Consider the following 72,089-nt stretch of genomic DNA (forward strand, 5'->3'; position numbering starts at 1 on the left):
ACACTAGGTTAGGTTAGGTCAATTAAGAAACACCTAATACACTAGGTTAGGTTAGGTCAATTAAAAAACACCATAATACACTAGGTTAGGTTAGGTCAATTAAAAAACACCATAATACACTAGGTTAGGTTAGGTCAATTAAAAAACACCATAATACACTAGGTTAGGTTAGGTCAATTAAGAAACACCATAATACACTAGGTTAGGTTAGGTCAATTAAAAAACACCATAATACACTAGGTTAGGTTAGGTCAATTAAAAAACATCATAATACACTAGGTTAGGTTAGGTCAATTAAAAAACACCATAATACACTAGGTTAGGTTAGGTCAATTAAGAAACACCATAATACACTATAATAATAATATCTCATACCAATTAGGGAAAATGGGATAAAAATTAATCTTGACGGCAATTTTTCAGTTTAACATAGCGGAAGGTTCGGCTGGAAAGTCAGGTAAAGTTAGGTAAGATTCTTTGGTTGGTTAGGTTCTGTTCTCCAGGATTTCACTTATAGATTAACCATCTTACCGCTAACTTAAATAAATCCCTCCCAGATAGCGTTAAGCTGGTTAATCTTCAGGTGGAATAAGCTGGGGTATCTAATCTCCAGGTAATCCAAGAAAGTGTACCATTTATCTAGATATTTCACATTCATGGCATTATTTCTATATCCCTAATTATCGTAATACACAATAGCAAAAAATATCAATAATATAGTATAATAATTGCCAAGCGTTAACAGATACAATGATTAATGTAATAAACCGAAATTATAATCATTGCAATATAACATCAGAATAATATTTAGGTAAAGACTCGACGATCATTACCAGAAATAATTGTTAATGTTAATAGCTTAGTTGTGGTTGTTACTTACCGTGGCTGTTTATATTTCCCGTCTTCTGTCATTAATGGCTGCCGGTTATTTTCACTGAGGTTATATATACAGCTTTGAAATTCTGCCAAATTTGCATTACCTTTCTTAAAAAAACATAATGATTACAGTTATTCGATAAAAATTGTACTTATAGTTTCAATGTTATATTTCTTTATTCATTCAGTATACTCTATAGTGAATTGTTCCATGAATTATAAAAGTATGAGATTGTTTTATTTCCATTAGTTATTTTGAGTACGCCTTATTGATAAAGCATCGATTTACATCAATATTCAGAAAAGTAGATCTTATTATTTATTATTTCTGTTCAATATCTCTTCAAATAATGAATTAGAGAACAATATTGTGGTATTTCAGAGTTATTTTGACTGGACGTAATTAGTGCGTGAAATTCAAAGAAAACTTTTTTGTTTTAGGGGTAACTATCTTATTTTTATTTATCCTTCATTTTCAATTAAACAATTTTTTTTATTATCCAAGTCATTCAACTACAAATATTTTCATTTGAATCTTCATCTGTGTGTACAGTTTATTAATATTTTTTTTTATACCTGTATTAACTGTCACGATTTATAAATGTATACAATTTGTTTTTAATTTACCGTTTCACCTCTTATCATTTTACTTGGCATTCGGGCGGTTGGTCTTTCTTTTCTTACTTTGTTATGACATGTATTGTTCAGTGTTAGTACAGGAGGAAATTGGGGTAACCAAAGAACACTTGCCATACTTGTTTAGGTCACACTGGATAACACATCTGTCCGGCTCGAACCCAAGACACACGTGAGAGATACGCGCGTTACCACTGTATACTTCAGGTTAAGGATATAGGTAGTAAGTGCAGGTTGTTGAAGCCACCACATACACGAGTAAGTTTAGGTTCCTATGGAGATATATATTTGATTTCCTGACCAGAGAGGCCACATCACATTACATTTCTCAATAAAATATTTAAACTTATTTATTATTTGTAATATCCTGGGAATTTTATTACAGTATTATGTACTTATATGGTATGTCCATTTACTCATGTTGTATTTTATTGTACATGTGATGAATTTCTATATAAATTAATCAATCAAACACTAGTAACGCGCGCGCTCTTTCTTGACCAAACGACAATCAAATTACTCTTAATTTCTCGTAACCAGTTGTAACGACCTGTACTATTTTCACTTAATTACCAGTATCTTGTCACCTCAACGAGAGATGGGCAAACTCTATTTTTAGCCCAAATAAAAATCGCCACTTGTATGACCTCAGAAAAATTACTGAGTTATCTCCTTACCCAACCAAACACTGCATTACCTTGACACAAGTTTGATCCAGGGGAGCGGGGACTATCCCTTCATTAAGACCTTCGGATGCAAATTAAAATATAATGACCAAAATTCCTGTATCGCACTGAAGACATACATATTAGTCAACGTTGCCGAGCAAAATATAGTGGGAACCTTACCTAACTTAACGTAACTTAAGTTTAACCTAACATTACCATAACTAATCACCCTCACTTAACTCCCCAGGTCGCGTTAGGGTGTTTAATAATCAGGTGAAATAAGCTAGGGTGTCTAATCTTCAGGTCATGTCATGATAGTGGCGAGCGTGAGTGATTATACCAGCACTGGAACCGTCGCATGCCCAGTACTTGCCAACTGTGTGTGTAACAGGGAATGAACAACTGCCTGAACAGCTAGTAAGTTGACAAGTGGCGAAAAGGATAAAATATAATCGTTCATAATTCACCAAAAATCTTCGTCCATTAAGGTCACAAGTAACGTGAGTATTTTTAACACACTTGGGCAATAAACAAGATACAAAGCATGCACTAATGCTAGATAAATGTCATGGTTTACTTACAATGAAATCTTAGTAAATTCTAGCATTATATTACCCATATAAACAATTTGTAACTAAAGAAAGTAATATTATTCTACAAGTTTGTCTGGTGGGGAGAGTTACCTTCGCTATTGAGCTACAATCATACTTTAGCGACAAGATGACTAAGAAAAATCCAGCATTGAGTTGATATTATAGAATTCATACTTACATATTAGTATATATATTCCTTAAGTAAATTATATAAAGTAAATATATTAAATTGCAATGTAAAGATAGGGAATAATCAATTTAATTTTCCCGCTGTGGGGTGAGATACGCAGAACCCGTCTCACCTGTTCCCTCCCCATCAGCTGTTTGTTTGAGAAGACCAGGAGAAAGAAGTTGAGGGGCATAGTACTCAAACATTAGGTCATACTACGCTCCTCAAGATGTCTTCACGGTATTTAGTTAAGAAAAGATATAAGAACCTTTCCAGATATCGCCTCTACAAGTCAGAAATCAGCGGCCATGATACAAATACGATGTTCATGGTAAGGTGATGGGGGTCATGATGTGAACTTGGCTCTGGTAATATTTTTGAAAAGGATTATTTACCTGTTGCCCTATTTACTCTATAAACCCCTTTTTTATAATCATTATATTAACTAAGTGTAAGATCTCTTAAGATATTGTGTTATGCAAGATTGATTTTTGAGGATTTTTGTTTATCTTATAGGGATGTTTATCTCAGCTTCAAGTTATCATAAAACACCTGCGATATTTATTCTTGGAACAGTATGGGAATAATGATGGATGTATGTCGTGATCTGAGTTATAACTGAGTGTTTGTCTTGATCTGTATGGTGTAATAGAAAGTGTTTGTCTTAATCTTTGGTAAATGTTTACAACAGTAGCATCACTGCCTGGGGTACTGTTTACTGAACACCTGTTACTGAGTTGTTGGTGATCCTGTGTTGGAACTACAACCATAACTTTCCATTTTTCTATCCACAGTATTTGATAATACCTAAGTCTTCTTGTGCTCTCTGAAATGGTAGTGTAGTGGTATTTCTTCCAATTTTTTCCACAATTATTAAAGATTACTTCTTAATGCAGAAACAGGTTGTGGAAATTGGCAAAAAGTACATGTGGACATAAATTCATTTGTTAAGTTTATGTTTGACAAGCAACCTCCAGTGTTTAATTAGAAATGGTACCTGAGACTATGGTATTGAACCATTGGGAAAGCTCAAGTTTAGCGTTACACTCTTATTAGTTAACTTACAACAGTGATGTATATATAAAATTACTCTTCTCGTGTAATAGATAGCCTTTCAAGATGTGATTTGCGATTCCCATTACTTTGAATTGACTCATATGAAGCAGCAAGCAGGCTTTGGCCTCCATTCCTTAGGTATTTCAGTAAATTGACAAGAACCATCATTGAACTACAGTACTGTATATCAGACTCAGCAGGAACAAACGCTGAATGTTGCCATACTTTAATATTTATCATTCATTGGTTTGTTCCTGTTTAATCAGACCTCGTTACTAATGGTTTTTATCAGCGTCCAAGTGTTGAAGGCACAGAAGTTGTGGCCTTGTAGCCTCTTCATGATATTTATTTCAAGGATATGGGAACATGCAATCATCTCTTGAAATGGATTCTAGCTAATTTACTGTGATGTACGAAGAAAGCTGGTGGCCTGTGTAAGAACCCCCAATGTTCCTTGCGATATTGTCCAGGGCTATTTTTAAGGCTAGTGATGTTCTTGTTTCCATGGATTCAGCTAGTAGACTGTTCCATAGGAGAACCATCCTCTGTACAAAGAAGCATTTTGTTACATTTGTTTTTCATGAAAGTTAGTGAGCCTAAAACTATGATCTCTTGTGTTTAAACAAAACATCTTGAACAAGTGACTGTTAGAATTTCCTCTCACTTCAGGCATTTGAATGTTTCTATGAGGTCTACCTTGTTAAACATAAGAACATAAGAAAATAAGGCATCTGCAATAGGCCGGTTGGCCTGTGCATGGCAGCTCCTGTCGAGAGTTACTACCACTCTCTATCATCCATGAATCTATCTAGCCTCCTTTTGAAACTTTCCAGAGTTCCCGCACTTACTACAAAGTTGCTAAGCTTGTTCCACTCGTCCACCACCCTATTTGTGAACCAGTTTCTTCCTATCTCCCTCCTAAACCTAAACTTATCCAATTTGAATCCGTTGCTCCAAGTCCTATCCTGCTCGGATATTATAAGAACTTTATCTATATCCCCTTTATTGATTCCTTTCACCCACTTAAATACTTCTATCATATCTCCCCTTTCTTCGTCTCTGAGAATCAAATTTTAGTTTTTCTTTCAACCTATCCTGATATGGAAAGGATTTCTAAGTCCCGGAATCATTTTGTCATTCTTAAGCTGCACTGACTCTATGATAATTTATATCCATTCTATTAGGGCACCAGAACTGAACTGCATAATCGAGTTTAACGGCCCCTGACTAGCGCAAGATATGGTTGCAATAAGACCTCTGCACTCTTGTTACTTACCACTTCCTGAATGCAAACCCAATGCTTTCTGTTTGCCTTAATTCGAACATTTGCGCACTGTTTTCTAGGCTGTAGGTCCAGGCTTACAAGTACCCCTAGGTCTCTTTCACAAGTCGAATTCTCTAGGTTGATGTTGTTTAGGCTATATACATTATCAGTATTTGTTCTTCCAATATTAAGTACGCTGCACTTGCTGGTGTTGAATTTCATTTGCCATTTTTCAGACCACCCTTGCAGTTTATTTAGATCCTCCTGTAATGCATTTGCATCCTGCCCTGAATTAATTTGCCGCCCTATTTTGGTGTCATCCGCAAACTTGCTTATGCACTGCTGATCCCAGTATCTAGATCGTTTATGTAGATTATGAACAAGAGTGGGCCTAGTACTGACCCTGGGGAACCCCACTGGTTACACGGCCCCACTCAGATTTAACACCATCTACGCTGACCCTCTGCGTTCTATCGGTGAGCCATGATTTTATCCAATTTAAAACTTTCCCCTCGATACCATGAGCCTTAATTTTTCTCAGAAGCCTCTGATGCGGTACTCTGTCAAATGCTTTGCTAAAGTCTAAGTAAATAACATCGTAATTTTCGTCATTATCTACTACCTCGAAGACTTTCCTAAAAAATGTTAGCAGATTTGTTAGACAAGATTTTCCCTTTGTAAACTCATGTTGAGAGTCGTAGATTAATTTTCTTTTCTCTAGATGCGATCGGATGCTATCTGCTATAATTGATTCAAGAAATTTCCCCACTACTGACGTCAAACTGATCGGCCGGTAATTTGATGCTGATGCTCTGTCTCCCTTTTTGAATATGGGTACTACATTTGCCTGTTTCCACAAGTCTGGCACAACTCCAGTGTCTAATGATTTTGTAAATAAGTTTACGAGGGGTCCGCTAATCTGTTCCCTAAACTCTTTCAAGACTCGAGGGAAAATTTCATCCGGCCCTGGGGATTTTGTTTTCTTTAGTTTATTTATCTTCTTAAGAACATCCTCTCTTCTGAAAGTGATATTCTTTAATTTCTCTTCTTCCTTTCCCTTAAATATCAGTTCCACCTCTGGAATTTCATCGCAAATTTCTTCTGTGAAAACTGATAAGAAGTAGCTGTTCAATGCTTTGCTTATTTCTTCACTGCCATTTATCACTTCTCCCCTCCCTGACTTTAAAGGCCCAACTTTGTCCTTGACCTTTGTCCTATATACCTAGAAAAATCCCTTGGGACTCGCCTTGGATTCTCTTGCTATTTTGATTTCATAGTCTCTCTTTGCTTTCCTTACATTTTTCTTAACATTCCTAGATAGTTCATTATACCTATTTCTGAGCTGCTCCTCCCCTCCCTTTAATTTCTTATATATTCCTTTCTTTATTCCTATGTCATTTTAAGTTTTCTGGTCATCCACCTTGGCTCTTTTCAGAAGAGTAGTCAATTTCAGGGTCTTTAGTCTACCTGGATAGCTAATTAATTCTAGTTACTGTGTTTATACTGTAGAATGAGGTGTATTTTTTTTCCCATGTCATACCTCAATAAATACACCCAACTAAACTTGAATTTTATGAAAGCTAACACAAAGTAAATTAACTTAACCGAACACATTTGGAAAATAATATTAAGATCATTATGGTAGGTTAGGCTTGTTTGGTTCATGTAATGTTCATTAATGAATTAATGCTGTTTTCTCACACATTGCCAAATGTCAACAACTGATTTGACTTTGCTATTAAAGTGCATACAGGTAGTTCTGCTATAACGCGATAATTGTGTTCTTGTAAAATATCGTGTTATAGAAAATTGCGTAATAGAAATAACAGGGCTTATGGAGAAAATAGGGTTAGGTGCAGATTACTCGAAATCGAAAAAATTTAGTAGTTAGCCTAACACAAAGGATAGCACAGTCTAAATAAATGTTACATTCATATCTAATAATGAAATCATACAGTAAATGTAACACTTTACTTGATGGGGGAGAAGGGTGATTTTGAGGTTGATAAAATCGAGCTTCTCTTCAAGTGTTATATCCTTTCTTTTACGATCATCACCGGGAATTCTATCACCAGAACGCTTCTTGTTGATATTCTTCTTTACTATATTCACAGTTAATACAGTGGGGTATGCTATAACGAACGGATCCTACTACGAATATTCCTATAACGAACGGTTTTACCTATAAAATTGAGAATGCTATAACGAACGAAACTCCTACAACGAACATTATTTAATTTTTTTTTTTTTTTTCTAATTTATTGTTTTTTATTACAAATATTAATGATATTCTTTATTTCAGGGGTTTAGATGCATATTTATGCACTTTTTTACAATTTTTACAATTTTATATTATATTTTTCAGTGTTAAGTGGTTGTATTTGGGGACCTGGAACGGATTAATCCTATAACGAACGAATGCTATAACGAACAAGGTTCTAGAACCAATTAGATTCGTTATAGCATACCCCACTGTACCACAAAATTGGAGAAATAGTAAGCAAAAATCGCGTTATAGCAAACAAGCGTTCGCGTTATACAAATATCGTTCCTAATTCATAAATCGCGTTAGAGCAAATTCGCGTTATCAAAACACGCGTTATAGCAGAACTCACTGTACAGGTATTTAGCATAATTCTGAGTCAGTCCACCTTCATTTCTTTACTGTCAGCAACAAGAGCTAATTGCAAGTTTAATCTTAACTTGGGTTTAGACCAAAGGCTCACTGTTGTGCATATAAAATACTTGAGGCTCCTGGTTCCAGGCTCGACCATAAAACGGGATTTTAGAAATTTCTTCATTCTACAATTGACATGTTGTAGTTCATACAGTATTGCTAATTGTAGTAAAGCCTTGTGTTTTATGGGGAACCTTTTGAAAACAAAAGTTAGACAGGTTAAGGACTTGCCACATGTGCAATGTGCATTACAAAAGGTCCCTGACATATGAACACCCGCCGATACGAACGAGGTTTTAAACTTTAAATTTACATTACTGTATTTTATTTACCTGATGACTTATTTTTTACTTTCATTTACTGTATTTTGTCATTCTGTTTCTTCTTTTTTCTTAAATTACTGATTTAAGATGTAAATAAGGACTTCGGCTATGATGTACTGTAGTAGGATTTTAGACACTGTTCTGTAAGTATGGTTTCCATACAGCTTGTGTTTCGACTTGAGTACATTTTTTACTTAAGAACATCCCCAGGAACGGAACCTGTTCATAACCCGGGGACCCTCTGTAATATTTTTATACGAAGAACTTGGTTTATTGTATGTAAGGAAATTTGTGGTACTGGTACAGGCATCCCATGTGTTACAGAGTTTTGCTCTTACGGAATTTGTAAATTATGACCAATAATTTCGCGTTACGGCCCGTAAATCCGCCCTTACGGAAATTGGGGTAAATTTTAACAATTTAAAAAAATCACTATATAAAATTAAATTTTTTTGTTAAAAATTATAATTTGTTTGGTGTGGATTTCTTAGTGTTTGCTGCTGTCAAGCATGGCATCGCTTGTCTAACAAATCTGCTGACTTTTTTAGGAAATTCTTCGAGGTAATAGATATTGACGAAAATTACGATGTTATTTACTTAGACTTTAGCAAAGCGTTTGACAGAGTACCACATCAGAGGCTTCTGAGAAAAGTTAAGGCTCATGGTATCGAGGGGAAAGTTTTAAATTGGATAAAATCGTGGCTCACCGATAGAACACAGAGGGTCAGCGTAGATGGTGTTAAATCTGAGTGGGGCTGTGTAACCAGTGGGGTTCCCCAGGGGTCAGTACTGGGCCCACTCTTGTTCATAATCTATATAAACGATCTAGATACTGCGATCAGCAGTGACATAAGTAAGTTTGCAGATGACACCAAAATAGGGCGGCAGATTAATTCAGAGCAGGATGCAAATGCACTACAGGAGGATTTAAATAAACTGCAGGAGTGGTCAGAGAAATGGCAAGTGAAATTCAACACCAGCAATTGGAGCGGACTTAATATTGGAAGAACAAATACTGTCAATGTATACAGCCTTAACAACAGCAACCTAGAAAGGTCGACTTGTGAAAGAGACTGAGGGGTACTTGTAAGCCCGGACCTACAGCCTAGAAAACTGAGTTGATGTTCGAAATAAGGCAAACAGAGTACAGTATTAGGTTTTATATCTAGAAGTGTAAGTAATAAGAGTGCAGAGGTCTTATTGCAACTATATCTTGCGTTAGTCAGGCCGCACCTCGATTATGCGGTTCAGTTCTGGTGCACTTATTATAGAATGGATATCAATTCACTGGAGTCGGTGCAGCGAAGAATGACGAAAATGATTCCGGGACTTAGAAACCTTCCATGTCAAGATAGGTTAAAGAAACTAAACTTGCATTCCCTAGAAAGACGAAGAGTGCGGGGAGATATGATAGAAGTATTTAAGTGGGTGAAAGGATCAATTAAGGCGATATAGATAAAGTTCATATAATATCTGTGCAGGATAGGACTCGTAGCAACGGATTTAAGTTGGATAAGTTTAGGTTTAGGAGGGAGATAGGAAGGAACTGGTTCACAAATAGGGTGGTGGCCGAGTGGAACAAGTTTAGCAACTTTGTAGTAGTGCTTTCACGCTGGAAAGTTTTAAAAGGAGGCTAGATAGATTCATGGATGATAGAGAGTGGTAGTAACTCTCGACAGGAGCTGCCATGCACAGGCCAACCGGCCTATTGCAGACTCCTTATATTCTTATGTTCTTATGTTATCGCCACGAGGAGTCAGTCCATTGTTTACATCCAGTGTGCACATATGTTTCTCGCCCCAGCATTTGGATTTAACTTTTACAAACATACAGTAAGTACAGTACAGTGCATTACCCCTATTCAAGATGACTGGAAAGAGGCCATCAAGTGGAATTGTTCGCAGTAGTGCAAAAAGAAGCCACAAAGGCATTACATTGGATATTAAACTTGATGTTTTAGGAAGGTACTGTATATCATTAATTATTTAATGTACTGTATTGTATTTTTATTATCATTCATAAAAGTGCTTGAATTACTTTTTTGGGGCCGAAAAAATTCCCGATGAACGCATCTCCAGTTTTATAATGGAAGTCAAGGGGAAAATAGGTTTCGCATTACGGAATTTCGCGATACAGTCAATTTTCCAGGGACGGAACCCTTCCGTAACGCGGGGGATGCCTGTATAAGGTACTGTGCATAGACAGATATACAGATCATAGAAAGTAAGATGGATGACCAGGGAACTGTGAGGTTTTGGATGAAGAAAATGTTAGAAGCATAAACACACTATGCATGTTGGTCGAATTTTGTGAATGACTACTGTGCTGTACTTCACTGCTTCATTTGCACCTTATATAGCAAAAGCTACTTGATCAGTTACTTTCTGTATAATATATTAAACTGCATCTGTTAGCTCTGTGAAGACCAATCCTGACTGTTTGATTGACTAACACATTGATTGATTGAGCAGGTTTATAATTGGTCGATGGTTGGTATTGTTTTATTGCCCCATCCTAATGATTACATTCATGTCTACAGATTCCTGAAGATGGGTTGGAACACATGCCACATAATGAGGTGATAAGGGCACTGAAAATTCTTGAGGCCGCCCTCCAGCAGTTTGAAATCCCAAGATTTAGTATCATGACCCAGCTTAAGGTAATATTGTGCTGATAAGATTGTTTTCCAAGTTGCTTTAAAGTTGGTTTGGTCTCAGCTGTGATTCAAGACAAAATAATGTCACATTGTGAATCCTCAATTTTAGAATACAATACTGTATATGCTATAGTAATGCAGCAATTTATTATGTCCTTTGCTGATATTATTACATCAGTATAATGTATGATCCCAGTTGTAAATGGATACTTGTAAATGGATACCTGACTTTACAAGTTGGAAAAATGAAGGTGTTTGACTGCATTGGCAGTTACACTGACTCCTCATGTACCAAGTCATACACAGTGTGCTGTATCCACACTGTCTTTAACAGGCACCCTTGCCTATGGAATCTAATTTCATATTACAGAACTGTATAATGAATAAGATTTTTTTTTTTATTTATCTCATTACAGGTCTTGCTGATTAATTTACACAGGAGCCAAGATGATTATCTTGGTGACAATTCCCTTATGGCAGAGGCCACTTCCCTCATCAATAAGCATGATGGGGTTAAGGTGAGTACAGTACTAGATTGTCATCTATATTTTTTTACGGGGATTAACCCACCCAGCCACAGGTCACTGACCCACTTTGGAGCCTGGAGAGCAAAAAAAAAAAAAAAGATGAACCAAAAATATATAAAGAAATGGAAAAAATTAAACAAATCAAGAGTGAGAAATGATATACTCAATAGTAAGAGAAACAATTGAGACCCTGCAATTGTGTGTAAATGAGGCAGAAAGTCAAATCTGCAACCTGGGACTTCGTCACAATTTTTGTGATGCCATATGGCAGCAGGGTCACTTGACCATCTGACCTGACCACCAACCGTTGTGTGCTATTTAAAGATTAGTTGGGTCATTACCTAATACCTGACCATTGTGGACCTGGTCTCACCCTCCTCTGTATATATACACCTTGATTTGTATTACTCTCTCTAGTCTGTACTCGCCCCTGAAGATGTGAATTACACGAAAGCGCTTGGGAACTTCGTGTTTTCTTCTTTCCTTGTGGTTATCAGCATATATATATATAAAATATATATATATATATATATATATATATATATATATATATATATATATATATATATATATATATATATATATATATATATATATATATATATATATATATATATATATATATATATATATATATATATATATATATATATATATATATATATATATATATATATATATATATCTTGATCAAATCACACGGGAAAAGGGAAACAACGGAGCACCTTAGCTTTCGTCTTTATTCAAGACATCTTCAGAAGCAACTTCAGTTGCCTCTGAAGATGTCTTGAATAAAGATGAAAGCTAAGGTGCTCCGTTGTTTCCCTTTTCCCGTGTGATTTTATCAAGATTTATCTTATCCACGTTTTCATTGTGGATCTACATGATATATATATATGTATGCTGATAACCACAAGGAAAGAAGAAAACACGAAGTTCCCAAGCGCTTTCGTGTAATTCACATTTTCAGGGGTGAGTCCTCACCCCTGAAGATGTGAATTACACGAAAGCGCTTGGGAACTTCGTGTTTTCTTTTTCCTTGTGGTTATCAGCATATACCTGAATCATGCACACCTACAGTGATTTACTTGCATATATATATATATATATATATATATATATATATATATATATATATATATATATATATATATATATATATATATATATATATATATATATATATATATATATATATATACACACACACACACACACAGACACACACACACACAGGTTGACAACCCTTTATCCGAAAATCTTGGGGCCAGAGGAATTTCGGATTTTGGAATTTTTCGGTTTTCAGATTTTTTTTTTAATATGTATTAGCCACCGGGCATAGATCTCGACCCACATCAGGACCTGCGGGGGAGGAATATAATAAAAATTATAATAATAATAATTCATAGGTCTAGGTCGTGTTTCCCACTTATGATCTTTTTTTCATTCTTGTATTTCTTTATTATTATTATTATTTTATTATTACAGTACTCCTGTATTATTGTTATTTTTATTAATTTTATTATTATATATTATTAATGTTATATTATTTTATTTTGGTGTATTTTTATTAAAATGTTATTTACTGTGAATAATTATTATTATTATAATTATTATTACTATTACATTTTCGCCCCTCAGGCCCTGATGTGGGTCAGTGATCTATGCCCGGGTGGGCTAATTCCTGTAATAAAACAAAAAACAAAAAAAAACAAAAACTTTCGGTTTTCAGAATTTCGGGTAAAGGGTTGTCAACCTGTGTGCGGAAGTTTTTTGTCTATCTCTTATATCTATTGAGGGGAATTGAGGGATGCAGAAACCTGAAGAAGGGGGAGAAATAATTGGGGAAGAATGATGCAAGACAACAGTAGAAAGCAAAAGGAAAGGGCCAAGATAACAAGTATAATATCCTTGCGTACCGTCTTTCTTTAGCTATAAAATAGGATGATTTATGTAATTCCTCCTTTTGGTAATAGTCTGTGGTGTCAGTTTCTGCAGCTGCCATTGTTATGACACCTGAGAAATGTTATTTTTCTCTCCATATTACTGTATATAACTCATAAAATTCCCTTTATACCCATGTATCTTCTTAAAAATAATTAATTGCAGACTATATACTACTGGCTTTGCATGGGGTCTTGTTCTGTTAATGCCATAAGCTTAGCTAGTGTTTGACTGTTGAATAGGCAAATTTTATACCATGTTTTAAAAAGTTGCCATTATTGTCATCTTTATTTTAATTTTTGTCAAGTCTTTCTTTATAATTGGATGTTATTGTGTCTTGGTTCTATAATGTCTTTTGGATTATTTTTCCCTTACCTCTCTGTCTTTCTTTGGTAGACTTTGGTGTCATTACTGATGCTACCAGATCTTGGGGGCCGGTGGAGTGAACCGGATGTTTGTGACCATTCCATAACTGTTGGCACCCTGCAGGCCACAACGCTCAACGTACTCAAAAAGCTCACCACAATGGTAAGGGACATTTGTCTATTTGTGTAATTATGTGTCCCGCTCTATAAACACAAAAATCTTCAGGAGACCTGGCATGTACTTTATATGCATAACAAGTTTGATCATCACTATTTTCCATCATTGGTAAAGGGGGGACTTCACCACCAACTTGATACCCTCCACTGACCTTGATTTATTATGGTTAGCACTCAAAAGACTCTAGGTCAGATCTTATTATCAGCCAGCCTCCAAGTCTCAAGCAGTCCAGTCCATTACAGTTTTATACAATACAGGGATGCAACGTTTAGCGATTGGTATGCATTCCTGAAAAACAGATCGCTAAGTGATTTTATTGCTGAGCAAACAGAAACGAGAAATAATATCTTAAACAAGGGATAACGAGGAGATGGCACGTAACTGTATAGCGGAGTCGCCTGGCTGACTCGCCACCCAGTAGCACTCAGAGCAGGTGAGGGTGAACTGTGAGATACATTATTCTTCAACTCGTAATTTGGGGTAGATATACGTAATTTTCTTCATTTTATTTTACTGTACTCTGTTACATGCACACACGCACACACATTTGTTCATACAGAATGTGAAAACAAAATAAGAAAAATAATTATCACAAGGTTAAAAACATAATGGGAATACAGTAAACACTTCTTATTTGGTCTGCCTGTTAGTTGACAAGAGCTGACGGGGAGGAAGGAGCAATCACTTTAGTACACAATACCACAATAGTGCAGGGTAAGGAACAGTCTGTATAGCACTCAATAACACGCCAAAGCCACAGCGATGTACAGCAATAGGAACAATGCACAGATTGCCAATGTTCAAAGGCAGGGTAAACACTAGCGTAATGACGTCCTGGGTTGGTAGATGGCATGCCGGTATCATACCTTTATAATGCAGTAGGATCGGGATATATAGCGACCTTATATAATGATTTTTATATATTGCGGGCTACCAAATTTATCGAAATTTTCCTATATATAGCGATAATTTTTTTTTATTTCGCGAGGAAAATCGGGCAGGAAATATTTCAAATTTGTCACTATGTACTACCAAAATTATCGAAACTTTCCAATATATAGTGATAAATTTATTTATAGTGGACTCACAACTTATGTGGGTTATGCTCCTGGGACCTCACATAAAACCAAAAACCATATAATGTCAGAAATACTCCTAAAAATCCCCTAAATAGCCCCCAAAATGATGTGAAAATTTTTTACCTCTTGTGGAAAATATATGATGTCTATATTCAAATTATTCGCTGTCTTGCAAGGATTCCAGCTATGTAATTTATATTCTGCTAACTTTAGTCTGTGCCATTTTATATAAAGATTAGTCACTTTTATTGGCCTCCAGAACCTAACCCTATTTTCCCCATTGATTCCATGTAATTATATATCGCGATTTAGTATATAACGAACATCCTTGGACCCTATCTCGCGATATATCCCGACCCTACTGTGCGTGATTTCTATATAATAAAACTACTGTAAATATGTACCCCCTAAAAAATTTCTGTTTTGTGCTGGAAAAGCTAGATAATGATTATTAAAATCATTTTCAAATTCAGGTTGGCTGATTCATAGGTAGTATCTTATATAGCAGCTCCTTTTTCAAGTGGTTTATTTTCGTCCTTGAAAATACAACGTTGTCATGATCTGAGTGGGCTGGGAGACATACAATCACACTTGGCATTTATTTTACACCACTTAAATTTGTTATTTCCACCTCTTTTTATATTAGACTACTGGATAGGCAGGTGAAAAGAAAATATGAATTCAAACAATTTTCCCTCCTGAAGATCACTAAGGAACTAATGGTGTTAGAAAATTTTAATTGCTAAACCGAATTATCACTAAGTGAACGATCACTAAATGATGGATACCTGTATACTGTATTTAGAATTTTATGTATTTTTTACAAGTACTGTAAAGTAATATTTTGTTTCCCTTGCCAGGACACAACCATCGGGTGCCAGCTGAGTGACAGTGATGAAGTCCTACAGATTCTTTTCTCATTAATGTTGGACTCTGAGACATACACCAAGGCCATCACACTAATTGAACATCTTCTAATATTGAGAAGAAGCACACTACAGCTTAACACAATACGTAAGTCTGTTGGGTAGAATGTAACCGAGAGTCAGTAGGTACAGTTGCCTCCATTTATAATGGGTACAGTAAGTGTTACCAGTCTTCTCTCTCCGTGTGTGAACCTAGACAGTGTTGAAGCATGGTTCCGAAGCACTGGCAAGTTGTGGGGAGACTCCTGGAATGGCCCTAAGAAACCCCACAATAGTAGCTACACTAAGGATGCTAAATAAGCATTCCATGGTTATAGTGTAGTTTTAATACAGGTTACAAAATAGAGTGTCATTGGCTTCAACCTGCTGTGTTGCTAGTCAGTGGCAGTGTGACGTAACGAGAGGGAGGGGGGTTCTTTTTGCCAAGAGGTGCACCGACATACTGTCGTGTTTAGTAATATGTTCTCAGTCTGTGAAAGATGATATTTTAAAAGTGGTTTAGGTAATATTGGGATGAACCAATAAAATATTATTGCATCCAGTCTTTTTTATTATGTGGACAGCATTCATACTCTCCTTGCTAACTGCTATGCCAAACATTGGACATCACTAAATGTGCCATTGTATCAGGAGAAATGTTATTTATAATCATTTTCTGTATGCTAGAATAATATAGTATACCATACTGGTGGAATAAATATGTGAGTAATGGTAATTTATGATACAATTGCATTGCATAAGTCATAGTATATGATAAAGGGATAAAATGGGTGACATGACAGCATTGTGGCTGGCCAGACTATAGACTGTTTCAGAAGTGGAGGTGACATGTAATTGTGAGGTGGATGGGTATAATGGAGTCTAGCTAAATTTCAAAAGTTATTTCTAAGCTTGCTTGCAAGGTGGTGACCTTATATTAGACTGTACTCATTATAAATGAAGGCAACTGTACATACTTTCCAAAACTATAGTAGACCCAATTTATGTTAGGTTTCATCCCAATGTAACAAATGATATTTCTTTTTCCCTTTTATTTATATTTATTTCTTTACTTTACAGTGTATTTCTCTTTACCCTTTATTCACTATTATTTACTATTATCATTTCTTACTTTTTATTTCTGTTTCTTTTCTTTATTCTTCTTTCATATACAAATGTGAGGGAAAGAGGGAAGAAGAGGTCGGGTAGGCCCACGGTCAAAGTTACCCTTGCATCGAGAGAGAGGGAGGAGGGAAAATGGATGACAATAAATGTACAAACAAGCACATGATGCACTAACATGGGAGAAATATGTGATAGTTGTGTTGTTACTCATGGTTTACTGTAATATACCATCCAATAAGGGGACATTTATGACACATCTTAGTGGTTACTGTATTAATTTAAGCACTTTCTATTAAAATTGACAATTACACTTCAAACAATAACCTACACTCCTAGCTAGTTACACGGGGCCACATGAATCACAATACCTTTCGCGAAATGGATAACACCTTTAATGGACTTACTAATTATTGTTAATCTTGCCATCCTTAACCTGCCATGTTCACAGACACACACACCAACACTAGTTTTTGGCCAATCAACTCCACTGTGCCCATGATGTCATTCTCACAAGTCACTGTGATTGGCTTACACTTAAGGCACACTTTGGGCACTGATAGCTTGGCAGGCGGGAACACTGTCCTTGTCCCGGCATGCAGGACACTTTGTCTCCCAACTGAATTTTCATACATATATTCTCTAAAACAAGACATAATTTACTCTAAAATCATGGCACTGTTACACCAAAGGGGTTCATGTAATCATTAAGTCATACATACTTTACTTGAATACACTAAGTAATTGATAAAATAAGGTTAGGTTGCGGGTACTCTGGGGAATAACCACTACAATTATTTTCTATCCCCTGTGCCCTATTAAAGCTCATACGGTATCAGTTTTGCACTAAAACTCTTAAAGAAACTTGACCTTGGTGAATGTGTAGAGTATCAACATCCCACCACACACTCCAGCTGCTGCTCACATAGTCTCCTATATTCTTTTCTATGTGTTGTGTTCACTAGTATATACTGTAGTACCCCGATTTACGCGGTCAATTGAACCCACGGGGTACCGCGGAAAGTGAAAAGCGCATAAAGTGAATAACAGAACATATGGGATTAATTCCAATAGAGACTGGCCCGACCCCCATACTCCACTTTTTCAAACACAATACCTACGTTGTAGTAAAAATAACATCTTAATTTTATGATGGTATGCACACACAATTAATAATTAAGAGAAATATCAATAATATTAGGTTTTTTAAAACTTACATTAGTAGAAAAGATGGTTGGGCACGCGGGGATGGGGGGTTGGTACCGAGGCAGAGGGCAGATTATTGGCCCTCACCTGTATCACTTGTATCAATTGTATCACTATCCACCACATAGGCTTGCAGGGCCTCTGTCAAACCCCTCAAAGTCCATATAAGTCCATATCCTCACTATCACTATCACTGACTTGGGCCGGCTGTGGTGGGTGGCGGTTGAAGAACTCGGTAATGTTTTGATGACTGGGCGACCTTGTGCGCATCCTGCCAGTGCCACTTCCCGCGTATATGAGTAGATGCACCACGTAAAGTGAAAGTCCGGTTCTGGCGAGGTACTGCGTAAAAGCGAAATCACGGAAAGTGAAACCGCGTAAAGCGGGGTATTACTGTACTGTAAATGCACATTAAAAAGTAAAAAAAAAATATTAATTTAATATTAACTGTTCACAAAAATGGAGGAATAATTCTGAATGTTTTTGTCTGGTAAAGTCCAAAGCCAGGCAGCTTTTATCAGGACTTCCTACTACTAGAGTACTAGAGGGTCCTAGAGTCCTCAGACAAGGCTCCCAGTGTGACAAGAGATAAAGGAGGTTATCTAAGAAAGTTAAATCCCCAGTAAATGGTCTGTAACAAAAACTACCCAAGTACCTGTCCGAGCTCCTATAGAAAAAGATGTTTAAGGGATGGGCACTTCACTCCGTATCTCTGAACTTAAGCACTGTTTCCTTAACCCCCCTGTAGCTGGGCTTGACCGCCTCATTAGTCAGCTGGATGGGGAATACCTAGCCAACTTCTGCAGCATCCTGGCAGTGACCATCTCTGACCTAGATGTCTATGAAAACAAAACTCTGTGTAAGTGACATGATATTTTTTCATAATCATTAAATTTAATTTGGAAATAAAAACTTGTCTCATGTTGTGTAGGGTGACTAGATATTAAGTCTTGTTCATATGTTTGTTACCTTTCCAGAATTTTAAACATGTTTTTACAATGGATTAACTTCATTATATATGATTAATTTGTAAAGGAAATTAGTCTATCACACACCTAAGTGAATATTTATTGTGAAGTTTCCATCTTAACATCATTTAAGACTGTTCTGGTTTACAAAGTGTCACGTGTTATAAATTTTGTTATTTACAGTATATGAACAGAGTATGCTTCGCAGCAACATTAAGAGCCTCTCACCATTACGGGACATCAACCAGGAGTACATTCTCAGCATCCCCGAGTTCCTCCCTCGACTAGTTAATTTTGCAACCAAACTTCCATGTGAGTTCTGTAACATTTCTTTCATGACATCATTATAGTAACTGAATTTGGGATATGGTTATTTTGGAGTAATTGCAGGATTTGTTTAGGCATGTTCAGTTGATAATAATTAAAAAAATTACTTTTCATATGGTTATATAATGACACACATACTGTACATGTTAGTTGATGCCTATTGAATGGTGGTTATAGCATTTTTAATGAAGATACAGTAGTTTAGGTATGAGAGTTACTGTGTTAAGGTAGATCATGAGAGAAATACTGTACAGGAACCTCATATATGTATATACTACAGTACTGGGGTAAACAAATTAAATACCTTGGTCATATAATTAAGGGTAAAAGGATAATGGTAGACATGTTAGTGGATAAAATTGAGGGTAGGAGGGATAGGGGAGAGCAGTGACAGGGACATTACATAAGTACATAGGAAGAGAAAAGTTACTGGAGGATTGGTAAAAACATATGGAATGGAGGGCCATGGTCACCAACCCTCAGACATCAGGATGGTGTACCTTGACACATTTTGTTTTTGTCTTACCCTTTTCCTAACTTTCCTCACTTGGTTTACACAACTATCCATGTAATTTTGTACCCATTTTTTTTTAATTTTCTGTATTTCTTCACCCATTCTTTACAACAATGGGAGATGAGTAAAGATAATGGATAAAAGGTTTAATAAAGGTGTTGCATACTCCCCAGATGAGCCACGTTACTCAGGCCGTACCATGGAAGTTGATCACTGGATGCGGTTCATTGACGACTCCATGTCAGAAGTGCTCCGCCAGCATGAATCTCTCATGCCGTCTCCTACTCTTAATTCTGCTGTCTCTGTAACAGGTGTGTTTTGCTGCTCGAGTTATAAGCCAAACAAAAACCAGGGTTACTGAACTACAATACGTATATACAGTAAGTCCTCGCTTAACGTCGTGGTTCCTTTCCTGAAAACTGCGACGTTAACTGAATCAATTTTCCCCATAAGAAATAGATAAAATATTGGAGTTATGTTCCCCATTACATGTACAGATACATAAATTTAATGGAATTTTTATTGAAAATAGTCTATATTATCCACCCAAAAATATAAATAAACTAAATCATTTTGCATTGTACTCACTGATGGGGGGAGGTGGAGCGAGTGTGTGGTGGGTAGTGGAGAGGAGGAGGGTGGGAGAGGAGGCGGGTTGCTAGTCACTGAAACCCGGAGGGTGGCTCCTGCTCTGACTGGGTGAGAGAAGGCGATGCGTCGTACAAAGTAGTCCGTGACGACGTTATACCTAATCGGCAGGACGTTGTCCGTATCATTGGAATTTAAAGAGTAGCGACGTTATAACGAAACAGCGTTGTCGGGGGCAACGTTAAACGAGGACTTACTGTACTATGTCATCGTATATTGTACATTTAACTTGAAACTAGTTTTTGCTTTAAATCATATGTCAGTTATGTTATAAGCTACTTCCTCTCACAAAATTAAGGTATTAAAATTTTTTGACAGATTTGTTGGATAGAATACAACCTCAAGCAATTCCAAGCCAGATAGAAGCCTTAACGAGTCCTATGCTGCAGCGAGTCGAGAGTGTCTATGTCTTAGGGCTTTTGTTACTTGGTAAACAGAGGAAAGAAGTTCAGACACAACTAGCGAAACTGCGACTTATTCCCCGCCTTTCCCAGCTATTTGACCTTTTTATATGGAAGTGTGAAACGTAAGTAAAAAAAATTGCACTTTTTAATCCCCCAGCTGCCATGACTTTATGGATTTATCTGTTTATCTGTTAATTTGTTTTTCTCTCCTTGTTTAGTTTCAAACAAAGGTGAGAGGCTTGGAAATAATGTGTATTGTGAATCCTTCATGATCTGCAAATGATTTAGGAATATGAAATTGTAGGGTGCCACTACAGTTAGCATAATTTATAATTTTTTCAGTACTTTCTGTAGCTCAATAGTTAATGTTCGCTTGATTTTATAACCTGAGTGTGATGATATTGTGAACAGTGTGATTAAATTCTAAATTGAATTAATTCCTGATGATGTAAACAAACTTTCATGCAAACACACTGCACATATACAGTAACCTTGAAATTTACCTTGGGATTATATTGAGTAGTAACTTTTTCAGTAGTGAGTCTTGATAGAATATCTGTTTTAGTCTTGGAAAATGTTATAAACCGTGATAAATCTTACTCGATAACTCGTGTGTATGGATCATCTGAAGATTAGCTACCAGTTTATTGCACATAAGATTAACCACATCACACTAACCTAACCAAACACTGCCCCACCCCCAGGTAGCATTCGGGTGTTTAATCATTAAGTGAAATATGCTGGTGGGCTTATCTTCTGGTGATCCAAATGCTCATGTTTCATGTATGAGGCACACACACACAAGGTGCTCAGTGTCCAAGACTTATGTTTTAGAACTAACTCTTATGTATATACACAGTTACCAGGAGCGAATAAGAGTGCCGGGTCATCTAAGTTCATGTGAATGTAGTCCAGAGGTAGCACTTAAGATCCAGTTCCTGAGACTAGTTCATAGTTTCTGCGACCAGTCAGAGTACAGAGTAAGTGTTTCTATATAGTTGCTTTGTATCTTACCTGGTACCTGCTTGAAAGAAAAATTTCTAGTGATTTAATATGAGGTGTTGTAGATTGACGTACAACTTGAGGATTCATTTTGTGTAATGTGTAAACCAGTTGAAGATATGAGGGAGAGGGAGAATGTATGTACTGTTTGTATATGTGGGGGTGTTTACACAAGAGATTTGAATTGATGGACATAGGTACTCAATCTTCTATCTTTAAAGTACAGTACTGTATGTAATGCCTGGTATGAAAAGCTTTTAGCTTAATAAACCTTGCAGACAATCATTTTTAATGGATGTTTTCTCCCGTACAGTACCTTATGTTAACACCTACGGAATACCGCGAGGTGTGTAGCATCAGCGCCGCCAAAGTGCTCTTGGAGGACACCCCAAGCCCCACCACAACCACCTCTATGGATCTGACTATGACCCAAGGTTCTGACAGTAATGGATGCGCATCACAAGAGAGCAGTTCACCTACTAGTGTTCTCCAAGAGGAAAGTATAGTCAGCAGAGAATCTTCAAACATCTTGAAAGTAGAACCTTTAGGTGGATCGGGGTTGTCAACTCAGGTGCCAGTGGAGTATCCCACCGAACAGATGTGTTCTGGTCCTCAAGGACTCCTATCAAAGATTGTCGAGGCCCTGAAGAAGGAAACAACCGGGTCCACATTTAGGTATAGTATGCCCTTTTATGTCTAAACACAGTTGGTAAATGATGATGAATTACTCGATTAATAGCCAATAAATTGACTTAATTTTTAAAACAGTTCAGCAGTGCAGTTTTCTCTGGTGCCCAGATTATTGCTCATTACCACATACACCAATGCATAAAATATTCCTCTTATTAGAAATGTCTAAAACAGTAAATTGGAGTGGGCGAATAATATCTCTCTGAAAAGAGAAGAACTTACCAGAAACAACAGTGAGAGTAAATTGGTTAACATTTATGTATATGTTTTATCTGGAAAACCTAACTGTAACACTCATATTTTATGAAAGCTATTCTCTCTTATATGAATATTGTCCCTTACAGTGATGTACCAAATTATATTTTAAATTTTTTTTAATGCATTAGGCTTTAATTTACAGTAGTTTGGTTGGTTTTTGTTTTTTATAAACCTATTTAATTATTTTTTGGTAGTTACTAAATTATAGTATTTTTTGGTGAATCTATTTCATATTTTTTAGGTATGATATTGGGGTTTTCTTGTCATTGGGGAGCTGAACCCTATTATTCCCACATGTTATGTTAATTGAGATACAAAAATTTCCTTAATGAATGGCTTTCAAGGAGCCTAATCCATTCGTAAAGCGAGGGATACCTGTATACACAAATAAATCAGTATCTAAAGATTTTTAACTTGGAGGGTAAAGTGATAAAATCTGAGAAATTTTGAAACGAATTGGATATATCTTAGCTGATTAATATATAGGTAAACCTCAATAAATGATGGTGTTAGGCTCTTGAAAAACCCATCACTAAGTGAAATATCGTAGATAGGGAGCCTTATAGGGGCGATGGGATATGTTCACAGCCAGTCCCCAAACACACATGTGTCACCAACAAAAATATTCCTACTTATAAAAGCAATAGAAAACAATTAAACAACACTCACCACACCAAGAAGAATAAGCCTGGTCGTCATCACATGTTCCCTTCGAGACTAAGGAACTCTTGTAGATGGAGTGGAGACGTCACTCTGACTCCCACACAGCCTCTGGGGAGTATCTTGCTGCTTCACAATGTCAAGCTTCACCTCAGAGACACTGTTGTCATGGATGCCTTGGCCTTCCCCAGACATTTTCAAAGTTACACTGCTCAGTTCACAGTCACAAAAACAGAGCAAAATCACTTATCACAAAAGCAGAGCGAATGATGATAACATAAAAACAATTATAGAGACCAACACTGCTCACATCATTTTCACAACAACAGAGGCGAAGTACTTTACAGTCTCAAAAATACAGAAAATATCACTTCAGTCACCATAACATAGTTCAGTCTAAACGTTAGTGCTGTCCCCTCACTAGTATAAGAAAAAAATACACTGATGATAAGTACAGCCAACGATGCTGTCCGATAATTGTGGAGCAATGCGATGGCGGGCAGATGTGATTGACAAAGAACCAGGCGAAGGGCTGTAGTGCGCTGGTTGGCCGTGTGGCAGCGCACGGTAGATATTACCTCGGCTGACAGATGAAGCGAGAGGTGCGTGGTGCAAAGGGTTAAATAATGTTTCCTTATAAAATGTCACTGACTTTACATAAAAAATAATAATTTGCATTGCTGGAATCCTTGCAAAACGGTGATTAATTTGAGTATATATAGTGATTCCTCGGTTAACGAAATTTCAGTTAACGAATTACTTCCCATAAGGATCTTCAATTCGGTTAACTAACAAAACTTTGATTAACAAAATCCTTACGAACAATACGTCTTGTTGTGAGCATCAGCTGATGGGCTAGTCTGCCAATTCAGTAATCTGTTTATGTTTACATTCGTTTCCAGTGGAGTAAATATCAAGAAAGTTGTGCTCTTTAATATTTTTGCATTTTTTATATTAAAATTGGTAGTAATTTTTAAATTTAGTTTACATATTGATAATATATGCAGTACAGGGAACTAGTTTTTTGTGCGCCCATCAGCCGCTTGACTCCGCCACCAGGAGTCAGTTTGGCTTTGTTGACAGTGGAGTGAACATCGATTTTGTTGGTGTCTTGAATATATTTGCATTTTTACATTGAAATTATTGGTCATTCTGAAATTTAGTTAACATATTGATAATATATAGCAGAGTGCAGTGTTGATTTAAATAAAATAATCTTGAATTACACCTAGTGAACTTAAAATTTTATTGGTGAAATTACTGCATCAAGCATGGGTCCCCTGAAAAGTGATTTCTCCTCCATCTCCACTTCCTTCTCTTCTCCCTTCTCCTCCACCCCCACTTCTAATTCCCATCATCATCATCAACCAGGAACCTTCTACATACACACCTCAAAGTAAGTGTACTTTACTGATTTTTTTTTTTAGTTTGTATGTACTTTTCTGTGAGCTGGAACCAATTACCCAATATCCCATTGAAACAATGGATTCGGTTAACAAAATTTTCTGTTAACGAACGATTGTGGAACGAATTGTGTTCATTAACCGAGGGACCACTGTACTGTACAACCCAATTGATATTCGATGAATATTGTTAAAGCGAATTTTTTTTTTATATAGCGATGATGGTCTTAATTCATGACCATCATTAAAGTGGAATATTGCGGAACAAGACATTGTTCATCGAGGTTTTCTTGTATATATATATATATATCGTATACTGTACGATCATATGTTATTTTCCATTGAATGACCATCTATGGGTTGAAAAAACTAATGCAAATATATTCTTCCTAAACCACCCAAAGACAGGCACTTATTCTTCAAAGCTTGCTGTGGCATCACTGTCTTATTATATATTACTTACAAAGGTGTACTGTAATGTAATGTTTGTCTTTAACATCGAGTTTTTCTGTCTTTGGACCTTTTGCAGGTTCTGGTTTTCAAGAGCTATTGAGAGTTATCTTCGAAGTGCTAATCCTTATGCTGACCAGGTGTTCCTACTTCGGAGAGGACTCTTGAAGGTAGGTACCAAGTGACTCCAGCATCTCCCTTCCATACATTATGATAATTTTTTGTGTTAACTTGTAATTCCTGAAACTGTTCTTGTCTAGTTAAAAAATAAACTTGCTGTTTCCATATACAGTACTGTATACAGTAATATCTCTGTTAGCTGGAACAATTGGTGCAGAGCACTTCCGGGAATGAGAGATTCCAGGTAACAAGACGACTCTCTCAAAGCCGGGAAAAAAACCACTCATCTCCGGAATTTTCCGGGTCACGGAAAAATGTTCTCTGAAGTTCCAGAAATTGCCCATTACATCATCTCTCGAACCCGGAAAAAATTCCTCATCCCTGGAATTTTCTGGGTAACGGAAACTTTATCTTGGAATTTCCAGAAAATGCGCCTGATATTCATCTCTCAAATCCAAAAAAAAATCCCCCATCTCCGGAATTTTCTTGGGATTTTCTGGAAAAGCAACCTCGGAAAATCGTTCCCAAAGCCGGAATTTTTCGTAAAATTCCGGCTTTGGCAACAATTTTCTTAGAAAATGTCAATTCCGGCATTTGGAGAGTTTCGGGTTTGAGGGATTCCAGCTAACAGAGATATTACTGTAATGGGATTTTTATTATAGTACACAGGTATGTGAGTTAATAACTATAGTTTGATGAAGAGAGAACAACTGTGAATAAAAGTTTTAATGCATTGGAAAGAAATTGTGAAGAGGCAATGACACACTGGTAGGAATCTGTTCCATAACTGTGATTGTTTTATTTTTCAGCATTTAGCAGGCTCATTACTACAGTGTGATCCTGGACCTAGTCAGAAAGAGGTATTACAGTCTACCTTTGACCTTCTTGGGGAACTGCTCAAGTTTAATGTAGAAGCTTATCGCAGATTAGACTACATAATCTCTACAGAGCCGAAAGTAAGTTGGACATCAGGTCTAATAAGAAAAGTAATATTAATTCAGTAAAATTATCATACACGTTTACAGTTGGTGTGGCATGTATATAGACAATGCAGGTATAACACACAGTTCGGCATGTGTACAGACAATATAGGTATATACTGTGTACATCGACTCTGGATGTATACAGTTTCCAATGTACATAGACAGGGCAGGTATACAACAAGAGTAAACAATAAGGTAATTTAATTAAGGATAGCCAACAAAGGTTTTTAATGCTTCTTGTCCTTAGCACTTTAATGGTACCTGGTGTCATCAGATGTATCAACTTTTTTCACATATTGTACAGGAGTAATTTATGGAGTTAACCTGCCATGTGAGGGTTAATGGGGAAGATCAATTGGTCTTAATTTTTTCCTTGTCATTTGCAATACAAAATTAAATGAATCCTGCTTTCTTTCCTGTTGACACAATCAAGAAGGATCCACCATTCTTTAGAAGCTTCAGTGTTTTTGGTGGACAAGTGCTACAAATAGCCTAAATTCAGCAACTTTATTAAATTTTTTTGAATACAATTAGAAATTTACTTATATGGGTACAGTACAAAAATTCCATTTAGTGACAGTTATCATATATAGACTCTGCCTGAACTTAAAAATGAATAGCAATGTATATAGGAGTGGCTCAGTGTTGTCCACATTTCAGGCTAGTCATGTTACTGGTATTTTATATGTACTGTACTGGTATAAGATCGATTCAGGGAATATTTTTGCATGATAACACAGAACTCCAAGCTTCCTGACCAGATCAGTAAAAATAAATTATTAAATTTTTTGGCAGTGTGTATCATCAAAATCCAAACTTTAACATCACATTATTTTTAAGTGGAGAAGGAGACAGTGTATCAGGTAAAGAAAACTAATAGTGACTTTTTTTTTTTCAGGAAAAGAAATTGTTCCGTCTTGTAACGAAAAATTTAGTCGATTCTAACATGTTGGTTCGATCATTAGTTTTGTCAAATGATCTTTTCACAAGGGAAGGTAAAGCCATTGAATTTGCTTTTCACTCAAGAACACTAAGACATGTGGCAACGTTCAAGCAAAGACTAGATTTCTTGGTGCAGCTCATCAAGACCATAAGTGTAGACACCTTAACCCAGGTCAGTACTCATTGTCTCTCTATCTGTACTATGCTCTTGCCCCAGCTATTTTGTGGGAGTAAGTCAATGGATGCAGATGCTTCAAAAATAAGGAAAAGCCAAGCCAAGTGTAGAGAGAGAGAGACAGAGAGAGAGACAGAGAGAGAGAGACAGAGAGAGAGAGAGAGAGAGAGAGAGAGAGAGAGAGAGAGAGAGAGAGAGAGAGAGAGAGAGAGAGAGAGAGAGAGAGAGAGAGAGAGAGAGAGAGAGAGAGAGAGAGAGAGAGAGAGAGAGAGAGAGAGAGAGAGAGAGAGAGAGAGAGAGAGAGAGAGAGAGAGAGAGAGAGAGAGAGAGAGAGAGAGAGAGAGAGAGAGAGAGAGAGAGAGAGAGAGAGAGAGAGAGAGAGAGAGAGAGAGAGAGAGAGAGAGAGAGAGAGAGAGAGAGAGAGAGAGAGAGAGAGAGAGAGAGAGAGAGAGAGAGAGAGAGAGAGAGAGAGAGAGAGAGAGAGAGAGAGAGAGAGAGAGAGAGAGAGAGAGAGAGAGAGAGAGAGAGAGAGAGAGAGAGAGAGAGAGAGAGAGAGAGAGAGAGAGAGAGAGAGAGAGAGAGAGAGAGAGAGAGAGAGAGAGAGAGAGAGAGAGAGAGAGAGAGAGAGAGAGAGAGAGAGAGAGAGAGACAGAGAGAGAGAGAGAGAGAGAGAGAGAGAGAGAGAGAGAGAGAGCATACAGTTGTTCATATTAATAATTTATACCCACAAGGTGCAAAAGAACCCTGAACCTCCAGATTGATTCACATTGTTTCATGTCAATTCATTGTTTATACTGTATTACATAGGTTTTTAGGTCTGAGCACACTAGTTATTCTGCTGATAATATAAAGTAATTTTTTTATTTAGTATAGAATAAGGAGACGTGCATATTGATGGTATGAGTAATTTGCTTACTGTATAGTGTATGTGAAACAATATGCTGCGATAAAATTCGTGTAAGATTTATATTAGTTTTTACCTTGTTTTGTAGTAATTTTTCTTTGCAGTACAAGCAGACCCCAATTTATGAGGATTTTATTTATGAAATTCACAGTTACTCCTCAAAAATGTTCCACATTTTGATTTATGAACAAAAGCCCCAAATTTATAAAAAATAAATAAATGTTACAGTTATGAAAATGTGCTATTGTAATGCTTTTTATACCAGTTTGCTCACTTATTTTACGTGCTTATATCATTATTCTCTGACACTCCCTGTGTTATTAAATCTACAAATACTGTATTTCCCGGTACCTGTATATTAAGCACACTGCCATGAAAGTTAGCGCTAACGTAGCAGGGAATATCTAGGAAATACTAATTGAAGCAGCAGAGGCATCCTTGTCAGTGCTGACAAATCTTACTTTCCCTTATTTTGTTAAATTACCTTAGATTAGCAGATTCTCAATGTTTTTCATTTTTTAGGAACAAATGTAGTTGAATTAGATATTTTTTCTCGTTTGGTTGATGTTTCATAGGTTTTGGTTGTAAAAACTCACAAATTATAAGACATTGAAAACATGTAAGTTTTGTATGTATCTGTTGATAGCATCTGTTTTGTACTTGTTCAAACACTTATTATAGCTGCAACTACTGCACTAAAACATACAAGCTTGTAGCATAGAATATGTTACTCATCACATTTATTCAAATGTAAATACAGTACAGTATTCACAATTACCAATACCTGTACTGTACGAAATATATTATTCCTTAAGCTGACTGCTTAGCTGAGATGCAGTTTAAATCTCTATTTCTTATCAATTAATAAAGCAAGTTCATTAAAGCCCTATTATCTGAACATATAAACCAGTAAGTTTTGAAGATTTATTTTATTTAAATATGAGTAAGGTGGGTGACAGCCTTGTTGTAATGCTTTGTACAAGAATAAGGGTGTGTGTGTGTCTCGCTCTTTACTGATGCATTGTACAGGCACTGAGTTAGTCAGGCTACAGTTTGTTGGTAGAGATGCCAGCTAATTTCTTTTTTTTATGTTTTCCTGTTAATTTTCTTAAAAATTTGTAACTGTTAACCAGGAATATAAGCATTGCAAGTTAGATTGTTGAACTTTTACATAGTTATCAAGGAAACAAAAGCAAACAACATGTTTAAGAAAATATAAAGTAACGGCACAGCAGCTGGTAGAGTTGCAGCGGTGATAATTTCTAAAATATAATTTCTTATTTAGCCTCTCGGAAATGCAATAAGTTTTTAAGTTTCCGTGACCACAACAAAAGTCATGTGGGACCACTCTCATGAGATCTGGTCATCTTTGTTCTGCTGCCAATTTACCCTGCACTTTTTATTTTGCATGATTTGTACAACACTAGCATCATTATTGCTTTGCTGTAACATAAGCAGAAAAAATAATTATGACATGAATGAAACTATTTATTTCACTCTAAATAAAGAAAAAAATATTTGTCTTCCCACCATCATATCTTGGATATTTTCTCACAAACCTACCAAAAATATATTTATGAAAAGCTATTCATGAATGTAACCCTCTTATAAATAGGGATCTGCCTGTATACTGTACAAGACAGAACAAGACAGAAAACATTGGTTAGCCAGAATATACTACTGCATACTGTGCCATGTATGTAAGTTGATGTTTCTAGGGTAACATTAAGGTGCATTAATATTTTACAAATATTCAAGATATAAAAAGATTACATATGATTATATTTTTTAGGAAAATGTAAGTTGTCTTAATACTTCGTTGGTAATACTGATGTTGGCACATCGGCATTCTGAATTGCCGTTGTATTTGGAGGGCCTCCGTAGTCATGTCGAACCACATCTCCTGACAAATCTCCGCTCCCTCCTTCGCTTTTGGCAGACACACTACCTCCATAACAAGGATAAGGATTGTAATACATTACAAAGGGTGAGTAATAAGTTGCTTGTAAATATCTTGGGAAATTTGTCATTACAGTATTTGGATGTTGCGTTCTGTAGCATAATTTATACTGTGTTGGGGTGAGTAGGAAGAGTTCCTATGAATGTCTCAATATAAGATGAAAGAACAACACTAGATTAAATGTCCCACTACTAAAGTCTTACCAACTTTAGTAGGTAGTAGGCAGCTACCAAATGGGGAGGTACTACCGCTTGGGAAGATATTGGAAGCATAATGTATTGTCTAATGATAGACCCTGGTGCCATATGGCATCACGAAAATTGTGACCAAATCCCAGGTTGCTGATCTGACTTTCTGCCTCATTTACACACAATTGCAGGGTCTCAATTGTTTCTCTTACTATTGACAACACAACATACATATATTGTGTCTCACTTTTGATCTTTTTTTAATTTTTGTATTTCTTTATGGTTCTTTATTATTATTGCAGTTATTATTATTATTATTGTTATTGTTTTTGTTATTATTATTATTATTATTATTATTATTATCATCATCATCATCATTATCATCATTATTATTTTTATATTTGTATTTTTTATTAAAAATTTTACTTATCTGAATTATTATTATGATTATTATTATTATTATTATTATTATTATTATTATTATTATTATTATTATTATTATTTAATTATTATTATTATTATTATTATTATTATTATTATTATTATTATTATTATTATTATTATTATTATTATTATTACTATTACTATTACTATTACTATTACTATTACATTTTCGGCCCCCAGGCCCCGATGTGGGTGACTTGTGCCCGGGTGGGCTAATCCCTGTAAAAAAAAAAAGAAGGATACCTGTATTGCTTTTTTTTTTTTTTTATCGGGGATTAGCCCACCCGGGGCGGGTCAATGACCCACATCAGGGCCTAGGGGGGCGAAAATATAATAATATTAATAATAATAACTAGCAAAATCTACTAAAAATAAATTATAATAAAATATAAGAAATAAAAAATAAAAATAAAATCAATAGTAAGAAACGATGTACTGAATGTATGTTATGATGTCAAAGTAAGAGAAACAAATGAAACCCTGTAACTGTGTGTAAACGAGGCAGACAGTGAGATCAGCAACCTGGGACTTGGTCACATATGGCAGCAGGGTCTACCATTATACATTATGCTTCCAATATCTTCCCAGGCGGTAGTACCTCCCTGTTTGGTAGCTGCTTACTAGCTACTGGTACAGTCGGCAAAAAAGTTCTCGAATGCTCGAAGCATCATACAATATGACAAAACACATGAGAAATTTGACATTGTTTTCTAAGGAAGTTTAATTGGAAATAAAAATTCTACTGTTCACCTGTAAATACTATAAAGATGAACATGTATTACTGTAGCATTACGAAATATTGAGTCACTTCTCAACCAGGCATGCTATCCATTCTGAGATGACAAGAATCATAGTCCTCATTCTGAAATCTGTCATGCCCAGCTGTTTGTCAACTTTTTTTGCTGACTGTACACACTTGTTACTTTGATATCATATACAGATTTTGTCTTACCCTTTGTGCACCAGCTCTGCATTGTACTGTACACAAAATGGTGTGAAAGTATTTACAAGAATAAAAAAAAAATATTAAGCTGTTGTGTAATAAGTGAACTTATAATATCCACTTTCCAAAAATTTGTATTTATCTTTGGATTTTTGACAGATTTTATTATTTTTCAAAAAAACTTTTGTGAATCCTGGTTGTTGAATTTTTATGAAATGCAGGTAAGGGATGAGGATCATTTGTGTTTAAAATGTGGATGTAAAGGTATTAGTGGATTGAAATAAGTTTGGATTTACCTCATTATTTTTAAATTTTTTGGAGCCTTGTCTGAAGAGAACTGATAAAATATTTATGCCAGGAATGAAAGTTATGGTTTCCCAAAATGTGAATGTGAAGGGATTATTAGTTTTCAAATGTGGATGTTTGATCCCAACCCCCCCATTTTTGGTATTATGGCAGCAGTTTTACCAAACTAAAAGCCACTGATTTTTGTTATACTGCACTGTGTTGGAATTGATTAGTAAGGATATTTTTTTAAAACTAATTAACATTGAAATTAGATGCCATCTTTCATTCATGGACATGGTTCCCTTATCAGTGAATTTCATACATTGTAGTGTACAGTACAGTATGCCCCCCAAGTTCGTGGAATTTTATTTCGCGGTTCTCTATTATTCACTGATGACACCCTGGATGTACCCAAGAATGTCAGTGGGTAGTTTTAAAGTTGCCATCATTTTCTTTACCTGTATTGTATATATGTGTGTGTGTAGACACATACACACACACATACAAATAAATAAAAATCGGAAAATACTCTCAAATAATTAGAAACAAATTCATTGAAAATGTGACGGTCTACCCTCAAGTCCGTGTTCTATTACAGTACTTTATTAATAGATCACGGACTTGAGGGTACACTGTCACATTTTAAATAAATTTGTTTCTGATTATTTGTGAGAGGATTTTCCCATTTTTATTTATTTGTATGTGTTTTGTGTGAGTGTGTCTACACACACACATATTTACAATACAGGTAAAAGAAAGAATTTTCCTAAGGGCAAACACATAAAGGGAATATGCATTTCTTTGTATACAAGTAAAAATGTACCCACCGTCAGCAAATGTTATTCACGGCCATTTTGAGAACCTAACCCCCGCAAATTTTGGGGGGGCTCCTGTAGTTACATCCTTCATTCCTTTCTTGATGAAGTCTATATAAAGATCTAAAAGATTAGTATTATTGATAACTTTTTCTTTCATTTGTTCCATTAAATACTGTTGTTAAACCTCATAGTAGCTTCACCAGGGAAAGTTTGTTGGAGAATTTGATCCCACCTTTTCCCACAGAGTTCTGGCATCTCTTTCGACTTCTGGCGGGAAACTGTGGCAACGCTGGTGGCTGAGAACAAACTCTCCCCAGACTGCATCTTCCATTACTTCTCCCCTGAGGACCTGAGCCTCTCCCGCACCAGCTAGTTGACGACACAGTTAGCCGCTGTAGAGGAGACAATGCAGATGTGGATGATAAGTTACACTATATAAAAAGTATTATTTTTTCATCTTAACTGTGTACGTACATGCAAATGGCATCAAACAGAAGGACAACAGCTTACGCGATATGCGGATTTTTGCAGTTTTAGTACAAAATTGTAGCTTTATGTCCTATTTGCCTCGAAATAATGGTGACATGTTTCCCAATATACCGGAACATTATATGCAGTATACTGGGAGCTACATTATTTTACCATTGGTAGTAGCAATGCAGTATTTTCACCATCTTTAGAGGTAAAGATAAAGCCACATAGCACACAGGGAGTAATATGTATGTATCCATGATATCTAGTCGTGATATTCAAGGAAGGACTAGGTTACAGTTTAGAGACTTGAATTTTGATTGTGGAATATATTTGCTACAAGACAGAACTTTTATCAACTTTTCCACTCTCAGTCGTCATGAATGTGAATGTGTACAGTGAATGCCATCCCAACTTCTGAGAAAATGTGATCCTCTTCAGATAAAAGCTGGTATGAGAGTAAATAGTCTGTCTGAAATGTAATATATTAATATATTTATATGGAAATGAAGTGTATCGTTGCAGTCTTGTGCAACAGACCGTAAGAAGTGATTTCTTCTTCCCACAAAACACTTTAGTAGTGCTGTGGTTCAGTTGTCCAAGTACAACTAAATTTTGACCAATGGGAAGATAGATGGGGATGTAAACACTATCCTTATCAACTTCTTAACTCTTAGATACAAGACAAGCAATTTGTTCTTTCTCCAGTACAGTACTCCTAATGATAGCAACTCAGAAGCTAATGACCATAATCCTTTTGAGTCGTTACCTGCTTGTCCTGAAACAAGGAATATACATAAACTATAATTGCTTGATTGTACTCCTTTAATTCTGCAGTGAGGAAGGACTTGTAGTCTTCCCCAAAAATGTTTTAAATATTTTTGTCACTTTTATCACATCTTTTCTCTTGTCTTGAATATTGAACCGAGATCTTATCCTAGCCAGGACACAAGTGTTTGTTTAAGCTGGGTCAGTAATTCAAGAAGCAGGTAAAATTGTGGCACACAGGCATAAAGGGCTGTTATCAACTTGATTTGTCTTAATTAGCAAAAATTATGTTATTCTTTGTCTACCACTTGTAGTGATGCAGCTGACTCTGTGTATTTTCTTGATTTGTAACTCAAAAGAATTGAATGGCACAATTTGAATACATATACAGCACATGCACATACAATACACCAAACACTTCTTCATTTTCCTAACTCTACATAGAGAAATATAGTGGTAACTGTATTTTTCATTGGGTAAAGACATTTTGGACTCTCAGTATACTTAACAGTAACTTTTATTATTATAGGCTGTTGTAATTTGTACACGAGACACCTAATGCTGAAGGAGAGTTTTACAAGTCCAAAGTATATTACAGTAGAATGCTGTATTTATCTACTTTAAAATTATTCCTAATTCAGGTAACCCTTGTTATCTCAATGTTCGCTGTCTGAAAATTTTATTCTTGCACCTCTTTTTCACTCTGAAAGCGATCCTCGCTTATCCGAAAGATGGTCCGATCGAAAATTCAAATAACTCCTGTGGTGAACCATGACCGCCCTCCAATAAGGTAATGTACCACCTTTCCAGTACATATATTTAGTTAAACAATTACTGTTCAGTGTTTAGGTACATAAATTACAGTAGTTTAGCAGGTTTTTTGTTGTTTGTGAACCAATTTCACCATTTTAGCTCTGATGACGGTTTTTCTTGTACAGTAGTTATGCTATTTATTTTTTACTTTATTTTTTTAGGTTTAATATTGGGGGTTTATTGTTGGTGAACTGAACCCTAATTTGTTAATTTGTTGTTATTTACTATCGGGAAATTTTATATCCAAATTGTTTTCAAGAAGCCTAACCCATTCAGGTAACGAGGATACATTTATAGTTTAGTACTTGATAGAGCGTGACTGACTTGGCTCCAGGGAAAAAATGGCTTGTCGAGGATTTCATAATGTCGTGTGTCGGGTATTAAAAAACATTATTTAATATGCCTTTATGGAGCTGTAGTAAAAGTAAAGGAAAACAAAGCTAACGGTAAACTGAAAACATTCCAATTTTGGAACTGGATTATATAACTTAAAAGAGAATATTCTCTCCTATTTTCCATGTTGTTGTTCTAAAATTAATTATAATCAGTCCTCGACCTACGACAGGGTTAGGGACCGACGACCAGGTCGTAAGTCGAAAATGCGAAAATAATACATAGAAAATCTAAAATGGGTGTCTCTTTTTCTTCTAAGCACCACGAGAACTAGAAAATACTTAATTTGAAAAATATTTTAAATGACTGCGGCGGTCGTATGTCCAGGTGGTCAGAAGTCGAGGAGTACCTGTATTTATATATTTTAATTCATTTAAATAATACCTTGAACATAATTTTGATAAAGGGAATCAGTATATCAGAGTCGAGGCACAATTAGGATACATTAACCCTTAAACAGCAGGTATGGTCTGTGGAAGTTGGCTGTAGGGACGGTGGTCATCATTAGTGGAAGTTGGCTGTAGGGACGGTGGTCATCATTAGTGGAAGTTGGCTGTAGGGACGGTGGTCATCATTAGTGGAAGTTGGCTGTAGGGACGGCGGTCATCATTAGTGGAAGTTGGCTGTAGGGACGGTGGTCATCATTAGTGGAAGTTGGCTGTAGGGACGGTGGTCATCATTAGTGGAAGTTGGCTGTAGGGACGGCGGTCATCATTAGTGGAAGTTGGCTGTAGGGACGGTGGTCATCATTAGTGGAAGTTGGCTGTAGGGACGGTGGTCATCATTAGTGGAAGTTGGCTGTAGGGACGGTGGTCATCATTAGTGGAAGTTGGCTGTAGGGACGGTGGTCATCATTAGTGGAAGTTGGCTGTAGGGACGGTGGTCATCATTAGTGGAAGTTGGCTGTAGGGACGGCGGTCATCATTAGTGGAAGTTGGCTGTAGGGACGGTGGTCATCATTAGTGGAAGTTGGCTGTAGGGACGGTGGTCATCATTAGTGGAAGTTGGCTGTAGGGAATGGTGGTCATCATTAGTGGAAGTTGGCTGTAGGGACAGTGGTCATCATTAGTGGAAGTTAGCTGTAGGGGCGGTGGTCATCATTAGTGAAGTTGGCTGTAGGATGGTGGCCATCATTAGTGGAAGTTAGCTGTAGGGGCCCGGTGGTCATCATCAATGGAAGTTAGCTGTGGGATGGTGGCCATCATCAGTCAGAGATTAGCTGTAGGGCGGTGGTCATCAGTAGTGGAAGTTAGCTGTAGGGATGGTGGCCGTCATTAGTCAGAAGTTAATATGGGGATGGTGGTCATCATTAGTGGAAGTTAGCTGTAAGGATGGTGGCCATCATTAGTCAGAAGTTAGCTGTAGGGACGGTGGTCATCATTAGTGAGGATTGGCTGTAGGGGCGGTGGTCATCATTAGTGGAAGTTAGCTGTAGGGATGGTGGCCATCATTAGTGAAGTTAGCTGTAGGGACGGTGGTCATCATTAGTGGAAGTTAGCTGTAGGGATGGTGGTCATCATTAGTGGAAGTTAGCTGTAAGGATGGTGGCCATCATTAGTGGAAATTGCTTCTTAGGGATGGTGGTCATCATTAGTGGAAGTTAGCTGTAGGATGGTGGCCATCATTAGTGGAAGTTAGCTGTAGGGGACAGTGGTCATCATTAGTGAAAGTTGGCTGTAGGGGGCGGTCATCGTGGTGAGACTAGCTGTAGGGATGGTGGCCATCATTAGTGGAAGTTAGCTGTAGGGGCGGTGGTCATCATCAATGGAAGTTAGCTGTAGGGATGGTGGCCATCATCGATGGAAGTTAGCTGGGTTGGTGGTCATCATTAGTGGAAGTTAGCTGTTGGGAGGTGGTCATCATTAGTGGAAGTTGGCTGTGGGGAGACGGTGGTCATCATTAGTGGAAGTTAGCTGTAGGGACAGTGGTCATCATTAGTGAAAGTTGGCGCAACGAGGATGGTGGCCATCATTAGATGGAGTGTGTGGGGCGGTGGTCATCATCAATGGAAGTTAACTCTGTAGGGATGGTGGCCATCATCAATCAGAGATTAGCTGGGGCGGTGGTGGTCATCATTAGTGGAAGTTGGCTGTAGGGATGGTGGCCATCATTAGTGGAAGTTAGCTGTAGGGATGGTGAGATTAAGCATCATTAGTGGAGGATTAGCTGTAAGGATGGTGGCCATCATTAGTCAGAGATTAGCTGTGGGGACGGTGGTCATCATTAGTGAAGAAAGTTGGCTGTAGGGGCGGTGGTCATCATTAGTGGAAGTTAGCTGTGAGGATGGTGGCCATCGTGTGAGATTAGCTGTGGAGACGGTGGTCATCATTAGTGGAAGTTAGCTGTAGGGATGGTGGCCATCATTTAGTGAAGTTAGCTGTAGGGGCGGTGGTCATCAATGGAAATAGCTGTGGGATGGTGGCCATCATTAGTGGAGATTAGCTGTAGGGGCGGTGGTCATCATTAGTGGAGATTAGCTGTGAGGATGAGTAGCCATCATTAGTGGAGATTAGCTGTGGGGCGGTGGTCATCATTAGGTGGAAGTTAGCTGTAAGGGACGGTGGTCATCATCAGTGGAAACTATCTGTAGAAACAGCAGTCATCATTTATTGGAAGTTGGCTGTAGAGACGGTGGTCATCATTGGTGGAAGTCAGCTGTAGAGACGGTGGCCATCATTAGTGGACGTTAGCTGTAGGGATGGTGGTCATCATTAGTGGAAGTTAGCTGTAGAGATGGTGGTCATCATTAGTGGAAGTTAGCTGTAGGGATGGTGGCCATCATCATTAGTGGAAGTTAGCTGTAGGATGGTGGCCATCATCAGTGGAAGTTAGCTGTAGGGATGGTGGCCATCATGAGTGGAAGTTAGCTGTAGGGACGGTGGTCATCATCAGTGGAAACTATCTGTAGAAACAGCAGTCATCATTGGTGGAAGTTAGCTGTGGTGATGGTGGCCATTATTAGTGGAAGCTAACTGTAGAAACAGCAGTCATCATTGGTGGAAGTTAGTTGTTTGGAGAGTGGTCATCGTCTTTGGAAGTTTCATGTTCTTTGTGTTCCATTTTTGCATGTAGTGGTGGGGGGGGGTCTTCAGCCGGTAATTGAGGGTTAATTTTTCAAGATGAATGAGTACGGAGTATAAGTATAGTATGTTTACTGTATTTGCCGGCTTGTGAGACGCATTTTTTTAAAGAAATTACCCTGCGTCTAATGCACCCGTATTACAGATGGGAGGCCAAATTATCACAATCTATTACAAACCTGCGGCAAATTTGCTGAAGACGTAAATAATGGCTTAACGGCAGAGGGAAGCTCGCATCTCACTGTACCTCTTTCACTAGCAGACGTAACCCACACCAGATACAGTACATGTCTTACATTATTTAAAGACTGTGTAACCTTTAAGAAACATTTGTTTATTATTTAAATGAAAAATACCCCTAGAAAGATTAAAGAAATGTTAACAGAAAGTTCAGCCGCCAGTCAGCCATTTGCAATGAGTCGATGACGCCAAAACAATAGCGATGGTGCTACACCCTGGTGGTAGATCGCGGCAACACAAAACATCACGGCTAAAAATACGAGTTTTACATCCTGTCGGTAATCCTCTTGACCAAAATATAAACAAGTCACACAGCTGCTCTTATCAGAGGTAGAGTTGGGTTAGTAAATGTTACTAGTATAAATGATTTCCTACTTGATTCTGGTATATATTGTATATACTGTACATGCACAAAATTCATATGTTTTCCCCTACAAAACAACTTTAAAATTACTTTCAATAACTGTATGACGAAACTTACTAAAAAAAAATTCCACAAAATATCCTTGTAAAATAGGTGGTACATCTGGTTTTACCCGGTTAATTAAACCCATGGAGGTTCTTGTATAAAGCGAAACGTGTAAATAAAATAACAGAACCTATGGGATTAATTGAGATAGAGACTGGGCCGACCGCCAGACTACCCTTTTTTTGGGCTATCGCCGACACAATACCATGTACATTATAGTAAAAATAACATATTAATTTTATGATGGTATGCATATACAATTAATATTCTGTATAAGAGAAATATCAATAATATTTGTTTTTTTAACACTTACGTTAGTAGAAGAGATGGCTGGGCACACGGGGTTGGGGTGTTGGTTCTGAGGCAAAGGGGCAGATTATTGGCCCTCACCTGTCTCTCTATCCACCACAGAGACAAGCAGGGCCTCCTCGTCAAACCCCTCGAAGTCCACATCCTCACTATCACTGACTTGGGCTGGCTGTGGTGGTTGGCGGGTGAAGAACTCGGTGATGTTTTGTTGACAGTTAGCATTGATGTGGTCATGATACAGCTGAACATGGGGCTCCTGGCATTTCAACAGATGGTTATTAGACACTTTGTAGCGATGATTGACTGGGTCTTTGACAAGGATGAGCTTCATTCTCTCAGCTAACTCGATGACTTCCTTCACATCAGCATGTGTCAGTTTCTGCTCTTGTTGTTCTCTAACACCTCGCCGCTCACTGATGTCATCATCTTCCACTGTATATATTGAGTTAAAAAGAAATTAACCCATAGTGTATGCTGTTAACATTTATTTAAATAGAAAAGATAACAGGCACAGTGCATTGTAAATGTTGTCAGATACAATTGCTATCAAGCTGAGGGGATGGAGGGCAGAAGAGGAGTTGGGCAGTGAGGGATGTTTGGCAAGGATTTTATGGGCCTTTTAAGACCTTAATGGGAAGAGTAGGCAACACCTAGTACACCTCCGACCACCCATGCATTGTTCAGTATTTCAGCACAAAAAGTCATGGCCACACTCCAGGCTTTGTATGCAGGGTGGAGGAGGCACATGAGGGATTTCAGTCCCTTTGGCCTAGCTCAATAAAAGGTCAGATTATCAAGAGTTACTTGGAATTCCCATCTTGGTGAATTGGTTTGAAACATATAAACTTTGAATGATGAGATTTCACCTTAAACATTATGTACAGGCATCCCTTATTTTATGTGAGGGTTATGTTCTTGGAAAAATTTATTTATATAAAATTTGCACAAATGAATATTAACTTTGTTGGGATATAAAGAAAAGGAGCTTAGGACCTTAGTTACTACTCATCAGAATAAAGTTTTTCAAAGAAATACACTTAAATGTTGAATAATTGATGAGTCATTCAGCTTCACACACTACAGTACTGTATTGCACATGGTAAACACACATACATGAGTGATATAAACAGGGGGATGCTGTACATATTCACCTGTCAGCTGTGTTGATGCTCTTGCTAACCTGGCTTGCATTAGCCTCTGCTTTTAACTGGTTTGAATTTCTTTTCATTGGTGTGATAAAGCTTCCTGTTAGTTCCCAGGCTAGGAAGGTTTCTTGACCTGTTTTGAACTCATTATCTTAATAGTTAAGGTCAATGTGATCCAGTACTACACACACACACATCACTAATACGCTTTGTGAGGTACTAATGTGACTCTGAACCCACCCCATTGGCCAGCCTTTTCAGAATTAGGCAATGAATCTTTTTTTTTTCTTATTCTCTGAGTTCAAGATTTTTATAAATATAGCGCCAGTGTTCATTTTATGTGGAATGGAGGTTGCATATTTCATAGTTTTGGTCTTAGGTTATGTGTTGCATTGTACAGTTTAGAAATCTCACGGATAGTTTGCGTAAGTCAAGGGTTTACTGAATATACTTCTTCTGTTGTTAAGTTACTGTCTCTATCAAGCTGATAATACTGTGCTTGAATAACAATATCAAGGAATGTCACATAAAGACCAAGGTATAGAATAATGTTAATATCATGAAGAACATTCACATAATCCTCGGAAGAACATTCACATAATCTGTGCTCTTAATGTGAGTAATTTCAGGTCTCAGTATTGAAGAGTAATACTCACTGTTGCATTACATTTAGTGTCCCAGCACATTCTAAGGGTAAATTTTTTTCTTCTAATTTCTGCTTCCCCAAGTGTGGCAATTATCAGAATATATTAGTGAATTAAATACTAAAGAACTGTAGTGTTTTTTACCTGTCCGTCTGCCAGCCAGTCATCTGCTTTGCTGCAAATTGACCCTAATCCTCGGTTGCAAGGTTTGAATGAACAGATTATAGTTTCTGACTCACTTGCTTTCAATTACCAGGACAGGATATTGAATATTTCTAGATTGCTTTGCTATAACAGTGGGCTCTACAAACTTTCCAGACACTTTGTGATGGTGTACTGTATTAGTATAATACAACTTAAAATTATTCCATGGGATCAATTTCCACCACTTCATCTCTTTCAAGTAGCACTGGTATATATGTATTGTATTCAAACTTGACAGGACGCCTTTCAGAAATAGTTGGGACAAATTATTTAGAGATTCATTAGCTGTGTAAGCCAGCTGTATGGTTAACCGGTCATGAGTGATGACCAATAGCCGATCACTCTTGTGGACATGTCGCAAATTGGTGTGGTTTTGTTAGTTGTTTTAGAAATTTATCCTGAGCTCTCACAATGAAAATCTCTTAATCAAAACACAATGTATATTATTTATTGAAGCTATACATAAAGTAATGCCTGAGGTTACTCGCTCTGGGTAAAAATTTGCACTATTTTCCGACACTTGCCACGTGACCTCAGACATGCATAATTCCTATGTATTTTACCTTAAATACCCCTAAGTGTATGGAACATCATAATCTACTGTACACATACATAATATTAAACACAATGAATATATTAGTGGTCTCGACCGTTGTTCGTATTTTGTCTTTATTCTTTGCGATTGTTCTCTCTGAAGGTTAACGAAGATCAAAATTGTGCCCGACTACCAAGATGCCGATGCCCGTTCTATTTTACTTTTTAAAATTCACTTCTAAGATAATTCTTTTTTTTTGTGTTTTCTCACCTTCATTACTAACACATGCTGGATATTTTGGAGCATATTTTCACAGAAATAAGTGTTATTTTGATGTGAAATTTGATTAGGATATCAAGGATGATATGCAGTGTGCAGTAGAGAGAACATGTAAGCAAACTCAACCCACTCAAAAACCAATGATGTGCACTGATTGGCTCTTAGGAAACTCATCAGTAAGGCATGCTGTGATTGGCTGCTCTCATATATCCTCTGTGAACAAGTTGAGAGAGTAGATAGGAAAGCTTGTGATAATTTTACATGCATATAAATTTATTACAGTATTAGCAATTTAGATATTTTTGGTAATAAATTAATTAAAAATTTAACTTGACTTATTTTTACACTGTGGAGAATCTGTGTAGTACGGGGTCACACTAAGCGGGGTCCCACTGTATAAATATTCTACCTCCTCGACTCATAGTTTTTGTCAGTGCACAGGTAATTGTAAAAGTTACTGTACTGTATATTAGAATCTGCTATTCATATGAGGATTTAGAGATGGCAGCTGTGTGATTCTTTACTATTATCATTGGCTTTTGTGACAGTTTATAACTAAGTTATTTGTGGTTTATTGGTACATTATTTTAACAAGTAACTCTTACACCTTTTACAGCCAGCCACATATTCATTAATACTCGATGAGTGATAAAATTACTAGTTTATTATTATGAAATTCACAAACCCAAAGATGTTAGTGTAACTAAATATTTTGGATCAGCATGTTAGACTGTATATACATATGTTTTATTCACCCATGTGTTATCATCCTCTGTAAAATATTGTCATTAGGTTAAAAAAATCTTAATGAATTTTTAATTGTAGTTAAGATTTTAGTTGATCTCTGTTTTGTAGAAATACCGTAGACAGAGTACAGTACAGTACAGTACTGACTTGAAGTGACAATGTCTGTAGAAATCATATTTAATATCTGTCAATTGGGGAAATATTTAGTAAAGGTATATTAGAACCTTTAATACTTGGGGGCACTGATGACATGGCCATCTTGAGGTGGTGACAACCTGGGGCACTGATCACCTAAACCACTGGGGACTTAGTGGCACTGACCACCTAGACTACTGGGGACTTAGTGGTACTGACCATCTAGACCACTGGAGATCCCCCAAGAGAAGACCTGTACATGTAACTGTATGAGAAGAATGCACTGTACCTCTACACACAGTACAGTACAGTATTATCTTATCAGTTCCAGCAGTGTGAAAGCTTCAAATTTGACTTGTATAATACATGGTAGTAATATTCTCATAATTTCTGTTGAATAGTGCAGTAATTCTTGAACCTTAACATGTAATATTTTTTGTATCAGTTTTCATATTGCAGTATAGTAAATCATGAATATAGAAACACTTTATTCACTTATAGCAGCAGCCCACAAATTGCCATGAAGACAGGTGATTTGTTGTAATTAATGAAAGATATGCATCTAATTATGACAAACTTTTGCCTTTAGTCCTGATCAGGAGTGATAGTTACACGATGAAATACTTGAGAACTGTTTTCTTGTATTGTAGGTAATACAAATTTATTCCTCATTTTTACACATGGTGAATATGGGAGAACCTTGAACCCTTCACCCATTTTTAATTTTAAATGGTTTTAGTTAAGTATGGGAACCTGTGGATATTTGGTAAATAAATCCTTGACTCATTATGTAGATGTATCATCTATGTTCTTGTTATCATGAGTTAAATGTATATTATACAGGTTTTGCATTCACATGAGTTGTCCGGGTATACACTATATTGTATTCGTATATGTTCATTATACTGAATCGTTAAATATTATCAATATCAGAATTACCTAGAAATGGTGTTCTGTATCTTGTTACTATTGAAATAAGTACAGTACTGTATATTATTTAAGTTAATATGAACCATGCATGCATATTTTGTTTTATTTGTTAATCATATTTGGGTGTAAGAAGTGTAACATACAGTACACATTTCTAAGTGAAAATGTTCAATTTAAGCATTTACATGTATTCAAGTGATTGACATGCACAAATATTTACAGTAGTTTTCAATATTTCATTATGACTATGAAATTAAGAAATGGTTTCCTTCCCAAATAAAATCCAGGATTCATTTCTGGTGGAGGTTGCAGTGGTGCAAGGTGAGACCCTCTGAACTAAGTACAGGACAGTAGTTGTATGTAAGATTTGATGTGATCTTTCATAAACTTAATGAATATTTCTTTATAACATCTGACCATGATACACTGTTATTGCCTTGAGTGTAGGTAATTAAAAGTTTTATGATAAATTCAGCCACAGAAGCTAGCAATGCTCTCTACGTTTTGTTTAATTGAGAATAAGATACAAAATAGTCATTGTTCAAGAAATGAAGTTTATATTTATAACACTGAATTGAAGTGAACCCAAAAATTATTTTCATGTTCAGATGTTGTAGCACACCACTCTGTAATAGTGAACATGATTGTATGTTACTGATGTATCTACTGCCATATATGGTGCTCTTCACAATTTTTTTATGCTCTGGTGTGACCTAGACATGTAAAAACCACATTTAAGATTTGATGGACACTGGTGTGCATTACAGTTTTCAATTACTTGTATTTGTAATGGTGAAGTTGTAACAAACCATGCTGTTTGCTGGTTAAATTGAAATCCCTGTGAATTTGGGCATTGCACAGATGAACATTTTTGTTGTTTGGTAAAACTTGATTTCCAGTTCATGCTAAGTATATAATGTACATCATACAAGTTATATCCACTTCATTATTCATATCCTGGCATTGGTTCAAGGAGCCTTTGTACAACATAGTACAGTGCAGTATGCCATCAATTATGTGAGTTTTATCCCAGGCTTGAGCCTCAACACTGAAAGTTGACACTGATATATTATTAGTATATTTCTTCTTTTGCAATTGTCTCCTTCAAACAGAGAAATTAAAATCAGCAGTTTCCCTGAAGTGCCAAAAGGTGTGTAGTTTTTGGTGCTACAGTAAACTAAGTTAGCACTTTTCCTTGCAAATGCTGGCCGCCTGAAATTCACAATAACAAAACCCAGTCTACCAGCTCCCTACTTGAAGCTGGTTATTAATGAGATAGCTTTACTTAACAGAACTTAAATTGTTCTTATTTCTCATTGTTTTGCACTTGGCGTAAACACAGCCTCATTGTGTAAGTTCTGCATTATTTAGATGATTATGTGAATTCAGCCTTTTGTAAGGTAAGCTTCTCGACTCCAGTGAAAGTAACACAGTATTTCCACTGAGATAATATTTATAACTTGCTGGGCATATTGTCCTCAGGGTGAGAATAATCTGTATGGAAAACAGATTTTGACTTGGGGAGGTGACTGGTTCATGTTTAATACTATTCTGCAGTGGGGCTTTCAGAAGCCAGCTCTGGAATTTATTACATGTCCCCTTTGACTGACTGTAGGTTGTAAATCAAGGCTTATTTGCTTAAGGCTGTCCATCTTAGCTGACGATGACTCTGCTTCATTATGAAATTAATGAATGGTGAACTAGGGATGTTGTCGGCGGTGCCACTGTGGAGTCCGATCCTTGAACCACAGGCTGTATCGCACATTGGGCAGGACAGCTTCGGGTTAGGTGGGAAGTGTCTGGGAGCGTGATTGTCTCTCCTTTCCCTACTTGCACATCTGACATGTTATAACAGAGTTAGAACAAGGAGACCTGGAGCTTTCCCTCATCCTGATGAATTTTTCACTGAGTTTATCTGGCGTGAGGTATGTTCTTGGGAATCCCAGGCAGCTGATGACAGTCAGGAAAGGTGTGTGTGTGCACGCGTGCGTGCGTGTGTGTGTGCGCGTGCACACATGCAGGTTGCTGATGCATCAAGAACCACTTAAATCTTTGTCCTTCAGGAAAACTGTTGTATCTAATATCCCTTTTTTGAGGCAGCAATTGCAACAGGAGAGATGTATTAATTACACATTAGTATTAGCCATCAGCATTGAGGGTTATGTCTCAGTTGAAACTTGAGCTGATAGGATATCAGTGTACAGTACTGTATACATGATTTTCCTTGTCCCAGTCTTTGATATATAATGGGATTTCTAGGATCAGTTCTTGAGTTTTAGATCCATGTTATCTAATAACTCAAGGGATTGACGTTTATCAAGCTGAATGTGGTAAATCTGAAAAGAGTAATCCAGTACTGGCATATTTTTTTTCCAGTAATGGTGAGTTTTTCTTAAAATGTGAATATGTAGTTACTACATTACAAATTTGTACATGACTAACTCTTCCATGCATTTGCCTCGATTGATGTTTCAAGCCTTAGAAGTCAATGTTTAATGTTAATCAATTGTAAATAGAGAAAACATCCTGTTTTAAGGGTGGATCTAAGGCTTGTAGTGTATGTTAATGTCTGTTCTGATGTGGCTGTTTGGTTTATAAGAATTTCAAATGAGCTGAGGTGTCTTCATATAATTACTGCCTGCTTGTGGTTGCATTACCTTCAGGAAGACGGTCTACGTTGTGATATAGTCATATAGATATATTCATAGAAAAGTGGTAATGTATGTTGGATTTAAATTTATCTTTCATTTAATGCTCAATTATTTAATATACTAATCTCTCATATTTTATTTTTATATTTTATAAATTTTCTGTAATTCTTTTGCAAGACATTATGGTGCTTAGAATATATGTGCTGATTCTCATTTGCAGGTTTGATGACATTACAGTATTTAATTTTATAGTTGATGAAATCTGCTCTTGAAATCTTTATTTTATGAAAAAAAATTGAATGATGAGTTGCTCTCAACTGTAACAACTTGGCATCATAGCGGGAAGAGGCTTGCAAGAGTGGGAAAAAATAACCACTGTAAAAGCACGATGTTCTCGGATGTACAGTAATAAACTCTTTGACTATACTATAAAGATCTTGCCGACTTGTGATTTGTGATTTTATTAACAATTATTAATTTGCTCTGACTAAACTTTTCCTCTCACATACAATACTAGCTTGTGAGAGTTTATATATTTATAATGTCTTTTTGAGGAGGGGGGGGCTACTGTACCATTCTTTCTGTTTAACCAAAAATGATAAGCCACTTTGTAAAACTTGTGGCCAAAGTATGCCATTGAGAAAATGAATATGAAGATGGGTGGGTACATATTGCTGGTAGAAATGGTAGAGGACAAATATTGATTTCTGATTTGTTGGTTATGGGTGAAATGGGCCTCAAATCCTAAAGTGCCCCAGCCCTAATGATCAGGATTTAGGGCCCAATAGGGATAGGTCCCAATCCTATACTGTAGTTAGGAATGTGGCCCATTTTACCTATGACCTAATTTGTTAACTCAATAATTGGAACTGATGATTATTGAATATAGGATATGTTTTGTATTTACCCGTATATGAAAACTTGTAAGACACCTTTCCACAGAGGAAGTAATGTATCCAGTTGACTCTTGCTATTTAAGGGGGGTTAGGTTCCATGGACCTCACAAATAGTATTAGCAGCCATATTATTGTATGTTTGAGATACTTGAATCACCCATAAACACAACTGTATATGGTATATCAGTATGTTTTTCTTTAAAGACACTTAAAATGGTGAAAAGCATTAAGAAATCAACAATACTACACAGTAACTATAAAATAAGAAAATATTAAGTGGAAGAGGATTTGTGTGTAGTGGAATATGGCAGGTGGCTGAGCTCGACCCAATGGAAATTTTCCACCTCTTTATAACAAAAGTACAGTATGCAATTTCACCATAATTCCTATGTTATTTAGGTTCATTTGGTGTCAGGTTAACGAAATATTTTCATAAAATAATCAGTTTTCATGAGATAAAAAATACCATACTCAAGCCCAGTGTCTGCCTGCCTGCCTGTCTGTCTGTTATGACAATGGAAGAACCTGTTTATGTAATATAGAACTACTTTTTTTTATCTAACCAATTAAAAAAAAATAGGGATTGATTTGCAAATAGTCAAAACTGCGAACCATAAAACCGTGAATGGCAAGGGTCTACTGTATACAACACATTGTTTCTCATAATAGTAGCAAGCCCTACATGGTTTTTTTTATCCAAATTGTTCATAATATCCATGGAGGAAAATTATTTTTCATAGTTAATTAATTTAATATTTGTCTCGTATATAAGATGCATTAACCTATTATTAGAAAAATCTTTGGGTGCAAATAACATTGCACTGTACAGTAATTACACTTGACCTGTTGACTTCAGTTTTGCTTACTTTTGGAATCCTGTCAACCATTCGGCCTCCATGAATTGCGATGGTTGCTTGCTCAGGACACCATAAGTGGACAGATGTAAGTCAGGAGGTCAATTGTCACGGAACGTTAAAATTGACCGAATGATCATGCTGTTTGTGTAACCAGGAGCCAAAACTGTGATGTTAATGCTCATTTCATAGTTTAAAGAAATTGTGAAATAGTCATGAATATAAATATAAATATTAAACATCCTGGAAAATCAAGACATTGGTCTTTGGTGTGTATTATAAGACTGCTAAATTTTAAGACTGTACAGTTTACATAATACATATGTACATATATATATTTTTTCTTTACTTTGATAGACGTATGAAGGGACAAGATTATTGTTAATGCTTCATGTGATGCTTAGGTAGAGTGTGTGTGAGCATAAAGGCCCATTGGACAGCAGGCAGTAGAAGACTGTTGCTTTAAATCAGGTGCACGTTGAGGCCATTGAAAATAATATAAAAGTGAGATCGTGTTTGACTTTGTGACCTTGTATCTACAGGCGCTTCCTCTCCACTGTTCTAACACATTGGCTGAAATTACCTTGTTGAATTTGCTGCTTTTTTGATAATGTTAGAAAATCACATTCTTTTTGTTATATGTTCTTAACAGGATCAGTCACATTGACAAACTATCTCTCATTACCTTTGGGCAAATTTGTTATAACGCTTTTTTTTAATATTTTGTTGCCATAAGGTCAGTTAGCTCATAGTAAAAAGATGTTAAATTATATAGCGTAAGGATTTCAGTTGATGAGTGGCGACCTGATGTGGCTTTCAACTGATGTATTCTCCTTTTTGTTGTTTTGTTCATTCAATTCCTTGACTATCACAGTGTATTTGTATTTCTGATAGAAAATTTTGATATTTATGATTGGAATGCTGTACTACACTTGTTTGCAACACACAGCTACAAATAAATGTGCTTGACTAAACTTCAGTTAAAAAGGCTTCCAGTGTTTTGCATCTTTGCTACTAAAATTTAATTTCTGATAATTATTTTTTTAGTCTTCCAAGTGAATCGGTAAGATTTTTATACACACAGCGAAAAATGATGTATTATGACGTGGTTATGTCTTTTGGGTGTCTGGGTTGTAAAATTGTCCATGTTTAAAGCAGTACAGTTATAGTGACAAAACTCCACACAAGTATTTATCATTCCTTGACAAAGAGCAGAACACCAAATTTAAGTCTGTGTCAAAGGTTAAAAGTCAGATTTGAAGGTCAGGTTTAGCATTGGGTGTAGTTGTGTGTGCTATAGGGCAGTTGGGAAGGGGGGAAAATAACATAATTGTATGAATAGCATGAGAAGAAATGGGAAAGTTCACAAGTGTTTAAGAATGAACGAGAGAAAAAAATGAATGAAGTTAAAACATGAATATGATGGACTGTCTGAAATTTCAAGGGATACAGGTACAATATTTTTTTATTTGTCACTTGTATCCCTTAATGATAACAGATGAATTTCAGAATTAGATACTGCTCACGCAACACAGGAATAATATATCTTGGACTATAGGATGCCAGAAAGGTTACCATTATTGACAATAATTTGAGAAGATTTAGCAGTTTTGGGAACTCCTTCCCTTTGTGTGATGTCATGTGTATAACCTGTTATACTAAAAATTGTAGAGGAAGTGATGTGTGAAGATCGCCTGTGAAATTCCTCATGTTATGTTTTCTTTTTCTGTTTATATGGTTTTGTCACCACGACCTCTGTGTACTGATCGTAGGTTTTCCCTTGCCCAGACAGATGGAGTTTTGTGTTTTTGCATTTTTCTGTTGAAGAACGTGATATAATTCTTTCAAGTTAGAGTGACAGGAACACTACATTTGACTCACAAATACAGTACAACAAAATTACAGAGGGAGAATCTTATGTTACATGTATACTTTGGTGTTGGTAGTGATCCAGGTTTAAAGATGTTTGTGTGTGCTGGTGCTGATAGGCATTGTCCAGACTGTGGGAGTGGGGTTATATTTATGGTATGTTTGTGTTCAGGTGCACAGTTAAGTATTTTGTAGACTCTGAGACAGGAACATTGTTATCCAGTCGACACAGTTCTCTTTGGTTAATTTCAGATATGCTCAAAGAAGAAAATGGTAGTGAAATACAGTACTGTATATGTGTTAGTGCCCATGTTTTATATTTTGGGGTAATGAGGATGTTTTGTATATTCATACTGCATATAGGGCAAAGTTTTGTCATGAATGAGAGATGATGTAATCCATTCACACACACACACACAAAATTGTTGGTTAACTGGTATGGGCAGAAGTTGTATGGAAGTAGCCAGTTTTTCTCTTAACTACTACAGGTAAACCTCAATAAATGATGAGGTTAGGTTCCTGAAAACCCCATCACTAAGTGAAATATCGTAGATAGGGAGCCTTATAGGGGCGATGGGATACGTTCCCAGCCAGTCCCCAAACACACATGTATCAACGACAAAAAATTCCTACTTATAAAATCAATAGAAAACAATTAAGCAACACTCACCACACCAAGAAGAATAAGCCTGGTCATCATCACATGTCCCCTTTGAGACTAAGGGAACTCTTGTAGATGGAGTGGAGACGTCACTCTGACTCCCACACATCCTCTGGGGAGTATCAAGCTTCACCTCAGAGACACAGTTGTCATGGATGCCTTGGTCTTCCCAGACATTTACAAAGTTACTCTGCTCAGTTCACAGTCACAAAAACAGAGCAAAGGCATTTGTCACAAAAACAGAGCGAACGATGATAACGTTATTGTGGCCAACACTGCTCACATCATTTTCACAACAACAGAGGCGAAGCACTTTACAGTCTCAAAAACACAGAAAATATCACTTCACAGTCACCATAACATAGTTCAGTTTAAATGTTAGTGCTGTCCTCTCACTATAAGCAAAAGACGATAAGTACAATGTGCGATGCTAACTGATAATCGTGGAGCAATGCGATGGTGGGTCTTTGATCGACAAAGAACCAAGTGAAGGGCTGTAGTGTGGGGGTTGACAATGTGGCGACACATGGGTAGAGCTGACAAGTGAAAGGAGAGATACGTGATGCATAGGGTTAAATAGTTTCCTTATAAAATGTCATTGACTTGATGTAGAAAAATATAATTTGCATTACTGGAATCCTTGCAAGACAGCGATTAATTTGAGTGTGTATATACGTACACCCATAGTTTGTGCTAGAGATTTTTTTTCTTCTATCTAACGATTGTCAATGGATATTGTTAAGCAAATTTTTTATCGTTTATAGTGAGGTGGTCTTAATTCACGACCCTTCTTTAAACTGGAATATCCCTGAAAAAGACATTGTTTATCGAGGTTTACCTGTATTATTCTTATGGAGAGTTTATCATCAAATAGCAAATTGGCATTTCATCATTTGTGGAATAAATAACTGTTGATTACTGTAATTATCTCTGGTGTAGCTGAAGGAATACAGTAATAGAAAGTGTTGTGTTATACGTGTTATTTACAGTAATTGTACATTCATTTTAATCTGGAAATATTTTTTTTTAATCTACTTATGGGAGTTTAAGGCAGATTTGCTGTTGCTAAATTCAGTTTTTGATGATGTGGGCACAGGGAAGTATTTCCTTAAAAAGTAATTGAACTCAGGAATGTTCAGGTAAATAATAGGTGTGGGTTAATGTAATCAAGCCTCACCTACAGAATATACTGTACTGTACTAATAAAACCACAGTGAATACTCTGAGCTTGACAGGAAAAAAGTTTCAGAAGAAAGTAAATTTTTTGTTTGTTTGTGTTGGCCAAGCCAGCCCAACCAGGAAAGGAAAATACTGTACACCAATTACAAAAATACTATGATGTTCAACCAATTTTACAACTTGGGTACATAAAAGCAAGATGTTCAGACAATTTCTTGATATTTTCTTCAGCACAATTGTCCTTAAGATAGAAATTTAAGATGAAGAAAGTCCATACAGTACTAAAAGTGAGGTGGTGCACATAAGACAAGAGTGTATGTGAAGGACAGGGAAGTTTGGCACCAAGTGACATGGGGATACTGTATCTCACACATTAAATGAATGAATGACAACAAATGAAGACATACCCATTACTCTTGATTAAATAAATAAGACACTATTGCCCAAACTGATTACTATACTCTGTACATGTATATAACTCAGTTAAAGATTGACAGAAATGCTTAAAATTTTACATGATGCTTATACATATGCAATTCACACACCCATGGATAAATTTATCTGATGTTTTGCACATATGTATTTCCAACAAGAAGTCACAACAACCCTGGTGAATTTGCCACAGGACCCAAGTGACACACACAAGGAGGTACAGATCTCTCCCTCAGCACCAACTCTGGGGCCTGTTAATCCTTATGATAATATTGATACTATTTTTTTTTTTTTGCGGATCAGTTTAACAGGTACCCCGCTTAACGCGGTCATTAGAACCCACAGGGTACCGTGTTAAGTGAAAACCGCGCTAAGTGAACAACAGAACATATGGGATTAATTCCAATAGAAACTGGCCCGACCCCCAAACTCCACTTTTTGACGACACACAACTATGTTGTAGTAAAAATTTTATCTTAACTTTATGATGGTATGAACAAACAAGTAATATAGAAGAGGTTAGGTTAGGAAAAATAAAGGTTAAGTAAGGAAAAATAAAGGTTAGGTTAGGAAAACTAAAAGTTAGGTGTAACACTTACGTTAGTAGAAGACACACACTGCGCAACCTTACAGCGCGGCTTGCCCAGGCGGAGGGAGGCGGGAGGGAGGGAGAGGCGAGGGCAGGCGGGTGGGGCGAATCTAAAAATAGCGTCTCGAGCTGGACACTCTGCGTGTATACGTGGAAAAAACCCGCGTTAAGTGAAAGTTCGGCTCTGGCGAGGCACCGCGTATACATGAAATGGCGCTAAGCGAAACCGCGTTAAGCGGGGTATTACCGTGTTTGCTTTTTCACAGAGGAGAAAATACCAGTCTGTCTTAAATATTGGCTCACTTATAGAAATCCTAGATCTGCCAATGGATTCTTTAGTAAATTTGCATTACATATAACTCATTAAAAGATGGACCTCTTAATATATATTGTATACATTTGGGATGTATTGTGGAAGTTATATAGGAGTAATGTCGAGTAAAGAAATTTGAAATGTGGAGTTATCCTTCATAGTGAAAGGATAATAGTGAAAGTTAAGACAAGTTGCTAAACCTTATATGTATTGTGTGAAGATTGTTGCTTCCAGCATTTTATGGAGATTGGAGAGATGTAAGTCAAGCAGCTGAGACATAAAAATAGGATGCAGTGTAGATGGAAATGGCAATACCTGTACCTGTAAAGAGACAGGATCTCTGAACACTTAATTTTATGTAAATATTCTGGTGTCAGTTCAAGAAGACTCATGATTTTACACATCAAGGTATGGGATGAAACCCAGGTTAACCCAAGACATTAACAGCTGGCATTAACTTATACAACTACTACAACTTTCCCATTGTGACCCAAGTGGAGAGATATAGAGGATGAAGGGGTGGCAGAGTTAACCACTTAAGGCTGAGAGGTAAGGGAGTCTTGGTGATGCAGCCATTTGCGCATACAGAGCATTCCTTGTCCATCATCCAGAGGTTCATTATTGGGAGTAGGTCGTGAATGGGTCTTATTCTGCCTTTGTTCATTAGAGATTTGGCAAGAAACCTCAGTGTTAAACCTTTTAGAAAACCTTAGCCAGTTGATGGAGGGCTTGGAAGAGAGAAGCTTATAGGGGATGGTGTTCTTGTTGTGGAGCATCAGCTTTACAACACCAAGCAAGAGGATTATTTGGGACAACAAAGACCCCCCCATTCTTTTTTTGTGGGAAGGGGCTTTATCAGTTTTGTCAATTGGACCCCCTTACCATTTGCTGGATCTCAGGACTCTGTTGGAGTTGAAAGAACGTTCTTAAATTAATAGTTCTTTAGTGGTTGATCAGAATAGTATCTCTTCTCTATCAGAATTAATTGATTCTTGTTTTTACAGTTTTAAGTAAAAAAAGTTTTGTGGTTTGTTTGCAGAGTTCTGAGTTGGATTTACTGATATCATTATTTATAGCAAAGTGAAATGCTAACATTACAGGTTGCTTTAGAGGCTTTTGCCATGGATTTGTCTTCCAAAACATTTATGGAGCCTCTCTTTCTCTCATAGTAAGGGGAGCCCTAGACTGAGCCTTAAATATTCATCAAAGAATGAGACTTCTTGATATTAGACTTGTGCTACCTTGCTACACATAGATAAATAGATTCATCGGGTGTTTCTACACTCGGTAGCCTTTCTCAGAAGAACGTCATTAATATAAGTTAAAATGGGAGATAGTGCAGGAGAGTTGTATCACAATGGGGTGTTTGTAAGGTACAGTACGTAATAGTTTTTCACCATCGCTTTTAGGTAGCTTACCTACAAGATACAGTTACGGATAGTATTAGTTTTATTTGACACCACTTTCTCCCTCTCTACTTGACTACAGAAGTGTGGGTCTTCATGGCCAGATGCCAGGCTATAAATCAAGGGTTGATCCTGAAAATCCCATTTTACAGAAGAGTCAGGGCAAGAAAACTTGCAACCATTCCCACTCCCTTGTATTCTGTCTTGGAGTTCAGCTGGACTAAGGCCTGGTGCTGGAAATCTATTATGGTTGACAATGGACAAGTAAAGCTGAATGTGCATGAGCTGCTGTCGTACCAAGACTTTCTAACCTACACCTCCCAGACTCCCCTCCAAGGACTAGGGTAGTGATGGCAGAATATATTAATGGTTTTAAATTAGTGCCACCTGTCACTCCTGTCTAGGTCTAGCTTGGCCTGTATCTCTAGTCTTCTTAGGTAAAATTACAACGCTCTCTGTCCCAACTCTGCTATAAAATGAGATATCCAGAGTCAATCCTTTATCCATACTTTATAACAAAACCTAAGTATGGAACTTTGGGGTATACCACATGGTACATGCTCCAGGTTTCTATATGCAAGGATTTTAACATGCCCTTCAAAATTATGATTGTCTTGTTTGAGTTTATGACCAACAACCGTTACTAGACAACTTAAAATTATAGCCATAAGTCTCGGTTATAACTTATGTTTAACCCTTAGACATCATAGACTAATTCACGAGTTAACTTTCCTTCCTCATTGTATCCAAGTCCCCAAAAAGATTCTATGACCACCACTCCCAGTTTTCTGTCTTCATAATTTATGAGTTCCTTAGTGAAGGGCATCATCCAAATATGAAATATCTCTGTATGACTGAGCCAGGAACTAGGCAACTCCCATGCCCTCCTTCCCTCCACTGTGTAACATGGAAATCAACTAGACTGAAGAGCTGGCTGCCTGGTAACTTCATTCTGGCTCGGTCACATGAAGGTTAGATTGAATATACATTAACACAGTGTTCATGACTCATTTCTTCCTATTTTAAGTGGGGAAGTGTTGCACCTAAAGACCTCTCTTGAGACTTATAGTTGTGATAAGAAGTTTAATTCATGAATAAATCTTATTCTTTGATGTCTAAGGGTTAAATCCAGGTCAACAATTCAGACTCATGGCTATGATTCATGAGTTGTCTAGTTCCAGACTCGGACATAAAATGGAATTTTAGGATAAATTCTACGTTTTCTTTTGATGCTGTACTTATTTTTTTCATTTTGCTCAACTTTATCTGCCTCTAAGAATGTATTTTTTTCTAAAACTAATAAATGTACAGTTGCTTTCCTAATGAGTTTAATGTTTGTGTATGCTGTGGTTAGGTTTTATGTAAATATTGTAAATAAAGATATAATAAATACCGAGTGTTTTAACTTACACCTGTTTCATTGTTTAATCAAAAGATATTTTACAAATTTTCTTTGTGTTTTGGAGTCACAACCCATGAAAAACGGGTTTAGTCCTTAACCAGGAAAGGTTTGCGTAATGCTTTTCTGCCATGGTGTGTGCTGAGTTGGCCACCAACCACATCTGTTTATTGGGGTAAGGTAACCCTTCTCTCCTGGGGTTGCCACCCAACAAGTTGTAGAAAACCATGTAATATATGTTGAGCTAGTACTAGTGTACATTTGGTTCATTCACAGGTTCCAAAAGTTGAAGTGGTCACACTCATGAGGTTGAAGCTGCAAACTGTTGCTGTGCTAGAAAGAATCGCATGCTTGCCAGCCTGTTATATTGCCACTGATTTAACTCGTCTATCAAGACCAAGATATTGTTGCCTATCCAAGTCCTAGAACTCCAGGTAAAGTAAGAGCAAGATTTCTTTGTATTTCCTGAGGGTGTGACCCCAAGACTCGTAAAGTCTCGGGGTCTCACTACTGTATCATCAAATATTGATATTGTATTATGTGCCACCTCCAGCTTCCTCCTACAGTATTGTGATTTATCTTTAGATGGTCTATCTCTTTCTACAAGTTGGTAGTTAATCACCTATAACGAAAACCATGTCTTTTCACTTTAATTGGTAGCATCATTTCATGCCCCAAGTAATACACCAAGTAGCATTAGTCTCCAAATGGGTGAAGTGATTAATTTTTGTCTATTAACCATTATTTGGCCATAGAGGCACTGCAACATCATTTGGCAGTTTATCATTTTCCTGAACAACATACAGTGACCCCTCGGTTAACGAACTCAATCCGTTCCAGAAGGTCGTTCGTTAACCGAAAAGTTCGTTAACCGAAACCATTGTTTCAATGGGTTTTTGGGTAATTGGTTCCAGCTCACCGAAAATTTCCTAAATTCAACAATAATGGTAGAAAAGTTCACTTACTTTTAGGTGTGTATGTAGAAGGCTCCTGGATGATGATGATGATGATGGGATTTAGAATGGGGGTGGAGGAGAAGGAAGAAGAGAAGGCATTGGGGTGGAAGAGAAGTCACCCCATGGCGCCATTTCACCCATAAAATTTTAGCTCTCTTGGTGTAATTCAAGATTATTTTCTTTAAATCAACACTGCACTGCATTATATATTGTCAATATGTAAAATATATTTCAAAATGACCAATAATTTGCTTGGAAACACAGAAAAAAAGCATTTAGTTGAAGAGAGTCTCAAGCAAGATGTTACCTCCAGTGAAAACAGAGAGAGACTAACTCCTGTTATGCTGTGTTAAGAGGCTGGATGCCGCGCATTAAACTAGTCACTTTACCTTCAATTATGTTCAATAATTGTTAAAATGATTAAAAAATTGAATATTAAACTTTTAAAATTATTGAATAGTATAAACTTCTTGATATTTACTAAAATAGTAAGGAATTTAAGCCCTAGAACCGATTAATGTATTGGCGGACTGATACTAAAGTTGGTTGCCCGGTCAGTGCAAGCGAAAACTTGTTGAGGTCGGTTCGTAAGAAATTCGTTAACCGAATTTTTGTTCGTTAACCGAATTGAAGATCCTTATGGAAGGCAGTTCGTTAACCGAAATTTCGTTAACCGAGGCGTTCGTTAAACGAGGGGTCACTGTATTGTCTTATGAGTCAATCTGGTTTAAGCTATGTTACCTTCCTTTTTACTTTTCTTTATCCTCTTTACCACTGATCGGCTTGTTATCCGCTTGGGCAGGCGGTCGGTCACGTCTCTGCTACACACTGTTGGCAAGTACTGGTTCTAGAGTGTAAATGTACCTGCACCAGTGTTGATCAAAGGTCTTGAATGAGTTCACTCTTTATTTTTCTTTCTGGTTTTCTTTTAACCCTCTGGTACTCTTGGCCATCGTTGAAAATGTCGACCCCTCATGGTCTTTCAACGTAAATACCTGTAGTGTCATTTATAATCTCGCCCCCTCAGTCTTTCGATGCAGGTTGCGTTGGTAACAGGAATGGTTTTTCCATCTTAGTAAACATTGGGTAGAGCAATCCAGACCCAAAGTGCACCCCCTAGAAATGCATTTGCCAGCCCACAAGGTTAGCAGGAGGAACTTTGGTGGTTAATAAGGCTGGTCCACTGTTCCCACATTTCTACTTACAGGTGGGGTGCTCTCCGTGTGAGATACGGCTGACCGGGAAGGGGGAAGGTATGCTCCAGCACGGGAGTGCTTAGCGACACAATTTGTGTTGAAAGACCACGAGAGGGTTAAGCTTCCAACTCCATAAGTTTGTCTAAGCAACCCTCTTCCTTTGCAAGTGTTCATTTATCAGGGTAAATAACAGGTATCTTTTTCACAATAAAATTTAAAATATTCCAGCAAACATTTCAAATGCTTTTTAAGGTATGTATTCTCATACAGTAGTGTTGTTTTTAAGTATTGTATCTCAACTGATAGGTTTATTTATAATGCTCACTAGGGGTTAGATTCTACAAAACAAAACTTTTAAATATTCAGAATAAGCTGATTTATGTTTAAAGCTTTGGAGATGATAATCACTGGTAGAAAATATTCTGTGTGATTCTACATGTGGCCACTCCCTGAAGAGAAGTTTCCAGAAGGTAGAAGATAGAGATTTCTTATAAATGTCAGATACTGTATATTGTATAGACAGATTCTTCATTTATGAGAATTGTAGATGGATTTCTCATAAGGTGTGAGAGATAGTTATATTTCTCATAAGATGTAAGAGATTACAGAAATTCCTCATTCAAACAATTTCAGGGGTTTGAAGACTTGTGAAGAAATTTATGCTTATTTCAGGAAATAAACTAAAATTGTCATTGGTAAACTTTAATCTTAGAAAAACTGAAACAAATAATCATCTGAGGTTTTAATATTGTTGCCCCACTGGCCACAACAGCTGCTCCTCTTACAGAAAACTACTACTGTACAGTACAGTACTTAATTTTTCTCTGCTGAGTGAATGTAAGGAAGTCTGGCCTAATAAATATTAGTATTTATTACCTAAAGTTATGTACAGTGATAAGGCTTCTAGGTTAATGAGAACAATTACCTTGACCACTAATTCTCACCATTCTGACGTACACTCAGAATTTATCCCGGGCTCTGAGTTGTAAGTATGGCATGCAACCTGTGCACTGATGTCTCTTAAAGTAATACCGTATATACTGTACTGAAAAAAAGTCATTAATTAACACTAATTGTGCACTGAACCAATGAACAGCAACAGTATATGTAACAGAGAGAGCAGAGAGGAAATTAATAGTAAAAATGTACAATTCTAAATTATTCTTTCATTCAGAGAATTTTAATTAAAATATTTACATAAACAGTGCTCCACATATCATAAACAGCAGTTGTACAGTGAGTATATTAAGGTCTTTACATAAAAAAGCCATTTATGGAGAAAAACATTATTTTTAGTTTGTGCAGCATAGATGGTATCCTGTCCACCAATTTATATCTGTACCCAAAATGCAGGCAAATTTATGACTGATGGATCAAGTGTTAAATGTTTCATTAGCAAAAAATGAGACCTCACCTTACATATGCTGTGCAGTACTGAACAGTACAGTATACAGGTACCCATATTACAAATTCCGAATTCAAAAGTCAAACGATCTGTAAAAAGGTATAACAAAACATATGCACCCTAAATTGAGCCCTTGAAATGGCAGAAAATATCTTAAAAACAAAAACACATAAGAATTGGTCAATAATACCCCAAAGCAATTCAGTATGTACTGTATTGACAAAAAAAGGCTGAGATATTATCCAAATTCAGTACAAATATTTTCTAAAATAGTCAAGGAGCACCACCCCAAGAGAATAAGGTAGAGTACAGTACACTGCTTAATGATGTGGAAGTATTATAGATCTGAGGTAAACTTACTGAAGTGTGTCAGGATGGCACTTGTGACCTTAAAGAAACTGTTAAGGAAAAATATGAAGTTGTTTGCAGTCATTTTTCCCGCCTCTGCTAACAGCCGTGTAATATTTCAATGTGATTCTGATCTTTTAAAACGTTAGTTTTGCATAATGTAGTATTACTGATACGTAATTTGTCTTAGTATGCCTTATTGTGGGTAAAAATAAGTCTTTATTTAATGCATCCTCCAAAAGCGTGAATTTGCTACCAGTGTTTAACAATTAATTCATGTACTGTATAACACTTCTGATAAACTTCCTAAGTGCTTATGTTTGAAATAAAGAATGTACGGTATGTATCTTTATATAATTTAGCTAAATATCTTACTCATCAGAAATGGTCATCCCAACGATTATGAATGAACTCATTTAGAAATGCATCATTACTTCGGGACAAAATCGGACAGGTTTGCAACAGCCAATCAGATGTAACTCTTGAAAAGTGGGAGGGGCATATTTTCTCAGCTGGGAAAAAATGTACTATAGTATGCCATACAAGGATGACTTCCCCCCCCAATCCTACCCCCATTTCTAGCTGTTGCTGATATGGTGAGCAGGCGTACCAACTTGTGATAATGCATTGGGGATCATATCAAAGCACTTTGTGTAGCATTTCAAACTGTAGCGACGGAAAATCTGACAATACTTTTTTGTGGGACTGTACATTATGTATACATATAGACACTGCCACTAACTTTCTTAAAGTGATGTCAAGATAGCATAGGAACCAAAAGCCGTGTTAAGAAGAAAATAATCCAGAGACCATCACCAAGAGCGAACTTCACCCAAGCCAACACAACATTGTACCAAGGTGTACCGGGTATGTGTTTGATATTTACAACATATTAGTTGAAAGCACAATGGCTAGCATCCCAATAATGTACAGATACCTCTTCTAAAATCTTTTAAACGTACGTAAGTGTGAAAATTTCATACATTATATAGTCAGACAATGATATTCCACATAACTGATTCGCTGTAGAACTTAAGCATATAGAATGAATGAATTGTATTTAAGTTATATCCTGGAGATTAAAGTACAGTTCATTCTTTCACATAATACAGGAGGAGACTTAGGCTGTGCATTGGTTGACCTTTAATGCCCATGGCAGTACTACCAATATAAAACAAAACTTTTTATTCTTCCACTTATTTAGTAAGGCATAAATATATGACACATTAGACAAACTGCCATATGTGTAGCAAAATATATTACCAAATCAGTCATAGTTATTATCCCTGGATTAAACCTAAATCTCATGATCTGTCAATCCTCAGTATTATTCCTGCACCAGTGTTTCTTTCTAGTTGGGTCAGATTGCTCTATGTATACATTACCAGTTTTGACTGACATTGACAGAACATTTTGACCAGCCATTGTTGATGCAACCTATGACCAACGACCATTATCACTCTTTTAATATTACCTGTAATGTTAGTACAATATTTCCATTCATACCACATCATACATAGAAAGTAATCGGTGTCACACTACTACTTAAGAATACAGTACATTATTATGCACATGTTTAAGAGTTCTTTTGTACCAACACATGTCTAGGTAAATGGTCTGTACACATTCCTTTTTAGGCATTAATTCCAACACAACAGGTATTCATAAAATACTGCATAAACATTTTAACAAGACTACAAGAGAACGCAAAATTATAAAAACTACAGGGAAAATGCTGAAATCACAAATTTTCTGACTTTGATTATTTAAAAAAACTAATAAGATACCAATTTCATTTGTAACAACAGGACCCTATTGAGTTGGCTAATTATTATGTCCGAGCACTAGCTGTCCCGTCTCTCGGTCTCCCTGAAAGAGAAGTGAAGAAGTGGTTTATCAAGTGTTTTATGGTCGTGGATATAACATGCTACCCTAGAACATTTACATTCTTTCATTAATTCCAGATGACACTTTTACTCGAGTCATCCGTTTCATATTTTTTCTTCTGTATTCCCATTATTAAACCTGACTGTTCTCTGTTCTTAGGTTATGCATCCAGAAAATTCTATTGGGTTACTAACCACATTAACCTCTTGATATTGCAGTTATGATTAATTGAAATGATTAGTTTCACCTTCCACCTTCAACAAGAGCACCACCTCAGCTGTTCCTTCATCACTTCAGTCACTTGTCTGGTCATAACCTGAGACACCATAAGCCCAAACTTTAGTCCCAGCTGTTTGCTTAGTGGGTGTGAAGGTGTCTGTCCTGCAATCATCTGCTCCAACTAAAGTATGTAATTTTTGGTTGTCATTGTTATTGCATTTTACAGAGGTAAAGTGATTATCTTTAGAAATTTGCTTCCTTTTGGTGTCCTGATACAAAGATTTTTTTTTGGCATGGTCCAATTTGAATCTCATTAGCAAGTGAGTATAGAATGCGGGGGCCATCACAGTACAGTACTGTATCATGATGTAAATGAATTTTCAGTAACTCAACCTTTCATGCCAAGGCAGGATTGTCATCTAGCTGGGGATAAACCAGCCAATTCATGAACAGCCAGTTTTATGTGTCTGAAATGGGAGTTGGGATCTACTGCTTCAAGCTGATGGGTGGACAGGGTGTGGAACACTAGCCTCCACATACAGTAGAGAATTTTCTTCATTTTAGAAATTGTGGTCTGTTTTGTGTGTGTAACAACAAATTGGAGAACTCTTAAGGGGGCATATTCATCGATAAAATAAGTTCTGAGTTGTATGGAGAGTGATTTGGGTTTTTTAATTCATTTCCCAATTGTTTACCCACAATGGAACCCAATACTGTACTGTACTGAAGACAAAGCTCCATGTATTTCTTTATTTTTTCAATTAATAACTGCATCAATATACTGTAATATGCAATAAATATGTGAATTTTAAGATATTACAGTATGTATTTGTAAATTCTTCCCAGTTACTAAAATTATTTAGGCCTAATTGTAGAAGTTACTTGCTAGTATAAAAACAAGATTTGTGTCATTGAATATCATTAATTATTTTGAATTAAAAAAAATCAAAGTTCTTTACTGGATTCTTGTTCTCTGACTCTGATCATTGTAGCAGTCACAATCAGGGAGCAAGATTGGCCCTGACTTTGTATTTACAGTTTATTAAGTACAGTACACTACAGTGAACCCTCGCTTTACGCGGTTTCACTTTAAGCGTTTCTACATTTACGCGGTACCCTGCCAGAACCAGAATTCCCACTTTACGCGGTGCATCTACTCATATACGCAGGTGAAGTATAATTTTTTTATTTCGCTCATAAAATTCATACAAATTATCCGGCCAGAATATAATTTACATTGCTGGAATTCTTACAATTTGATGATCATTTTGAAAGTAAGCATCATAGATTTTGCATTAGACATACAAATTTTAGATCTAATGCAAGTATTTTGTTTACTCAGAGCAAATATGTTATCTTTTGTGCAAAATATATGACGTGTATATTCAAAATATTCCTGGTCTTGCAAGGAATCCAGCAATGTCAATTATATTATCCTAACTTTAGTCAGGTATTATTTATTACTAAAAATGTAAATATACTGTTATAACCCAATCATTTCTCTGGTAGGGAGGGAAGGTGGGGGTGATGGGTAGGGAGGGAGGGAGGGACCCAGGGAGCAGGTGGGAAGAGGGGGGGAGGTGGGGTATTTTGATTGACAGATAGTATTTCGGTAAGTATATTTTGTTTATTTATTGAAGATATTTGTTGTAGCTCATAAAATTCATACAAATTACCGGGCCAGAATATAATTTAATTTCTGGAATTCTTACAATTTGATGATCATTTTGAATATAAACATCATAGATTTTGCATTAGACATACAAATTTTAGATCTACTTTAAGTATTTTGTTTACTCTGAGTAAATGTTATCTTTTGTGCAAAATATATGACATTTATATTCAAAATATTCCTGGTCGTACAAGGAATCCAGCAATGTCAATTATATTATCCTAACTTTAGTCTGAGGTATTATTTATTACTAAAAAGGTAAATATTCTGGTTTCTCCCAAACATTTCTCTGGTAGGGAGAGTTGGTGGGGGGTGGGGGGGAGGGAGGGACCGACCGACCATCTGGCGAGGTTGGAAGAGGGGGGGAGGCAAGGTGGGGTACTTTGATTGACAGATAGTGTCGTGAAGAATATTATTTTTTTTTATTAACTGAAGATATTTGTTTTAGCTCATAAAATTCATACAAATTACCCGGCCAGAATATAATTTACATTGCTGGAATTCTTACAATTTGATGATCATTTTGAATATAAACATCATAGATTTTGCATTAGACATACAAATTTTAGATCTAATGTAAGTATTTTGTTTACTCTGAGTAAATATGCTATCTTTTGTGCAAAATATATGACATTTATATTCAAAATATTCCTGGTCTTACAAGGAATCCAGCAATGTCAATTATATTATCCTAACTTTAGTCTGAGGTATTATTTATTACTATACCTTAAAATCTAGTGGTTTTCCCCCAAACATTTCTCAGAGAGGGAAGAGCCAGCGAGTGTGAGAAGAGGGGGTGGGAGTTGAGTCCATTATTTGAATGGACATTAACTTGGCGACTGTATTTCTCTATTTCTCTTGAGTATTAATTGTGTGCATGTACCATCATAAAATTAAGATGTTATTTTTACTAGAACATAGGTATTGTGTCGGAAAAAGTGGAGTTTCGGGGTCAGCCGGTCTCTATTTCATTTAATCCCATATGTTATGTTGTTCACGTTACTGTACGCCATTAAATTTAATAAAAAATTCTTATTTGTGAAGGTGAAATAGCCCCGACTTTACTCATAAATTCAGTATCATAATTCTCTATTTCTACTCTTTATATTTGATAAAATGGATTATTATATTTCTCCTCTACCTTCATACATGTACCTTTTTATACCTGTGTGTTTGCTTATTATATTACTGTACAATATTCATTAAATTAATTAATCTATTTTCCACTTGTAGCATATGATGGGTTTTCATATATCTTTGAACAGTTGTGTTCCTTATTGTAGCTGTTCCACAACCTATATTAGAGCTTTTATCTTCTTCACCACTGATTGGCTTGTTAGCCTATTTTTACAAGAATTCAGTGGCATCTTCCTCTACAGGTATCCCCTGACTTACGATCTCCCTATATACAATATTTCGCTTTAATGACGGTGATGTATAATGATAAAAAATCACAGGGATGGTGGTCATCATCCGACCAATGTAGAATATGGAGGCCGCCACCCGGTGCACTACAGTTTCAAACTTTGTTCCACGATGATAATACATGATCATTGGTCAGTATCGGTGTTGTTAATTATTATTATTATTTTTCTACTTAATATTGAGAGAACATCACTTATGTTAACATTGTACTCTGTTTTGGTGAATTTGAAGTGATTTTTGCTATGTTTTTGAGACTGTAAAGTACTTCGCCTCTGTTGTTGTGAACATGATGTGAGCAGTGTTGGCCGCAATAACGTTATCATTGTTCGCTCTGTTTTTGTGACAAATGCTTTTGCTCTGTTTTTGTGACTGTGAACTGAGCAGTGTAACTTTGTAAATGTCTGGGAAGACCAAGGTATCCACAACAACCGTGTCTCTGAGGTGAAGCTTGACATTGTGAAACAGCTGGAGACTCCCCAGAGACTGTGTGGGAGTCAGAGTGGCATCTCCACTCCACTTTGAAGAGTCCCCTTTGCCTTGAAGGGGACAATAAAATGTAATGACGACAAGACTTGTTCTTAATGATGTCGTGAGTGTTGTTTAATTGTGTTGTAAGCATAGTATTACAGTAGTGTAGGAATTATATTTTCGGTGATACATGTGGGTATCCTACTGGCTGGTAACGTATCCCATTGAACCCCATGATATAATGATCCCGATTTGCGATATTTCAACCTGCAATGAGTATTTCAGGAATGTAACCCCATTGTTCATTTCCTTTCACATATATATTTTGATACAGCTAATTCGACTCTTTTTGTTTTTGTGTGTACGTAATCTCAAGTGCAGAATCTACAAAGAGAGCTCTCCACATACACCCCTCCACGAACATAATGGGAAATATTGTACCAGTAAAATTCTAAACTAGACAACATATATCAGGGACTTACTTGTTGTAGGTAAGTCATCTTAGTCACAGATGGGCATGAGAGCAAAAAAGAGAAAGACAGATAGAGACAAAGAAAAGTCCCTGTTAAACCAGTAGAACAGAGGTGATGTATCAAAGTGACTCAGTTCTTACTGCAAAATGGAAATGAAACTGATTGAACGGTTGTGTGCAATACAGTAATTGTAAACTCAGGATAATGGGAAGTGAAACTCTAATTTAGATAAATTTATTGGGGAATTGAATGACAAACTAAAATAAACAGATAATGTGCAATACAATACAATATTCAGTACAGTACTCACAAATTGAGGTTAACCGGAAGTGAAGTGAAAAATTATAAATTTATTTGCGAATTGACTGACAAACTAAAATGAACAGATAATGTGCAATACAATATTATACTCACAAATTGAGGATAATAGGATGTGAAGCTATTCACCGGGGAGCTAAATGACAATTTAAGACTGATAGATAAAGTGTAATACAGAGTTTCTGGTTTGTAGTGAACTTCTATGAATAAAGAAATGCATTATTTACCTTAATTCAGAGTAAAAAAAAAGAGAATCATTTAGAAAAAGATGCTCTGGGTGAAAATGCATTTTTATTCTGGAAAGAAATATATGCACAAAAACAGAAAAGGATATGAACTTACAGTGAGAGGGAGTCTGTTTTCTTGGTAGTTTTCTTAAATCTGATGTAACTCACTGAATTATTCACAAGCATTAAACAAAAATTCATAAGCATTTGGGTTTTAGTTCAGAGAGCTTTTAGAAACACAATTGTATAAAATAATGTCCCCCATTTCCCTATGCGTGATAAACAGTAACTCAGGAGATTGGATCATGGGAGAGGGATTGGCACTACAGTTTATCTCGTCTAAAAGCATAACTACTACATAAGTACAATGTCTAGATCAGAACATGGATGGTGTTTGTGACTGTCTGATGTATATATTGATGCTATTATTCCATCCATGTAGGCGGGCAAGAATATATGGGAAGAGCAAGTGCTTTATGACTTAGCAATTACAGTGATATTCCGGGTAACCAGACGACTCTCTCAAAGCCGGAAAAATATCCCTTATCCCCAGAATTTTCCGGGTAATGGAAAGTTTTTCTCGGAATTTACAGAAAATGCGCCTGATTTTCATCTCTCAAACCCGGAAAAAACTCGCCCATCCCAGGAATTTTCCAGGTATTGGGAAAATTTTCTCAAAATATTCCGGAAAATGTGCCCCTCGGAAAATTTTCCCCAAAGCCGGAATTTTCCAGAAAATTACGGCTTTGGGAATGATTTTCCGAGAAAATTTCAATTCCAGCTATAGGAGAGTTCCGGGTTTGAGGGATTCCGGCTAACGGAGATATTACTGTATTCCTCTTCTCTCAGACACAAGTTAACTAATTGATAGGAGAAAGTTAGATTACCTTTCCATTCTTTATCAGGTCCAAAATCATTCACATCCTCAAGTGGGTTAATCTTTCATCTAAATTACTGTACTTAAGCATTGGTTCAATTTGTTTACTTTATCACAAACACCATTTATTGATTGAACTTCAATATATTAACTCCAAACTACAGTATATACAGGTACCTCTATTCACCATAACACCAACACTATCTAATATCTAATAAGGCCCATATATCAACTCCAATTAAGTTAATACAATTGTTACTTACTGGCACAAGCACCATTATACACCTTGAAGTCATCTACTGTGAAGCCACCGTTGAATGAACTTCCCTCGATGACTATTTGGAAGCGAGTCCCAGATACAAGGGCAACTTGTGCAAACTCCCATTCAATAGTCTGTTGTAGTTTATAGTTCCAGATCTGTAAATGGAGAAACTCCTAAGTTACTTTCTACTGTAAAGAATAAAACTGCACTCCCTCAGAATGTGAGTTGTGTCTGGAACTAACAGATGTTGCTTAGGATTTGTTCATAGTTGATTCTTTTGTTACCTTGTCTTGTAGTCTTCAGTAGTGCTTTATTGTCATTATATACATTCCTTTTTTATAGTATTTCTGGTTCATATTTAAGCTTTCATATTTACTAATAATCTTATATTTGTAGAATACATAAGGGACCATCACTCTCCTAATAATAATAACATTAATAATATAAAATTTAGAGCAGTGCTTAATAAGATTTTAATTAACTTTCCTCTGTAAACAATAACTTACCAGAATATCATCTGTGAGGTCATTTATGAGCTGGTTATTGTCATCCTGAGCAGGTCGTTGGAAGAGCTTAAGTGTGGTATTGTTGTCGGCACCGAAACCTGCAAACCAGAAGGTAAAGCAGAAGGGAGATCGGTCAACTGAAGGCTCCATCACTGGGGACACAAGCTGCAGACGCTGGGTTCGTGAGTTGAGATTGAAGACGTCAAAGTAGAGGTAACCAGCTGTTCAGTGGAAAAAAAAAGAGAAAAAATTGATAATGGCTCAGCACAAACTATTGGGACAATTTCTGATTGATGGATCAATACATATACTGTTCCTATAATAGTACCATGTTCAGTGGCACAAAGACTGTAACACCTAGTGAAGGGTTGCATAAAGAAACTGCAAATATTAATACTGTACTGTATACTCCAGCTGAACAGGAAAATGAAAAAACTGAAGAAACACCTGCAAAAAATTACACCTGACCTGAAGCCCCATAAGTGTGGTCCTTCATGTTGATGGGTCTGCGGATAACAGAGGCACTGGTCCAGTAGAAGTCAGGGTCAGAGGTGAGGTTTCTCCAACCACAGGAGCCTCGAGTGAAGGTGCAGTCACCAGCTCGAACTACAGCTGCTTCTGGAATTGCTATAACGGCGGGGTAATGTGTAAGTTATCATTCACAAGAGTTAAAAGTACTGTACACTATACAGGATTTCCATTTTTGATGTGGGTTTGAGAGACAAATATGATATCCATGATACTTTTAGTTTGAACCCTTCCAAATCTTATGGGTGACCTTCAAGATGGTATTCTTTTGTTGTGGATGATAAATGAGTATTTTACATCAACTTTTATGGTCACTAAGATAAGAGGTTATTCTCAGTGTTGCTCACTAGAAAGAGAGATACTGTATGTCTTGAAGCCTTGGAAATATTGAGCTTAGTATGTATCCATTGACTGTTTCACTTTTACTGACTTTTACCACTTCTTTTCTCAAAACAATTAAGAATTTGTTTGTCATGCTTAAATGTACAATATGAAACCATAATACTATGTAGTACATTCAACATTTTTTTTAAGTACTAAAACTTACTTGGACAGTTGCCCTCAAAGATGCTGATGTCATCAAGAGCGATGGTTCCTTTACTGTCAGCAGCTCCCCACACACCTTCAAACACAACCTACAAGAAGAGAAAAATGAAGGATCAATCCTGAAAGTCCTTTTTATGGCTGAGTCCAGAATCAGGTGGCTTCAGTAAATGCACTCACAAAGCCTTGATATTGGTGGCTAAATCAACTATGGCCTTAAAACAGGGAATTTTGGAGCCAAGGCTTTTTCATCATGGAGCACAGAGAGAGTAGTAGGTTGGTTAAACACAACATGTAGCCTGTCTTCTGGGTTGGACATACACATCTTCCAGGTTTCAGTCCTCATTTATACCCGAAAGACTTTTACACCATCCATGTGAGGAGGGAAGGTTGTAAGCCACCTAATTCTGGTCATGGCTGTGAAATTGGATTTCTAGATCAATTCTTAATTCTGTATACTTGTACTGTTCTGTATATTGCCAGCCATCTTTGGCTCAAACTTTTACAATGTTATTGGGGTATTACAACCAAAGTAATGGCTGCCTCTGTCCCCAAAACAACATATGCAATTATTTTTTCCTAATTTTTGTACCTTGAAGTCTCCATCAGCTCTCAGTGGAGCTTGTCCAAAGTACCAAGTGAGTCCCTGGAAATTCTGCAGTGACCAGATGGGTGTGAGGACGATGGAGCTCTTGTCATCTTCTCTCATCAAGAAGGCGCTCAAGGAACCAAGATTGGGTTCTGCTTCACCCAGGGGTTCAAACATCAAGTACCTGAGAAATGGATACCAGTACTGTACAGTACAAACATCAAACTAACATGAAAGGGTACACAAAACAGAGTTGAAAATACAAGACAAACAAGATGTCAAATGCAGGTCTTCAAATGTGCTGACTTTTGAGAAATGCCGAGACATATTGGGCAGATGAAGATATCATATACAAATAACTGTACAGAGCTGAGAATATTATATACAATGGTCCAAAAAGTATTCAGTAAACATGATAGAAAATAAAACAGTTGGTAGCCTTCATGTTTTAAGTAAAATTATACAAGTGTTATCAACAGTTACTCACCAGAACGAAAGACATTTAATCTGACGTTGACCTTTCATGACTGGAGACAGTAGCCAGGCCCGGTCACCCTCCAGTTTTCTCTCTGGGTTCTCCAGGGCCACGTAGAAACCTGTGCAGGGGAAGGATTGAGATTTAAATCATGATTAACTTAATTTTAGGGTAGTGTTGTTTTTTTCTGACATCCAATCAAAGATAGTACAGTAGGCTCTCGCCAATAACGACTTCCACAATAACGTTTTCGACAATAACGGTAAGTTACAATAGATACCCATTTTCGATAATAACGTCTGGATTCTCTTGAATAACGGAAATTTCGCGGGAAGCGTCCGAGCCCATCAATGATCGCGTTTGTTTGCTGCCATGTTGATGACGTAGTTGTCCGGTCCGTCTCACTCTCACACACGCTCAGTGGAATACAGCACTGCGCCCACATGCGAGATTTTTGCCTCTATAACCAGTGGTTGTTAGGGTCAGTGATCAATAATGGCTTCCGCATTTTTGCCTGTGGGGGCTAGGGGAGGTGGTGGAGGGAGTGATTTGCCACCTGAATGACTGGGAATTTTTAAAGTGAGGGAATATTAAGAGGAACTTAGAGGAGACCAAGAAGAGTATTGCGCTGGCTAAAAATATTTCGGTAGTGATGGAAATGCGAGGCGAGCTATGAATGATAAAGGCGATAGAAACAGGTTGTTAGTGATAACCGAGCATTTTCTTGTGAAATGGTTAGCTTGTAGAATGAAAGACAGTGCAAGTGTTAGCGGCCCTCATACGGAACAATCATCACACCAAGCACCTCAAAAACTCCCCCAAGCTAAGTGTTATATTACTCAAACTCTTTATTTTGATGATTGAATAACAATTCTTTTTATTTCAGCTAACATAAAGTGTTAGGAGGGCTTCAAGGGGAAAAAATGGGTGAAATTCTTGTGGCGGCGGCACCAATAAACCCTTTTTACATG

The 72,089-nt window shown here is 36.7% G+C and overlaps 2 protein-coding genes across 2 annotated transcripts in view; one reads left to right on the forward strand and one right to left on the reverse strand.

The window, feature by feature from the left end:
• The first annotated feature begins 3,101 nt into the window (after positions 1-3,101).
• LOC121867459 (short transient receptor potential channel 4-associated protein-like) lies at positions 3,102-36,335 on the forward strand. Its single transcript, XM_042367370.1, has 16 exons — positions 3,102-3,273; positions 10,802-10,921; positions 11,335-11,436; positions 13,786-13,917; positions 15,872-16,025; positions 18,993-19,103; positions 19,396-19,524; positions 20,227-20,364; positions 21,020-21,227; positions 21,965-22,085; positions 22,421-22,782; positions 25,648-25,738; positions 26,498-26,644; positions 27,570-27,785; positions 30,485-30,679; positions 33,578-36,335. The coding sequence occupies exons 1-16, from the start codon at positions 3,172-3,174 to the stop codon at positions 33,704-33,706; spliced, it is 2,457 nt and encodes an 818-aa protein (XP_042223304.1). The 5' UTR covers positions 3,102-3,171; the 3' UTR covers positions 33,707-36,335.
• A 23,258-nt stretch (positions 36,336-59,593) lies between these two features.
• The window catches only part of LOC121867460 (MAM and LDL-receptor class A domain-containing protein 1-like), a 55,313-nt gene continuing 42,817 nt past the window's right edge, over positions 59,594-72,089 (reverse strand). The window contains exons 11-17 of the mRNA XM_042367371.1: positions 71,131-71,239; positions 70,647-70,827; positions 70,059-70,146; positions 69,452-69,610; positions 68,984-69,204; positions 68,479-68,632; positions 59,594-62,518 (exon numbers count right to left, since the gene is read on the reverse strand). Of these exons, the coding sequence (XP_042223305.1) occupies positions 62,481-62,518; positions 68,479-68,632; positions 68,984-69,204; positions 69,452-69,610; positions 70,059-70,146; positions 70,647-70,827; positions 71,131-71,239 (950 nt within the window). The 3' untranslated portion in view covers positions 59,594-62,480. The remainder of the gene's footprint in view (positions 62,519-68,478; positions 68,633-68,983; positions 69,205-69,451; positions 69,611-70,058; positions 70,147-70,646; positions 70,828-71,130; positions 71,240-72,089) is intronic.

Source organism: Homarus americanus, unplaced genomic scaffold (genome assembly GCF_018991925.1).
Source record: "Homarus americanus isolate GMGI-L3 unplaced genomic scaffold, GMGI_Hamer_2.0 scaffold23598, whole genome shotgun sequence".
NCBI lineage: Eukaryota > Metazoa > Arthropoda > Malacostraca > Decapoda > Nephropidae > Homarus > Homarus americanus.

Bases quoted from the DNA above. Each gene is read 5' to 3' on its own strand.
- LOC121867459 (XM_042367370.1), top strand. From the start codon at position 3,172: ATGTCTTCACGGTATTTAGTTAAGAAAAGATATAAGAACCTTTCCAGA. The intron at 19,525-20,226 runs GTGAGTTCTGTA...CATACTCCCCAG, and splicing joins TTTTGCAACCAAACTTCCAT to ATGAGCCACGTTACTCAGGC. The intron at 25,739-26,497 runs GTAGGTACCAAG...TTTATTTTTCAG, and splicing joins TTCGGAGAGGACTCTTGAAG to CATTTAGCAGGCTCATTACT.